The 66661-nt window shown below is 49.7% G+C and overlaps 3 protein-coding genes and 1 pseudogene across 6 annotated transcripts; 2 read left to right on the forward strand and 2 right to left on the reverse strand.

The window, feature by feature from the left end:
• Positions 1 to 27252: 27252 nt before the first annotated feature.
• LOC101705773 (nucleoside diphosphate kinase 5 pseudogene) lies at positions 27253 to 28029 on the reverse strand (annotated as a pseudogene).
• A 134-nt stretch (positions 28030 to 28163) lies between these two features.
• On the forward strand, positions 28164 to 32469 carry LOC101710688 (neutrophil gelatinase-associated lipocalin-like). 2 transcript variants are annotated; one of them, XM_004849263.4, is made up of 8 exons: positions 28164 to 28484; positions 28629 to 28787; positions 29199 to 29335; positions 30729 to 30808; positions 31001 to 31120; positions 31462 to 31563; positions 32149 to 32175; positions 32328 to 32469. In XM_004849263.4, the coding sequence occupies exons 2-7, from the start codon at positions 28650 to 28652 to the stop codon at positions 32166 to 32168; spliced, it is 597 nt and encodes a 198-aa protein (XP_004849320.2). In that variant the 5' UTR covers positions 28164 to 28484; positions 28629 to 28649; the 3' UTR covers positions 32169 to 32175; positions 32328 to 32469. The 2 variants fall into 2 exon arrangements, with proteins under 2 accessions (XP_004849320.2, XP_021117211.2); XM_021261552.2 differs by lacking the exon at positions 28164 to 28484 and having other exon boundaries at positions 28527 to 28787.
• An 8552-nt stretch (positions 32470 to 41021) lies between these two features.
• LOC101711038 (neutrophil gelatinase-associated lipocalin) lies at positions 41022 to 47087 on the reverse strand. Of its 3 annotated transcripts, none has more exons than XM_004849266.4 (8): positions 46676 to 47087; positions 44248 to 44918; positions 43694 to 43830; positions 42602 to 42681; positions 42291 to 42410; positions 41847 to 41948; positions 41337 to 41363; positions 41022 to 41164 (listed from the first exon to the last, which is right to left on the reverse strand). In XM_004849266.4, exons 2-7 carry the CDS (start codon positions 44383 to 44385, stop codon positions 41344 to 41346), a joined length of 597 nt encoding a protein of 198 aa, XP_004849323.2. In that variant the 5' UTR covers positions 44386 to 44918; positions 46676 to 47087; the 3' UTR covers positions 41022 to 41164; positions 41337 to 41343. The 3 variants fall into 3 exon arrangements, with proteins under 3 accessions (XP_004849323.2, XP_004849322.2, XP_087039254.1); XM_004849265.4 differs by having other exon boundaries at positions 41022 to 41212; positions 46676 to 47059; XM_087183128.1 differs by lacking the exon at positions 46676 to 47087 and having other exon boundaries at positions 41333 to 41363; positions 44248 to 44506.
• A 7470-nt stretch (positions 47088 to 54557) lies between these two features.
• Ptges2 (prostaglandin E synthase 2) lies at positions 54558 to 58796 on the forward strand. The gene is made up of 7 exons (XM_004849268.4): positions 54558 to 54853; positions 55976 to 56173; positions 56693 to 56751; positions 56993 to 57142; positions 57241 to 57441; positions 57732 to 57849; positions 58310 to 58796. Exons 1-7 carry the CDS (start codon positions 54596 to 54598, stop codon positions 58436 to 58438), a joined length of 1113 nt encoding a protein of 370 aa, XP_004849325.1. The 5' UTR covers positions 54558 to 54595; the 3' UTR covers positions 58439 to 58796.
• Positions 58797 to 66661: the final 7865 nt, after the last annotated feature.

Here is a 66661-nt window from a genome sequence, read left to right on the forward strand (position 1 = left end):
ATAACCTCACTGATGACATAATCTTCCCTTTCCTTTTTGGTAATGGGCAGCTTGGTAAAGCAGACAGGGAGGTGGGGTGTGTCCAGCCACTACAGAAACCAGACAGGAAACACTCAGCCTTCTGCTCCAGTCACTAGAGAGGTAGCAGTTCCTACTGCGGGATCCGTGAGTTTCGATGGATCCTGTGCCCACATGTTCCCCCTGACATTTTACCCAAGGCCAGCCCAGATGACAATATCAGGCCTAGATTCAAATTTCTCCAGTCTCACTGCCCTTGGCCACCTCGTCTCCATTCTTTGGACCTCGCTGTCCTGTGCCATCTCCCCATCTGCTGGGACTTGCTCATTCCTGATGTGGATGATATCTTTACATTCAGTTGGTCTGACCTAGGCAAGGGGCTCCAACCAGGCCACTAGAGGTCAGTGATGAGGAGCCGCCAGGGCTCAATAGGAGGCCTTTGTGCCCAAGCAGCTCTGAGGCTCAGACCCTTGGGGGAGCCAATCCCCCAGAATTTAAGGAACTCCTAAGTGTTCTGTAGCTGGGCTGGGCTGGGCTGGGCTGGGCTGGGCTTGAGGCACACATGGGTACTGCAGGGGTCCTGGCAGCCAGAGATGCACACACACACACACACACACACACCTGCCCACTCTGATGTTCTTTCTCTCCCACAGAAAAATGCATCAATGACTGAACAGGCAGTGAGTATGGATGGCCAGGGGGCTGATGGGAGGCCAGGGCATGAAGGCCTGGGGGTCTCAGGCCTGGGCTTCTTCCTCTGCTCCCATCCTGAAACCCAGCCACCTTTGTGTGTTGTCCCCTCTCAGGTGCCTCCTGTCTCTCTCCCCCGTGTTTTTCCTCTCACTTCTGTCCAAGGTGTCATGTGGCTGCTCCACTGTCCACAATGCCGGTGTGCCCAGTGTCCTGCCTGGGAAGATAGGCTACCTCTAGGAGTCGTGGTGAGCAAGCCCCATTCTTTTAAATTGTTGTATGGGCATGTAGCACCAGCAAGGCATATTTGGAACATTTAACCTTCAAATTGTCACATCAGAACAGGTATAAAGACACTTTGACTATGGTCCTACTTGGCATCAATTATGGCTACAGATCTAGAGTAGAATATTCTAGAGAAGGAAGGTAAAATATAGTAACTGAATTGTTTCTCAGCCTTTTGGCTAAGATCAAGTGTAATATAGTAATTGAATTTGTTTGTCCGTAACATCCAAGGTCACCCAGGGTTCCTAGATGTCTGCAAATAAGAAAATTGTAGGATGTCCTAAGCTCCTTTAGTCCTCATCAGAGTGGGAGATGAGAGTTTTGACTGGCCTGGCCCCTCTCTGGGAAGGGGGACCATCACTCCTCCAGTGCCATGCTTCAGATATATGGTTGCCTGACACACAAAGCAGGGCCCAAGTAGTGGGTTGCTACAGTCATGTGCCCAGTGTTCAGTCTTCTTGCCTCTAACACAGGAACCTTTTCCTCGATCATCTTTGGGTTTTCCCTTAGGCAACTTGAGTGTTTTTAAAGCATTTCCAATTGTAAGGGCTATAATTTTGGCCCTTCTCATTTCATGCTCATCTTGATTCCAACTGTTGAATACAGAAAAGCTCATGGCCACCAATTGGGTCATAGATGTCTGAGGGCCTATCTGAAGTTTTTGCAATTTTTGCTGACTATCTGGGGTTGACTGACAAATGAAATGATGCCCTATCAGTGCCTGTTCCTCCCTGTGATATGGATCTAGGTTTGTGTATTTATGAAAGGCTTCTACTAAAGGGCTATGGAAGAAAGCTGGATTTCCTTCTTTTCCTTGTATGACCCCTCTCACGTTATCATAATTAACAGATTTCTTAATGTGTCTTTTCATTCCCATAACAAAAGCAGCGATCACATTAGTCCACTGCTAGTATTATAGTCCCATGGTTCTACTGGAGGGACAACAACCTCTCCAGGGTTATTTTCTTCCCTTCTTCTTTTTTTATTCATTAAGTTTGTTGGTACATTTTACCTATACATTATTATCGCATTCATCATTGGGATTTTGTACCTGTACATGATATATTTTGGTTCTTGTTTTTTTCCCATTCCCCTTTCCTCCCTTCCACTCCTCCACCCCTCCCTATTTACAAGAGCTTTGCTTCTGTTTTTTCCTTCTTTTCTCATTTTTTTCTTTCCCTTCTTTCCTTTCCACTACCTCCCTCCCTAGTTCCCCTTCCCCTTTGAGTCCTTTCTTCCTATTTCACAGTATCTATTCTGCATTTTGATCTTCATTTACACTTTGTTTCTCACATCAGAGAAACGATTCAGTATTTACACATGTGTCCTACTTATTTCACTTAAGAGAATGGCCTCAAGATACAGCCATTTAGCTATAAATGTCTGTAGTTTATCATACTTTATGGCTGAGTAGTATTCCATTTTGTAAAAAAAAAAAGTCTTTATCAAGTCACCAGTTGATGTACATTTGAGCTGTTTACAAGCTTTAGTTATTACAAACCGTGCGGCTATTAACATGGGCATGCATATATCTCTGTGGTATGATGCTGTTAATTCTTCTTCCCTTCTTATAATATATTGCTCGTCTGCATACCTCCTAGCCTCTTCTAGAATTGTTTTTCATCTGGAGTACAGCAAGTGGCCAAGATGAATTGGGCATCTCTCCACAATAGGTCAAAAGTGAGGGTCAGGGTTGGAAACACATCTGCAAACCAACTAGGATCTGCTGAGAGTTGGCCTAGCTGTTCTTTGCATTGTCATAGCTGCAGCTGAAAAAGGGAGCTGGACTCGAGTAGTCCCCTGAGTTAGAGGAATAAGAAGCACCATTCTGAGTATATCCTATGGGGGTTAACGCTGTTCCAGGACCATGATGAGGGAGCTGAGGAATACTAAGTTCCTCTAGGGCGCTAGGCTCCAGTGGAGTTTCTGAGTCACTTGAAGAGGGGGGACTTATTCACAGGTCCGAGGATTATAAGACAGCAGTCAAGGAGACCTCCCAGTGTGGCTGCTTTCACCAAATAAGTCAGGGAGACCCATACAATGGGAATTTCAACTGCCATTCTGTACCCATCTCTTGCCATTCCCTAGTTTGCACTAGGACCAAACTGCATTACAATAATAAATAAATTGCCCTTTTCCAGAATGGCAGGGTCAAAACAGTCTCACATTTGAAGTATACAGCCTATTGGTGAGGTCGCTGGCATCTGCGAGGTGTTTCTCAGGATGTTTCCCATGGCATCTTGAAGCCTATAAAGAGAGAAAACCAGAGGTCCTTCAGAGGGCATCCTCTTCAGAATGAGAAGATCTTTGGGTTCACAAGGGATCCCTTGTGATACTCAAGTACTTACTAAGGAGATGTCTCTGCTTAAAGCTCTGGTGGCAGCATGGATGTCTTCCTAGATAAGTAGAGCACTCTGGGGCTCTCTTGGCCTTAGGACCCTCTGTACCACGGCTCACTCACTCTTTGGAGAGTAGGATGGAGCCCCTGGGGCTCTGTTAGCCACTTGAGAAACAGTACACACTTAAAAGATCAGGGTGGAGGACCCCCTGGGGGGAGGGCTCCCTTAGACCATGGTCCCCCGACTCTGTAGAGAAAAAGGTAGAGCCCCCTAGAAACCCAAGAGATCAGGGTAGGGTCTTGCCAGGACTCCCCTGGCTGTCTCAGAAACAGTACCTCTTATACTCATCCCATCAAAACTTTGACACTTTGTCTAAGGCACTAAAGGCTTACCTGAACTTTTGAGGTGCTCTAACCCAACTCTCATATGTTCTGTGAAAGCAAAGGCTTAGCTTTTATCTATAAAAGTGAGAACGCTGAGAGCCCACATGATTTATTAAGTAGTACGATTCGTGTTCATAAGACTACAAAAGTTATCATTAGAATTCTCTTTGCTCATGGAGGCCATACTCTTAAGTGAAATAAATAGGACGCACATGTGCAAATACCAAATAGTTTCTCTGGTGTGAGAAACTGAAAGTGTAAATAAGGATTAAAATGAATAATTGATAATGTGAAATAGGAAGAAAAGGGGCAAAGGGGAGGGGGAAGTGGGAGGGGTAGGGGAAAGGAAAGAAGAGAAAAGAAAAAATATGAGAAAAGGTAAAAATGGAAACAAAGTCTTTGTAAATAGGAAAGGGTGGAGGGGGGGAAGGGAAGGCAGGGGAATGGGGAAAAAATAAGAACCAAGATACATCATGTAAAGGTACAAGATCCCAATGGTGAATGTTACTGTATTGTATACCTAAAATGTACCAATAAACTTAATGGGAAAAAAAAAGAATTCTCTGAGCTTATAAAATACCAACTTTTCCTAGACTGTTACATATACTCATGAACTCCAGTCTGTGATAAGTTGCTTTGCAAGAAATAAACGAATACAGTGGCCAAAGGAATCTGCAGCAACTCGTCAAAATACTGTTAAGATCTTTTGGTTTCTCGAGTAACTCACAAATCACTGAACGTTCAGATGCTGGTTGGCTGGACAACGGCACTTGTCCTCTCCACAGTGATTTATTCTTAGGGAGTGATGTCATTAACTCGAGTTGCTCCACTGAATGGCATACATCCAGAGAACAGCTGATTTGTCATAGAGGCAGGAAGGAGTTTCCACACATAACACTAGTTTGCCCAATTTCTAGTGTCCTTTAGATCTAGGATTTTTATAAAATATTATCTTCCACTACTATTTACAGAACAGTGCAGATGTTACAGACTGTCTGGCAGCCTCCAGCCACTCCTCAGAGATGTCAGTACTACTGTGAGAAGAATGTACTTCTGTCTCTCTTACAAATACAATTCCTGTATACTGAGACCCCAAATATCCAAATGCTTAGACTAATGCACATAGCAATGTCCAAAACAAATTTAAACATGCCTGAAAGAGTGACAGAGTTTTCAAAAACAAATCACAGACTCCCCCACATTGTACCCTACATGTACTTGGTTTTGACTAGAGTAAGATGCTCACTGAAGGATTCACTGTATGCTGTCAGCCACAGCAGGGGTACATCATTACTGGCATGATTACTGACTAAAATGTCCTACTTCTGGGCCACCCCAAACCATAGTGGTCTCCAATCCTACCAAGGGGCACTGGAAAGGGAAAAAAGAAAAAGAAAACATAGGATCCTTTAGCTCAAATTCAGGACAACCTGGATGTCTTTTTATACAATGCACTAAGTAGGACGCACTATTACTACAGTGATACAACCACCAATGTGCTCAAAACAAGCCCATTCAGGAGGAAACTGGATAAATTGCTACAAAGTAATTATCAAACTGTTACTGGGCAGGGTGAACTATTCAAAGTACAATAGCTCCCTCTGCTGTCCAAACGGAAGAAGAGCAGCAAAATCAGGCAGTATACAGTATTTGTTGGGGACTAGGCCACGCAGTTACCAAGAACTAGAAAATATGATTGTTGGGGACTGGGGCTACATGACCCAGGCCCACTGAATCAAGTTTCATACACCTTGCCTCCAGAACAGGGGGCACACTGAAAACTGTGTGTCTCTTGGCTATGAGGCAAGATAGCATCTATTGCCCCTGCAGACAGGCAGGTCTGTGCACGCCCTACCGAGGTCCCGAGTCCCACGGAAGACGCTGAGTCACCCCGCTGCAGACAGGCAGGTCTGCGCACGCCCTACCGAGGTCCAGAGTCGAGCAGAACACGCCGAATCAGCCCACGCCCTGGCAACAATTCACTGGACCCCCACCCCACCCCCCGCTCCTCTGTACAGCCACCTGGTTCCACACCACAAAGACACAGAGGACACCGGACCACCAGACCACAGTACTGAGTCCCGCTGCTCCCGGCCCAGAGGCAGGGGCTTCTGAGCCGCCGTCCCACTGCTCCTGGTCCAGAGGATGGGGCTTCCCGGTCACCATCCCTCCTGCTGCTCCCAGCCCAGAGGAAAGGGCTGTTGGGCCACCTTCTGTCCCACTTCTCCCAGACAAGAGGAAGAGGCTTCCAGGCCATCATCCCTCCCACCACTCCCGGCCCAGAGGTAGGGGCTTCTGAGCCGCCATCCCACTGCTCCTGGACCAGAGGAAGGGGCTTCCCGGCCACCATTCCTCCTGCTGCTCCCAGCCCACAGGAAAGGGCTTCTGGGTCACCATCCCTACTGCTGCTCCTGGCCCTGTCCCAACTCTCCCAGCTCAGAAGAGGTAATCCGTACAGGCGCTAACAGCGCCCCCCCCCCCCAGTCGAAATAAGAAAACACTTTAAAAAGTCTCAAAACCAGACTTCCAGATCACCTACAGCAACCCCAAAGGGAAATGAGATGGAACACTCTGATACTCAACCACCTGGACCCACTGAACTGGCAACAAAAGGGGATCTAGAAAAAATGAAATCAGAAATAATTTCTCAGATAACAGGAGAAATTGGGCCCCTAGTGCAAGACATGATAAATAAATCTAGAAAGGAGCTGAGGAACATGATGGAATCCCAACATAGGAAACAAATGGAATCCATAAAACAGATGCAAATAGATTTCCGGGAGATGAAAAAATCCATTGAAAGTCTACACAGCAGAATGAGCCAATGTGAGGACAGAATTTAAGATACAGAAGATAAGATTGCAATTAGTGACCAGGAAAAAGAAAAATTGCTTCAAAATTATAAGGGAACATGAGAAATCAATCCAGCAGCTGCTAGATGATGCAAAGAAGAATAACATAAGACTGATTGGAGTCAATGAAGAAACAGGAGAGAGTGGAGATGACATTAAAAAATCTCTTCACAGAAATAATGGCAGAAAACTTCCCAAGCAGGGGGAAAGAGCTTGACATACAGATAAGTGAGGCATATAGGACTCCAAATAGCCTTGATCAAAAAAAATCTACACATAGGCATATAATTGTTAAGATTCCAGAAACTTAACAGAAGAACAAAGAGAAGAACAAAGTTCTACAAGCAGTTAGAGAAAAGAAACAAATCACATACAAAGGAAAGCCCATCAGAATCACAGCAGACTTCTCAACACAAACCATCAAGGCAAGAAGAGCTTGGAGTAACATATTCCAAGCCCTAAAAGAAAACAGCCTCCAACCCAGATTGATGTACCCTGCAAAACTATCTTTCAAAATGGATGGAGAAATAAGATACTTTCATGACAAAGAGCACCTTAGGAACTTCATGAATACCAAACCAGCACTCCAAAGAATTTTACACAATATCCTAGGAACAGACATTGAGGATCACAACCCCAGGAAGCAAAGCAGAATGAACCCATCTGGCATGACAAGAAATTAAATGTAAAGGGGGAAAACCCAACAAAAAGAAAAAGTCATGGCAATGACAAGTCAATATGTTTCAGTTATAACCATCAATGTTAATGGTCTCAATTCACCAATCAAAAGAAATGGACTGGCAGAATGGGTCAAGAAGCAAAATCCAACAATATGCTGCATACAAGAAACACACTTAATTCAAAAGGAAACTCATAGACTGAAAGTTAAAGGGTGGAAAACAATACTCTATGCAACAGGAACCAAAAAAAAAGCAGGAGTAGCTATCCTCTTGGCAGATCAAGTAGATTTCAAACCAACACTGATTAAGAGAGACGAAGAAGGACACTACATCCTTGTAAAGGGAAGAATCCAAGAGGAAGAGATGACAATCATAAATATCTATGCACCAAACACTAGTGCACCCAACTATATAAAACAAATGCTAACGGACATGAAAAGTCAGATATGCACTAATACAATTGTAGTGGGGGACCTCAACACCCCACTGTCACAAATAGATAGATCAACTAGACTAAAAATAAGTAATGAAATACTAGAATTCAATCGAACTCTTGAACAAATGAACTTAACAGATGTTTACAGAGTCTTCCACCCCACAAAATCAGAATACACATTCTTCTCAGCTGCACATGGGTCATTCTCCAAAATAGACCACATACTCACACATAGAACATGTTTAAGTAAGTGCAAAGGAATTGAAGTTATCCCCTGTATATTATCAGACCATAGTGCGATGAAATTGGAGATCCATAGCAAAAGAAACTCAAAAAATTTCATAAACACATGGGAACTGAACAACACACTTCTGAATAACCAATGGGTCACAGAGGAAATTAAAGAAGAAATCAGACAGTTCCTTCAATTAAATGACAATGACAATACAACATATCGGAATCTATGGGACACAATGAAAGCAGTCTTATGAGGGAAATTCATAGCAGTGCATACGCATATTAGGAAAACAGAATGAGCCCAATTCAACAACCTGATGCTGAACCTCAAGCTTCTAGAAAAAGAAGAGCAGGACAACTCCAGAGCTCATATAAGGGAGATCAGAGGAGAAATCAATGCAATGGAGACTAAGAGAACGATACAAAAAATCAATGAACCCAAGAGTTGGTTCTTCTAAAGAATCAACAAAATTGACAAATCTTTAGCCAACCTTGTCAGAAAAAGGAAAGAAAAGGCCCAAATCCATGCAATTAGGAATGAAAGGGGTGAAATTACAACAGACCCAGCAGAAATCCAGAGGATCATCAATACCTACTTCCAGAACCTATACGCCAATAAGATGGACAACACAGAAGAAATGGACAGATTCCTAGATACATATGAATTACCAAAGTTGAACTAAGAAGACCTAAAAACAGCCCAAATGCCCATCAACTGGAGATTGGATAAAGAAAATGTGGTTTTTTTATAAAATGGAGTAGTACTCAGCCATAAAAAATGAGAAATTAGAGACATTTATAGCTAAGTGGATGCACATTGAGGCGATACTCTTAAGTGAAATAAATAGGACACACGTGTGTAAATACCAAATAGTTTCTCTGGTGTGAGAAACTGAAAGTGTAAATAAGGACTAAAATGTATAACAGGTAATTTGAAATAGGAAGAAAAGGGGCAAAGGGGAAGGAAGTGGGAGGGCTAGGGGAAAGGATAGAAGGGAATGGGATTAATATGAGAAAATGGAAAAATAGGAACAAAATCTTTGTAAATAGGGAGGGCTGGAGGGGTTGAAGTGAGGGCTGAGCAAAGGTGAAAAACAAGAACCAAGAGAGACTATGTAAAGGTGCAAATTTCCAATGATGAATGTCATTATATTGTATACCTAAAATGTACCAATGATTAGAATGAATAATTGATAATGCAAAATAGGAAGAAAAGGTCCAAAGGGATAGGGGTAGTGGGAGGGGCGGGGGAAAGGAAAGAGGGGAAAGGAAAAATGCTGAGAAATGGAAAAAATGGAAATAAAGTCTTTGTAAATAGGGAAGGGTGGAGGGGGTGAAGGGAGGGCTAGGAATGGGGAAAAAATAAGAACCAAGATGCATTATGTAAAGGTACGATTCCCAATGAGAAATGTAATTGTGTTGTACACCTACAATGTACCAATAAAAGAATTTAACAAAAAAAAGAATTAAAAGAATCATACCACAGCGATATATGGGCACCCATGTTTACAGCTGCACAGTTCATAACAGCAAAAGCTTGGAAACACCCCAAGTGCCCATCAACTGGAAACTGGATAAAGAAAATGTGGTTTTTTTATAAAGTGGAGTACTACTCAGCCATAAAGAATGAGAAACTAGAGACATTTATAGCTAAATGGATGCATAGTGAGGCCATACTGTTAAGTGAAATAAATAGGACACACATGTGTAAATACCAAATGGTTTCTCTAGTGTGAGAAACTGAAAGTGTAAATAAGGATACACACGGATGAAATGGCCTAATAACATATTTTTCAGACTGTGTTTCCATCACGTGTCCTATGACTGTATCGAAATTTAAATTAGGGAGAAGCTTGGCTCATGTGGAGTCTGCTAGCTAACTGGAGTTTTTTTCAGACCACTATTTGTTCAGTGTTGGTTTGGGGGATCTTTTTGAAACAAATCACATCCTCTGGTGTCTTGTTGGAGCTTGAGATGCTTTTTTAAATTATATGGAAAAATGTTTAAGTGCTTTTCAGTTCTGTTTTGGTTGAGTTCTACTGTATTTGAACATTATTGTAGTTTTTTTCCCCCTTGCATTGTTCTTCTTTGAGTGGTTTTAATTTTTTGTATGTGTGTGTGTTTGATCATAAAGTTATTTAATAATAAAAAAAAAAAAAGAACCTATGAGCAGGTGTCAAGGATGATTTTGACTCAGGGAATGAGGAACAACCCCACCTTGTGTCAGCATCTTGTAAACCAAGCATTGCAATCTGCCCAATAAAAACATCCTCAGGCATATACCATTCATTATATGACATTTTGCTGGCAATGGCATTAAAGAAATAGCTACATTATTTATTTGCTACAGTAAAGAGGGACCTTAAGAATTATAGCCTTTCACTGGGGATTTAGCTCAGCGACACAGCATCTGCCTGGCAATCTGGAGGTCCTGAGTTCAATTTCCAGTACAAAAAAAAAAAAAGAATGATGTCCTTTGCATAGTTCCTGACAAAGTACAAACCTCTGGCCCTTATTTCTACTTAGGAACTTTACTTGCAGAATGGGCAGTGAGATCTCAAAAAAATAAAAATAAGACAAGATATTTATCAACATTAAATGATATTCAAAAGTTATTAGGAGACATGAATTGGATTCAGCCTAAGTATTACCACATAGCAATTAAAACATCTTCATAACACTCTACAAGGTTACCCTCAGATCAATTCTCCCAGACAATTAACTCCTGAGGAACAGGAGAAACTACACTTTGTGAAAAAAAAAAATGCTACAAGGCTGACAAGTGTATCAGGTCAATGATCACCAACCTCTCATTTTATGTATATTTTTTCTTTTCTTTTTTTTTTTTTTTTTTGGTACCGGGGATCGAACTTGGGTCCTTGCACTTGCACAGCAGGTGGCAAAACCACTGAAAATCCTCGGCCCTTATAAGGAATGTTCTTTTTTTGTGTGTGTGAACCAGAGATTGAACTCGGGAACATGGGCTTGCAAGGCAGGCAGTGGGACCACTGAGCTAAGTCCCCAGCCCCTGGCAATGATCCTTCTTTGATTATATTGCCTTTGGAATTGTCTCAATATTCAACCTTGATACAGCAAACCACTTATTGCCAAATTGCTTTTGCTGATTTTATAGGACAAATTGATAACCATTTTCCAAATTATTCCATCTTTCAATGTTTTCTCAAACATCCATACATAATTGCTCAGGTTACATGACTAGATCAAATCTATTTTGAAGATAGTTCCTCCAAGGGAAAAGCAGCTATCTGGAGTGAGAACTTTCAACATGTTATCTTGACCGCCAGGCTTTCAGCCCAAAGATCAGAAATAACTGCTATCGTATAGATCATAAAACTGACTAAACCAATCCCAATAAATCTTATCAGTGACTCAACCAATGCGGTGTCTCTTACCCAGTGGCTGGAAAGTACTACTTCAAAAGCCACCCTGGATCTCCTTTACTCAATTTGTTCCTCAGGTTGCAATGAGTGATTCAAAATCACTCTGCTCCCATTTATATTGGATGTATTAGGTCCCAGTCTAATTTACCCAGACCCTTGGCCTATGGTGATCAACAAGTAGATTCCTTGGTGGCTTATGTTGCTCCCTTTGATTTGAGGAGATGATCCCACTCATATCACCAATAGTAAGGCCCTAACAAAACACTTTCAATTGTGTCTTTCACAGGCTAGAAAAATTGTTTTATCTTGTCCCACATGCCAACACAATCCCTCTTCCTGTTCCTGCTGAAGGATGTGACCCCCGAGGTCTCAAACAAAATGACATTTGGCAAATGGATATTACTCACATTCCATCATTTGGGCGCTTACAATATGTCCATGTTTCTATAGCTACTACTCTAATATGATTCACGCCACCTGCCATAGTAGTAAAAAGGTAGGAAACATTCAACATTGTTTGTCTGCCTTCACTGCTATGGGGGTTCCTCACACAATTAAAACTGATAATGGCTCCTCATATGTTAGCAAAGCTTTATCTTCTTTTTTTCAACTTTGGTATATTAAACATATTACAGGCATTCCCTACAATCCTCAAGGCCAAGTAATAGTGGAGCGTGCCTATCTCTCTTTAAAACCACAATTACAAAAATTAAAAGGGGGAGTATAGTTGCTCCCACAGGCTCAGTTAGACCTTGCTACATTTACTTTAAATTTTTTTAATCTAGGGCCGGGGATTTAGCTCAGTGGCACCACGCCTGCCTTGCAATCTGAGTTCGGTCCCTGGTACCAAAAAAAAAATTTTTTTTAATCCAGTTGCAGACAGTAAATGCACCCCATCAAAGCTTCATTGGCAGATGAATGATGCTGCAGATAAATTCAAAGCACAAATTCTATGGAAGGACATTCAAACAAAAAAATGGGAAGGCCCTGCCCAGTTAATAATATAGGGATGAGGGTATGCTTGTGTGTTGACAGATAATGGAACACCATTGTGGGTGCCACCCTGGAATGTGCAACCATGGAGAGAGGACAACCCCAACCCCATGGTGGAACCTGCTGCTGATGAACCCACCAGTGTGAGCATTCTCCCAGATGACTCTGGAGGAGACCACCCTGCCTTTGGGGACCACTAAGATGGCCAAAGCCAGGATATGGGGTCAGATGAAGAAGATGATGCTGGAAGCCAAAAAGCTGGTGACATGTCAAGGCCTCCTGCACACTCCTGAAAACATGTTTGTAGCAATGATAGCTATCATTGCTTGCAGCATATGTATAATCCCAGTGTCTGGAAAGGAATATTGGGCCTATGTACCTAACCCCCCTTTGTTACAACCTCTAACATGGACTGATTTTCTCGAGAGATTTATCATAATCAACTGGATTTGGCACTGGGACCTTATGTGGCTCTTGAATTTATGAACACCAAAGCTACAAGAAATTATACACCACTTTTTCTATATCCACCCTTATACACTGAGCTTAAGTCCTTAAAATCTGATTATTGTCTGCCTGCATATCTGCAGGCTTCGGTGGCTCATCAAGATGGCAAAGTAAAAGTTCTAGTAACGGGATCTATACAAATGAATGGGATTGATACAAATGAACATGCCCCTCCACCTTGGACCTCCTGCAGGGGAAATCAGGGATTAAAAATACGTTTAAATCAATTTGAACTTATAGACTGGGTTCCTCGGGCAAGATTAGAAGGAAGAGATAATACTCGTACAACCGGGCATAAATTAAGCTGGCAATACATGCACAAATAAGCCTTATATTCTAATGATATGGGACAATTGACATGGCATGGTTCTGATTTTAGCCCTCCTCTGCCTCAAGCCATCTTCACTGGCAGACCTGGACCCCTACAGAAAACACTCTGGAAATTAGCTTTTCCTTATTATAATAGCCAACTTTGGAAAGAGCATATGGCTAATTTTAGTAGAAATACTTCCTATGTTCAATTATGGAAAGATAAGGCTACACTTTTCAGCACTTGTACTTACAACTCTCATGTTTTTATATATGGCACCATTGAGTGGAATCATACCATGCTAACATGCACAAAATGTACCTTGAGGTCCAGGGATTTAGCTCAGTGGTTCCGCTGCCTCCCTCACAAGCGCAAGGACCTGAGTTCGACCCCTGGTACCAAAAAAAGAAAAAAAAATGTACCTTAAGTCATTGTTTGTCTACTGGAAACTTAAAAAACAAGACCTTATGAGTCCTGGGATGGGGCTGGGGATTTAGCTCAGTGGTTCTGCGGCTTGCTCCACAAGCACAAGGACCCAAGTTCGATCCCTGGTACCAAAAAACAAAAACAAAAACAGTTGTACAAGCTCATGAGTCCTGGGATGCGTGCCAGGAGTTTGGATGCCTGTAAATCTTATGGAAACCCGGACTGATACTCCTCCACCTATTTACTACAATCATTAATTGACCATCTTATGCACTGAACTAAGAGGATGTTGGGTTTGATAATTGCAGGAATTGTTTATTTAGTACTATTAATTTCCAGTGTTGCTGCATCCTCTGTAGCCTTGCTCGTTCTATACTAACTGCCCATTTCATAGATAATTGGACCAAAAGGGAAGATGAAGTCTGGAATTTGCAATATTCTATTGATGTTAAATTACAGTCTCAAATTAGTGTTCTTGAGACCACTGTCATGTGGATGGGAGATCAAATTGATCAGCTTAATCCATAGAAGTATCTTAAGGCCTATTTTGGATTTTATATTGGTTTAACTGTATTAATATGTTTGTGTCTTACATTTCTGCTTATAGTCTTCCACAAGGGAAGCAAGCCAGACAATACGCAGATGCTCTTCAACCTCAAGTCATGCTAGAATTACAAAAAACCAAAAGAGAAACTGTTGGGGACTAGGTCCATAGTTATCAGGAACTAGAAAGTATAATTGTTGGGGATCAGGGCTACATGACCCAAGATGATGCACTTTGACTCCAGAGCGGGGGTCACATTGCAAACCATGTGTCTCATGGCTGTGAGAGGAAAATCAGTGACCATGGCATTCTTGAGGCAAGATAGCATCTACTGAGGCTCTTGTAAAAGTGCAGTTCTTTCTGTTTAGAAAGAACTAGTCCCTCATTAACTTGGACCCCTGTTGTGAAGTTTAACCTGTTCTTTTCTCATACACTCCCTTTATGAAAATTTAACCTGTTCTCTGTTTTTCAAAATATTTTTCAACCATTATTGTTTCTCTGAATGACACTCAAACCCTCTCCGCCTGCACCTTTCACTTGCTAATAAAAGTGGGTCAGTGGACCTGGGTCATGCAGCCCCAGTTCCCGACAATCATACGTCCTAGTTCCTGGTAACTATGTGGCCTAGTCCCCAACAAGTATTAACCATTATGGGATTTTTAAAATAACAATTTAAAAAATGATCCTTGGCCCGGGGACGTAGCTTAGCAGCACTGCACCTGCCTTGCAAGTGCAAGGTCCTAAGTTCGATCCCTGGTACAAAAACAAATGATCCTTAAATTAATTACTTGGACTGACCCTTAGGCTCCAAGGTAGACAGGACACCAGAAGCTACAGTCCTTACCCACTCCCCTTCACTCTGGGCCCCTGGCCAGGCAGGCGACTCAAGGTTTCATAATGCCTAGAGCTGTGGTACTTGGAATGGTCCAGGCTGGGAAGGGTTTATTAGGCAGAAGTTTTATTATACAATCAAGAACAGGGTGTGGGCTCTTGAGAGAGAGGCACACTGCAGTTTGGAACTGGGAATATTTATGTGTCTTGTTGGTGGAATTCTGTGGAATTTGACAATCTGTAGTGTTTGTCTTGGTTTGGTGGGTGTGGGAGGATCCCCTCCCTCCACAGAAAGACAATGGTCTATTAATACTTTAAAGCATAATTTTTTTGAGTAAGACTATATTAAAATTTATTACACTGGGCCCAGGGATTTAGCTTAGTGGTTCCGGTGCCTGCCTCGAAAGCACAAGGTCCTGAGTTCGATCCTCAGTACCAAAAAAATATATAATACACTGGACAGATGAAAAAATGATCAACATCATTAGCCATAGGGAAATGAAAATGAAAACCACAATAAAATATAATTTCATATCCATTAGGACAGCTATAAGAAAAGAAATGAAAACTAATAAATGTTGGCAAGAACGTGGAAAAATTAGACACCCTCTGTGTTGTTGTTAGGTACATAAAATGGAGCAGCTCCTGTGAAAACAGTATGATAGTTCCACAAAAATCAAGTGTAGAGGGCCGGGAATTAGCTCAGTGGTTCTGCTGCCTGCCTAGCAAGCACAAGGACTCGAGTTTGATCCCCAGTACCAAAAAAAAAAAAAAAAAAAACAAATCAAGTGTAGAATTATCATATGGCCCAGCAAGTGTACTCTTAGAGAAGAGAAAGCAGTGACTCAAACAAATGCTTGTCCACTAATGTTCATAGCATCCAGAAGGTAGAAACAACCTAAATATCCATCAGCAGATGATTGGATAAACACAGTGTGTATTCTGATTTTGTGGGCTGGAACACTCCGTAGACATCTATTAAGTCCGTTTGTTCAAAAGTTTGGTTCAGTTCTAGTATTTCATTGTTGATTTTTTTGTCTGGTTGATCTATTTGTGACAGTGGAATATTGAGGTCACCCATTGTTATTATATTAGTGTTTAGTTGATTTTTCATGTCTGTTAATATTTGTTTTATATAGTTGGGTGCACTGGTATTTGGTGCACATATATTTATGATTGTCATTTCCTCCTCTTGGATTGTTCCCTTTACAAGGATGTAGTGACTTTCTTTGTCTCTCGTAATAGTTTTGTTTTGAAATCCACCTTGTCTGCTAATAGGATAGCCACCCCTGCTTTTTTCTGGATTCCTGTCACTCGGAGTATTGTTTTCCATCTTTGACCCTCAATCTATGAATTTCTTTTTGAATTAAGTGTGTTTCTTGTATATAACATATTGTTGGATCTTGCTTCTTGATCCATTCTGCTAGTCTGTTTCTTTTGATTGGTGAACTGAGATCATTTACAGTGATGGTTATAACTTATATGTCTTTTTTTAATTCTTTTATTGGTACATTTTAGGTATACAATACGTTTACATTTATCATTGGATCCTTGTACCTGTACATGATATATCTTGGTTCTTATTATTTTCCCCCTTTACCTGTGTGCCCTTTAACCCCTCCACCCTTCCCTATTTACAAAGATTTTGTTTCCATTTTTTTTCTTTTCTCATAAATTTTCCTTTCCCTTCTTTCCCTTCCCCTTCCCCTCCCAACACCCCTACACCTTTGGACCTTTTCCTATTTCAAATTATCAATTATTCATTTTAATCATTTTAATCCTTATGTACACTTTCAGTTTCTCACACCAGAGAAACTATTTAGTATTTACGTATGTATGTCCTATTTATTTCACTTAAGAGTATGGCCTCACTATGCATCCATTTAGCTATAAATATCTCTAATTTCTCATTCTTTATGGCTGACTAGTACTCCATTTTATTAAAAAACCACATCTTCTTTATCCAGTTTCCAGTTGATGGGCACTTGGGCTGTTTCCAAGCTTTAGCTATTACAAACTGTGCTGCTATAAACATGGGTGCGCATATATCATTGTGGTATGATTCGTTTAATTCTTTGGGGAAGATACCCAGCAGGCGAATAGCTGGGTCAAATGGGACCTCTAGTCCTAGTTTTTTGAGGTATCTCCATATGGATTTCCACAACAGTTGCACCAGTCTGCACTCCCACCAACAGTGGAGAGGGATTCCTTTTCCCTCACAACGACAGCAGCATTGGTTATTAGTTTATTTCTTGGTAGCAGCCATTGTTTCTGGGGTGAGATGGAATCTCAGTGTTGTTTTCATTTGCATCTCTTGAATGATCAGTGATGTTGAACATTTTTTCATATATTTATTTGCTGTTTTTACTTCTTTGTCTGAGAAATGTCTGTTCATTTCGGATGCCCATTTTTGAATTGGGTCTTTGAATTTGAGAGGTCTGATATTTTTCAGTTCTTTATATATTCTTGATAGTAGATCTTTGTCTGAACTACAGCTGCTAAATATTTCTTCCCACATTGTAGGTTGTCTCTTAGCTCTGTTGGTAGTTTCTCTTGCAGTGCAGAAGCTTTTTAATACGATGAGATCCCAGTTGTTGATTCTTTGTGCTAGCTCCCGTGCTACTGAAGATTTGTTCATAAAGTCTTTTCCTATGCCAATGTCACCAAGAGTTCTACCTAACTTATCTTCCAGCAAGTTTAGTGTTTCTGACTTAATATTTAGATCTTTAATCCACTTTGATCTTAGTTTAGTGTGCGGTGATAGGTATGGGTCTAGTTTTAATTTCTTTTTTTTTGTATTAAATTCTTTTATTGGTACATTGTAGGTATACAACACAATTACATTTCTCATTGGGAATTGTACCTTTACATAATGCATCTTGGTTCTTATTTTTTCCCCATTACCAGCCCTCCCTTCACGCCCTCCACCCTTACCTATTTAGAAAGACTTTATTTCCATTTTTTCCATTTCTCAGCATTTTTTCCTTTCCCTTCTTTCCTTTCCCCTGCCCCTCCCACTACCCCTACCCCTTTGGACCTTTTCTTCCTATTTTACATTATCGATTATTCATTCTAATCATTGATACATTTTAGGTATACAATATAATGACATTCATCATTGGAAATTTGCACCTTTACATAGTCTCTCTTGGTTCTTATTTTTCACCCTTGCCCAGCCCTCCCTTCAACCCCTCCATTCCTCCCTATTTACAAAGATTTTGTTCCTATTTTTCCATTTTCTCATATTAATGCCATTCCCTTCTATCCTTTCCCCTAGCCCTCCCACTTCCTTCCCCTTTGCCCCTTTTCTTCCTATTTCACATGACCTTTTATACTCCAGCAGTTGGTGGAATTCTGTGGAATTTGACAATCTGCAGTGTTTGTCTTGGTTTGGTGGGTGTGGGAGGATCCCCTCCCTCCACAGAAAGGTTTGGTCGTTATGAATTTCTTCAGGTGTTCTTTGTCATGGAAGTATTTTATTTCTCCATCAATTTTGAAAGATAGTTTTCCGGGGTACATCAATCTGGGCTGCAGGTTGTTTACTTATTAGGCTTGAAATACTTCACTCCAAGCTCTCCCTGATTTGCGGGTTTGTGTTGAGAAGTCTGCTGTGATTCTGACGGGCTTTCCTTTGTAGGTGATTTGTTTCTTTTCTCTAACAGCTTTTAATATTCTGTTCTCATGTTGAATATTTGGAATCTTGACTATTATATGCCTTATTGTAGTATTTATCCTGGCTAATTGGAGTTCTATATGCCTCACTTATGTCAAATTCTTTTTCCCTGTTTGGGAAGTTTTTCTGCCCTGCTTCTGTGAACAGGTATTTTTATGTCATTTCCTCTATTTTCTGCTTTTTCATTGACTCTGATCAATCTTATGTTCTTTGCATCATCTTGCACGTGTTATGTTGATTTTTCATAGTCCCTTGCTATTTTTAAGAACTCTTTCTTTTCATGAACACTAACAAAAATCCTGTCTTCCATATCTAATTTCTGTCTTCACATTGGCTCATTCTGCTGTATATACTTTCAATGGAATTTTTAATCTGTTGGATATCTGTTTGAATCTGTTCAGTGGATTCCATTTATTTCCTATGTTGGACATTCATGGTTCACATCATTCTCCTAAGCTCCTCTATTTTTTTATCTGTATCTGCTCTAGAGTCACTAACCGTGTCTTTCATGTGATCATCATCTCTGTAGTTATCTGAGAAATTATTTTGGGATTTGATATTTTTCCTCATTCATCTGCTTTGTTACTTCCAGTGTTACCACTACAGAGAGTCCAGATGGATGGTTTTCAAATTGTTCTACTTCATTGCCCCCTGGGTTTGCCTTTGGCCACCTGGAAGTCTGAGGTTGCACCTTCCTTAAGTGTTGTCTCGTTTTCTTCTTTTTTTTCTTTTTTTTCAGTTTGATTCCTGGATTTATGCTTGTAAATTGCTGTGGGAAGCAGCTTTACTCTAGTATTGAGAACCCTTTGGAAATGACTTCTTCTCAGAGATGTCTCCCATGTGTAGCTGACTTTTGGGTTTTGAGTCTGTTGCAAGATCCTACCTCTTCAATTTATTGGGGATGAGAAGTTGCTGCCTATTTGGCCCAGCCTCTGGTTGTTTGGCACTGGTCTATAGCATTGCTTATGACCTTTAGGCAATCTCAGTCTTGGCACACCAGGAAGAACAACTGATAGAACAATTATGTCACCTTGGCTAAAGTACTACAATCAGCAGTAACAATAGCATCAAATAGCCTGGAAAATGACAAACTGTGGTTAAATATTAATTTGTCACCTTTAACTATATGAACTACATTTGTGGCTATATAACAAAATCTAAAACAAACCAGAAAATTGTATACTGTAAATATCCCCTCAATATGGCAATTTTACCCTCAGGGGAGAGGTTTTAAAATGGATTGGGGGGAAAAAAGAAATATAAGAGGAGTAAGAGATTAGAAGCAAGGATGGAGGACAAAGGAAGGTTACATGCACTTTGGGAAACTAGTGAAGAAGATAGGAGGGAAAGAGAAAAGGAAGAAATAAAAACAAGAACAGAACAGAACAACAACAATAAAAAATTAGAAATAGTGTTCACACTCATATAAAAAAGAATAAACAATCAAGAAAAAAGGGGGAAAACAAAACCAAACAAACATTAAAAAAAAAAACTAGAAGAAAAAGAAGAAATGTCTACTTCAGAGTGTGTCTCTGCTGTCACTGGTAGACAGAGTGGGCAGACAGAGCCCAGATCTGTGTTGATTAATCCCAATAAGCCAGCCATAGTTTTATGGCAGGGTAATGGATAATCCTAGCAAGCCTTCACGTTTAGTTTCACTGAAGATCAGGCTGGTTTTTGTCTGTGAGGCTAGAGCCTGATTTGTTCAGCCTGCAGCACTCTGTGTGCCCCCTGCCAATTCGAACCTGGTTCCACCTTACCCTTACACTGGGAGCCACTAGATGGAGCCAGTCCACATCTGCTCTGAGTTCCAAACTCAGTTGCCCTCTCTCCAAAATGGCTACCAGCCAGTCACCCTCTCCTGGGAACTATCAGACCCCGAATAACTCACCAGTTACTGCAGTCTGCTGTGTCCACTGCTCTGTTCCACTGGTGTGTTTCTCTGTGGAGGCCTCTGGGGTTGCCAGTAGTCACATTCTGCAGGTTTGAGCTGCCCTCCTACCTCGAGCTGGGGCTCAGGAGGAAAGCACTGCTTGCTTTCAATTCTTGCTTCAGATCCTTTCTGGGTCCCAGGGACCCACTTCCCTCCTCATTTTCTTCCTCACGTTGCTATATTACAGCATCTGGACACCAAACCTCAGAGAGGTTGTTTCTCTGCTGTTCACCACTCTGTCATCTTCCCAGATGTCAGGAAACCATAATTTAGAAGTGACAGGGTATTCTATTTGAGACAAGAGTTAGAGAGAAGTTAAGATTCTATTAGACAGTAAGGACAGTGACCCCAAAATGGACTCAGGAATCCCAAAATAAAGTCTACTGAGTCACTATCCTCCAGAGATCTTACAAAAACATCTTCCAGGCATCCTGCAATTGTCTGAGACCTCCCCAGAATAGGATCAGTCAGGATATTGACTCAAAGGAACATGGGGCCTGCGTGGGCACTGTGTGAACACTGCATACAGTAGTTCAGTCCCTTAACAGTATGTAATCTCCCAGAAAGATCATGTCACTTACACAACTGCTCAAGCATCCTTCTAAACTCTTTAAAAATCCCTAGACAAAGAGCCTCCATGGGTATCCTGCTCAGGACCCCCCTCAGTTGTGAAGAATTCTACTTCCTTGCCTTTATATCTTTTAAATAAATTTGCTTATACCTTACCTCCTCTGTGGTTTCACCACAGGACATAACCCTAGAATTCTGATATAATATTTGAGGGCTCTTCTGGGATTCCAAAAAAAAGGTAAATAAAGTCTATGCTTTCCTACACTCTTTTTTTTCTTTTCTTTCCTACACTCTTTACCTTCACTTTATGGCTTTCTGCTCAAAACAGTACCAGGACCACATCGACCATTTAAGAGTGATTAACATAGTTACTCATCTTAAAGACTTAAAGGACAGGTTTCACTGATGTGAGCTGAGTTGATATCCTCTAACAAGAGTGGAGGGAGTGCTGTGCCAGTCTCACCTCAGTTTCCCGTCCAATTTAATCCTTCTGCTGGCAAGGGAGGGATCTCTGCGCATGGTATTCTTGGTTCTCCAAGGCCAGCATCCTTAGTTGTGTTGCTCCTGTAAATCACCACAGGTGTTAGAGGGAATGAGTTGCCTTTCTCTGTCATGATCCCTTTTTTGGCTAGCTGAGCCAGGATGCAAAAAAAAAAAAAAGAGCCCCTTGTCTTACTGTCTCATTTTAACTGTCTGGTTACATTCTTGTGGACATAGGTCAGATGGTTAAAAGCCAGTGGGACATCTGCTGTTTTAAAGACTTCCATGAGCAGATAACTCAACCACAGAACAGAGCATTTTAGGCTCCTCCAGAGCCAAGAAAACTTTGACACATCTTCTAAGCTTATGTTTTATGTTTGTACGACAAAAAGATAAAAATGTCTTGGTCATATAACTTCCTCCTACACCCTAAATCTTTTTTTACATCACTTCTCCAGAAATTCTTCCTTTTCCATTTTTTATTAATTTTATTGGTACAATTTAGATATACACAATAATCACATTCAAGGGAATTTGTACCTGTACATGATATATCTTGATTCCCCTTTTTTCCCATTCCCCTCCCCTCCCTTCAATACCTCTTCCCCTCCTTATTTTTTTTTAAAAAAAGCTTTATTTCCATTTTTTCCTTCTCATTTTTTTCTTTTTCCTCCCTTCCTTTTCCCCTCCCCCTTCTCTAGTTCCCCTTTCCTTTTGAACAATTTCTTCCTATTTTACCTTATCTATAATACATTTTCATCCTTATTTACACTTTCAGTTTCTCACACCAGAGAGACAATGGGATATTTACACGTGTGTCTGATTTATTTCACTTAAGAGTATAGTCTCAAGCTACATTCATTTAACTATAAAAGCCTCAAGTTTATCCTTCTCTATGGCTGAGTAGTACTCCATCGTATTTTTTTTAAAAACACATCTTTTTTAGGGCTGGGGATTTAGCTCACTGGTGCCACCACCTGCCTGACAACCGCAAGGTCCCGGGTTCCATCCCCAATACCAAAAAAAAAAATCCTTTTTATCCATTCATAGGTTGATGGCCATTTGAGTTGTTTCCAAGATTTAGCTATTACAAACTGTGCTGCTATAAACATGGGTGTGCATATATCACTGTGGTGTGATGCTTTTAGTTCTATAGGGAAGATACCCAGAAGGGGGACAGCTGGGTCAAATGGGACCTCAGATGGAGAGCCTCAGACTTAATTCTCCAATTGGAAAAATACTGCCTTAGGACAAAACTATCAGGCTGTGGGACAGGTTACATCTCTACTTCTTAAGCCTTCTTATTGCTTCTCTAACCCTAATGACACAAAATGTGTACTGAGATTACTTAGACTCACCCTCTGTAATGTCTCCTTCCAATATGTATGGGACTATGATCAAAAAAAAACCCTGTGGGAAACCTCACTGTGAGCAGACTGTGGTGGATTAATTAATGATCAACTTGGAATCCCCAACTGAACTGAGCCAGCGTGGTTCTAGGCATGGAAGACTCACCTGAGAATAGTTGTTAATGGCATAAAAGGAGAATTGGAGGGGATATTCTTGGAGAAGCTTGCTGCAGCTGGTTTCCTGTCAGCTGGTTTGTTTTGGGGGTGGGGGGGTGTTCGTTTTTTTTGTACCAGAGACCGAACTCAGGACCTTGGGCTTGCAAGGCAGGTGTGGTGCCACTGAGCTAAATCCCCGGCCCTGAACTCAGCTGTTCTTATCATCAGAGAAGCTCAGGTCCAAGTCATTACCAGGGATGGCTGCTGTTCTCAGGCCCAGCTCTGGTCTTTGCCTTGAGCATCACTTCCTGGCTCCAGTGCAGATCTCTCAGCCTGGTGGCACAAGTCCTTCATCCCACCGGCACAGACTTCTAGCTTCCACCACAGACCTTTGGGCCTTCCCAGTGCATATTCTTGAAAAAGGCTTCCATGAGATTGCCGTGGGCTCTAGGCCTCTAGCTGGACTGTGGAGGGCATTGCCTTGGGCTCTAGGCCTTCAGCTGGACTTGTGTGAGACATTGCTGTGGGATCCAGGCTGGATTCTTCGAGTTTATAGTGGTGGGTAGTCTCTTGCACTCCTCTGCATTTGAATTTTTGGTTGAATATTGTAATATAATCCTATAAGTTATGTGTCCTGTATTAAATCTATTCCCTTGCAAATCTTGACTACAACAGGGACCCAGGAGCACAGGAGTAGGAAGAGAAGATGCAGAAAGGGAAAAGTTTCCATTTTTCCACCAGCATCCCAGCCCCACCCTGCAAACTGGCAATGTTCACCACAAAGCCCCGCAGTACCTCTGCCTGCCAAATTCACTAAGACAATTCCTCATATAAACCCAGGTGCCTCTGTGGGCCTAATGGAGAGCAGGTGGCCATGACAGGGGAACCTGAAATGTGGGAGAAGTCAGGATGGGTCAGGGCAGTTTGTGTAGGGGATCGCTGTGAGATGTGTCAAAGCCTGGGCATCTGAGGGCACCTGAGGACACAATCCCATCATTCCGCATGAGCACACAGTGGGGCTTCACTGTATAATAATGAATCAGCATAGACAACCCCACATGCGCCACATGGCCCGCAAGTTTGCCCAGAATGTTTTGTCTTACTATGTCTCAGTAAGCTGATAAAAAACAAAACAAAACCAAAAAACTACTCTGAACGCTGTGCTGGAAAATAAAGTTGGGTCCTGCTTTTTTGTGATGCCTGCTCCACATGTGTTCTTTTCTTTGAGAATCTTGCCTGACCAGGCCTCCCTTCAGCCCGTCAACCCCAACACTGTGGTAGACTGAAAATGACCTCCCAAAAGATTTCCTGGGACCTGTTTTTTGGTATCTTTAATTGTTTTGGGTTTGGAGAGGTGTTTGTTCATTCGTTTGTTTGTTTGGTTGGTTTTGGTGCTGGGAATGATCCCAGAGCCTAATACACACTCGACAAGTACTTAAGCACTAAGGTGCACTCCCATCTCTGCAACCTGTAAATGTGACCTTATTTCAAAAAAGAGAAAAAAGAAAAATCTTTGAAATTGTGAATAATTTAAGAATCTACTTTATATTTTTATTTTTTGATTCCATAAAGGTTAATAGCTTAATGTCTGATTTGTTATGTTTTGTTTTGTTTTGTGTTTTGAGACAGGGTCTCGCTATGTATTTCAGGCTGAAATATTGAACTCACAGCCTTCCTGCCTCAGCAGAGGATGATTGTTCTTCCAGCCTAAGATCTGGGCCTCCGAGCCCTGTCCACAGAAGCTCACACTTCCCTGCAGAGCCCTGACCCAGCCTCTGGGAATGGAACTCCGGAGGGGCCACAACCAGGCCAAAGCCAAGGCCCCAGTGGTCGTTCTCAGCATTGCTCTTCTCTGCTCCTTGCCCACCTCCCTGTCCCTCACCCCATCCCCACTGGCTCAGGTGGGAGTTAGCCTTGTGTCCCTCATGGTGGGGACAGACACTGCTCACATGCTGTGCTTCTAGGAACCAGATCAAGAGTCAGACTAGCCGAGGATTTAGCTCAGTGACACTGCGCCTGCCTTGCAAGCGCAAGGTCCTGAGTTTGATCCCCGGTCCAAAAAAAAAGTCAGACTGGATTCCTGAGATGTAAGAAATGAATGCCAGGGAGTCTTTCCCTGCCCTCAGGGGTGGATTAGACTAGGCTAGAGAAGTCAGGCCATTTTGGTTTAGTTTCCCTCCAGGGAGCTTCCTGTGGGCTGGGACCAGAGCAGCCAGAGTTCTCCTGGCTTCTGGCTACAGAAAACCCAGGTGTGGACCTGATCCAGCTGTGGCTGCTGTTAAACAGGCCCAGAGTGGGACTCAGGAGGCCCCACTTTGGCTTCTCCCAGCAGGTACTCCACCCCAAAGCTTTTCTGGGGCTTTTGAAGGCTCCCTAGGGGTTCTGCAGTTCCTAGAAGCTGGTGAGGGTGGCCTTGCAGGACCAGCTCAGGGTCATTGTGGAAACCATCAGAGGGGCCAAGGGGAGATAAATGAGTTCCAGGCCTGACAATGTGTGGTGTCACACATCCAGTATGGGCCATTCCAAGTGCCACAGCTCTAGGAAGTGTGGACCCTTGAGTCCTCTCCCTGGCCAGGTGATAAGGGAGTGGGCAGGGACTGAAGTCTCCAATGTCCTGTCTAGCGTGGGTACTGCAAGCCACCCAAGTCTCACCAGTGGTGGGGACGGACGCTGCTCTGTGGTAAGACTCACCCTAATCTGCACCATGGTCATCACCCACCCTCCCTAGTGCTGAGGGTCACAGCTGGTGTGTGAAGTGACCCCCTCTCAGCTCTCCTGGACTCTGAAGGGGCTGCACAGAGCTTTCCCTTTGAACCCAATCAGCAGGAGGCTTCCCAGCCTAAGACAGGACTCTGCCGGCAACCCAGCAGGTCCCCTGCCCCTCCAGCTCAAGTTCCAGTTGGCAGGGATGGGCCGCAGCTTGGCCTGGTCTTTGCCACAGCCATGACCATGACTACCTTGGGACACACACACTCCAAAGCTTGGCTTTAGACTCAACACCCCTGGAGTGCAAATCTCTCACCAGGCCTCATCCTCTTTTCTCAGTCCCCAACCCCAGGGCTGGACCAGGATGAAAGAGGGTAATGAGATGTCACCAGGTATCAGCAAATCAAAGGCCAAGACACAGATGAGGACAGAGAGCTAGAGGAGCTAGCAGGGGGCCTGAGACAGGCCTGCATCAGTGCAGAGAGAATGGGCGCTACCCAGATCTCTGGCCCTCTCTTACCACCTCTGCCCACCTCCCAACCCATCAGTTCCTCCTTTGCAAGAAAAGCTGTTTTGCTGGTCTGGGAAGCCACACACAGATGGCACCCAGGACCTGAGGTGTTCCTGCACAAAGTTTTCTCTGACTTTCTTTCCTGTCATTGTCATTATTGTTCAGTGCCTGGGTTTTAACACAAGGTCATTGCACTGAGCTATATCTTCAGCAGTTTACTTGTTTATTTTGAGACAGGATCTTAATAAACTGTCCAGACTAGACTCACACTATCCTCTTGACATAGTCTCCCAGAGTTCTGGGATTACAGATGTGCACCACCACTCCATGCTCAGGATTCCTTTTAAGGTCATAGATAGTAGTGTAGGTGGAAGTCCTAGAGCTGGGAGAGAAGAGAGTGGGCCTGGGAGGGTGGCCAGGCTCTGGCGGCCACAGCTTTGCTCAGCTTCACTTCCTGCATTTTCATCATCCAGCTCGGGGAGGGGGGCTGCAAATGGAAGGCTGTCTAGTGGGGGCGCTGAGGCTGCACCCTACCCACCAACTCGGGACTCCTCTAAAGCCCTGGGCCTTAAAGCCCGCCACCCCAGAGTCCAGGCTGGGGCCCAAGCAGTAGGTACGTACAGCCAGTGCATGGAACTTTGCAGGCCGCTTTAGTCTGCAAAAACTAAAGGGGCCTGCAAAGCCCCATCCAACCTCAGGTCAGGTTTTTTATTTTTTGTTGTCTGTTGTTTTGTTTTGTTTTGTTTTGTTTTGGTACCAGGGATCGAACTCAGGACCTTGTACTTACGAGGCAGGTGGCAGAACCACCGAGCTAAATCCCCGGCCCTCTCTTTTCCTTTCTTTTCTCCCCGCTCCCCACCTCATTCGTTCTGATGATGGGGACCAAAACCAGGTCATCATGCATTGCAGTAAGATAGTTCATGACCTATTCTTTGGCAGAGGCTACAACTCTTCTGCAATTTGATGATGATCAAGTTTAGGTTTGTTGGGATTGTTTTTCAGCAGCCAATCAGCTAGCTAAATAAAAAGATCTGTTGGTTTTTGCTCACAAAGCTCTGAGTCTTTCAAGCACAGTTGGTGTTACATATAAGCTTAAATAGTCCTTAGCAGCTTGTCCAGTTGGAATGGGCTCAACAATCACTTTAGGAAACATGAAACGAATTTCTCTTTCTGCTCCACCAAAGTCCTTTCTTGCGTGCAGTGCATTCCTTAGATTGTCTGTGCCATAAGTTGCCCTTAGACTGTCCGGGTGTGTCTCTCCTTAGCTACCCATCTATTACTTAGTCCCAGTTCTTTCCAATAAGAGACAGTGTTGTGTGTAGCTAATATCATGGCAACCAGAACTCATGTAAGCTGTTAAATTTGGGGAAAATATTTCCCATACTGTTCCACATAAAAGTGATCGCAGTGCTCGGGGCTGAGATTTAGTTTTCTTCTCTGAACAATGGTGAACTCAGATCTGAGAAAAACATCTTGTATCTCCTCCTCTTTGTTAACAATATCAGTTTGATAGTCACCAGAGTTTTTTCTACATAGATCTGAGGCAGGGGCATTGATACCTCCATTTCGGCCTTTCCAAGTACAATCTAAGTTTCTTGACAAATACCAACTCGGTGCCTGCTTTTCCAGCTCCAACAACAACCTTTCTTGGCCTTTACAAGAAGCAGGAAACAGGACAGGGCTCATGCAAGCAGAGAATGCTTTTCGGTTTTCTTTACTTCTTTCTTTCTTTTTTTTTTTTTTTTTTTTCTTGTTTTTGAGACACTATCTTGCTATGAAGTTCAGGCTGGCCTTGAAGTGACTTGTATTCCAGGCTGGCCTAGTACACGTCAAACTCCTCCTACCTCAGCCTCCTGAGTGCTGGGATTACAGGCATGTGCCACCATGCCCATTACAATTTTTGCTTTCCTGTAGTACAGGGAGGGGTCCTTGACACACATCCCCACTCTAGGTGCACAGGATCAAAGACGGCAGCTTGTCTGGACCTCAGCTGCTGGCCCACTGACAGAGACAATCGGATGAAGGAAAGACAGTGAGCAAAAAGAGGTAGCCCTTGGCCCTGCCAACTGTGGAGCTCTAGGAATGTCCCTCCAGTCTGTGCAGCCTTCTCCTCTGTCTACCTTGCACAATCCTGACCGAGGGAAAAGGGAAAGATATTCTCCTCATGCTTCCAAGTGAGTTGCTGGCAATTGGCTCACTTCCTGTATTTAGACAAGGATGAATCAGCCAACCCTAGGGGGAGGCAGCCAGGTGGACCATAAATAGTTCCTCCAGGTTGGTCTCCTCAGCCCCCTTCTTCCTCCTCTAACACCTGCCAGCCCAGCAGCTGTCCAGAAGCTATGGCCCTGGGTCTGCTGTGTCTGGGCCTCACCCTGCTGGGGATCCTGCAGTCCCAGGCCCAGGACACCACTCCGACCCTGATCCCGAGCCCATCTCTGAGTAAAGTCCCCCTGCAGCCAGACTTCCAGGATGACCAGGTAAGGGCTCTGAGGGGCAGTTGTGGGAAGGGCCCGGGGGAAGAAACAATGGGAACCGAGGAGAGGAGAAGCAAAGGGACTCAGGGGAGTGATGGGTGGGAGGAGCAGGAGTCAGGCAGATCAGGCCTAACACATGCCAGGAAGGGACATCTTCAGCCCCTCTGAACAGACTGGAAACCTGAGGCTCCAGAAGACCAACTGGTCGCTTCTCTTTAGCTATCCCATGCCTGACAAAGCAGGGTGAACTTCTTTCCCAGGGTCCCTCCTGGCGTTGGAGGGACCCCACTTCTGCTAGCCTCTCAGGGCAGCCAGATCCCAAGCACTGCTGCTCAGTGGGTAGCAGCAGGGACAGCATGGAAGGGGTGGCTCTGGGGCCATCCCTGGGCCCTGCCTGTCATCAGCCCCTTTCAGTTCCAGGGGAAGTGGTACATCATAGGCCTGGCAGGGAGCTCATTTCGGAAAGGAAGACAAAGCCAGTATAATATGCACAGAACCATCTACAAGCTGAATGACGACCACAGCTACAACGTCACCTCCACTCTGCTCAGGTGAAGCCACTATGTCCTGGTGTCTGAGAGGCAGACCAATGTCAGCCAAGGGGTAACCAAAGCTGAGGGATTCTGTCAGTCATCTCACTGCTCCGCACAAAAGCAATCTTCCTCTCCCCTGCTCTTCCTTTGTACTTTTTACTCTAGTTCCCTTCTTCCCTTTTTCCCTCTCTCCATTAACATTCATGGGTAGCTCCAGCACAAACACACATAGAAAGCAGGAAAAAGAAAGAGACTAGGGTGTTCCAGAGGGGAAGAGGGACACTGAACCCAGCCTGGGACCCAACCCGAGCCCTCCATCTGGGATGTGTAGGGAAGTGACCTTAAAGGAGCCAACACGTCTGTAATCCTAGCAGGCTCACTTCAGGAGGTGAAGCAGGAGGATCACAAGTCAGCACGGGCAATCTAGAGAGACCCCGTCTCAAAATAAAAAAATGTTAAAAGGGCTGATGAGGTAGATCCATGTGAAAGTCCTGAGTTCAGTCCCTGCTAACACTACCATCACCACCAAAAATAAATATAAAATTAGGAAGTTTGAGGGCCACTGCAGGGTCTGGTAGACTCTGAGTCAGAGCCTCAGCTTAGGAGGCAGCAAAGTACCCAGGCATGGCCACCTGGCCAGGGGCTGATGAGCAGCCAGGAGGGGAGCGCTCCCAGGCCAGTCTCTGGGGCATCTCACCCTGAGCCAGGGCCTGGCTCCTGCAAGGGCCAGCATCTGGGTGCAGCTGCAGCAGGAGAGGTCGGGAGAACCAGGAAGGTAAGGTCTCCAGCCCCGAGTAGGAGATGACACAGGTGGAGCAGATGAGGACTCAGAGTGAGGAACTAGGGCTCATCTACCTGAAGAGGGTGCCAGCTCTGACCACTGGGTGGACTGGAGTTGAAGCTTTTGAAAATCCAGGGTCACAAGGAAGGCAGGTTTCCGGGTTTTTGTTTTAGGGTACAGGAGTGTGACTCCATATTTTAGGGTGGAGTCATGGAAGAAGTTGGATGTGGCCCAAGGGCTAATGCAGTGCTTGGCATGGAGCAGATTGGAAGCTCAGCCAGGAGAGATGGACAAGGGGAACAGCAAGATAAGAAAGAGCAGGGCTCAGTGCCTGGGGTCTGTGTGGGGGACCGGCCGCCCCAGGGAGGCAGCAGAGGGGACAGTGAGTGCTGGAGGGAGGGTTGTCAAGTGGCCCCCACAGCAGAACAGGAAGAGGCTCAGAGGGGAAGGGCCAGGGCCATGGAGCAGGCCGGGTGGGCTGCCTGTCCTAGTAGGGCACAGGCCATCATGGGCTGGGCTGAACTGCGGCCTCAGAATCCAGCCGTAGCCCTGGTCCCACTTTGTCCAGTCAAAGGGGACCAGGGCTATGTCACGTCCCTGGTCAGCTCTGAACATCTCTCTCACCCACAGGGGCCAGAACTGTGATCTCCAGATCCGAATTTTTGTCCCAAGTGTGCAGCCCGGCCAGTTCACCCTGGGCTATCTGCCACGTGAGTCCTGAGTGAGGCGGGCCATGGGGTTTGGGTGCAGAGGCAAAGTCCCCTTGGAAGGGGGTAGGCCTGCCTGCTCTTCCATACAGACGCTGTCCTGTGCGGAGAAGGCCCTGCTGACTATCGGGGGGGATGGGGACAGCACCTTCTCCTCAACCAGGACAAGTGTGACCCTCACCATGCACACTGCAGAGTACCTTCCAGGACAGAGCTACACCGTGAGAGTGGTAGCCACCAACTACAAAGAGTTCGCCATGGTGTTCTTTGAGACGAAGTTCAGAAACAGAGTGAACTTCAGGACCACTCTCTATGGTGGGTCCTCACTCCATCCTGTGGGGTACCTGGCACATGGTGACACTCTGGGGAGGGGTCCCCTACCCCCAAATACCCACTAAGTCTTCTCCAGCTCAAGTCTCCCTCGGGGAGGAGGTCTTTCCATGGGAGAGGGGTCTGAGGCCTCCTTCGACAGTAGTTATGGACCGAACCAGGTGTGGTTGGGCACAGCTACCATCTGAGCACTCAGGAGGCTGAGCCAGATGATTAGGAGTTTAAGGCCAGCCTGAACTAAGTAACAAGACCCTGTCTCAAAAATACTTTAAAAAATAACTACATAGTGTCTTTCTGTTGGCCACACACTGCCATGTTGACCACAGGGAGAACCAAGGAGCTGAGCCCTGAACTGAAGCAGCGCTTTGTCAACTTTGCCAAGTCTCTGGGCCTCACTGATGACAACATCATCTTTCCTGTGCCCACCGGTAACGGCCAGCTGGGGAGGGGGAAGGGGATGTGCGGTTCTCCAGCCTGATGGTTCCCCAGCAGGGAAAGGGGAAAGGGGACAGGAGAGACTCAGTCCCCTGCTCCAGTGGAGGGGTAGGGGCTCCCACCTTGGGGTTTGTGGGCCTCCAGGGAGCCTGGCCCCAAGTGGTCCCCTGGATAGTTTAGCCAAGCCCTGCCCTGAAGACAGCTTGAAGCCCAGGTCCAAGTTTCTTCAATCACACTTCCCTGGGCCACGTCCTCTCCATGCACTGGGACTCAATACCCTGGGCCACTTCTCCATACCTTAGGTCTTGCTGTCCCAGGCCACCGCCTCTCTACCTTGGGTCATGTTGTCCTGGGCCAGCTCCTCTCCCCTGGGCCTGCTGATTCCTAGTATGAGAGATGTCCCTACTTTTATATGGCCTGGCCTCAATTCAGGGAACCCCTACGTCCTCTGCAGCTGGGCGAGGCTGGGTTTGAGGTAGCCAGGGGCAGCACAGAGTTGCTGGCAGCCAGAGATCACACACACACACACACACACACACACGCACAGCTGCCTGCTCTGATGTTCTTTCTCCCCACAGAGAAGTGCATCGATGGCTGAACAGGCTGTGAGTATGGCTGGGCAGGGGTCTGATGGGAGGGCAGGGCAGGGTGGGCTGGGGGTGTCGGGGCTGCCTTTGTTCCTCCCCACACCCCAGCCTGAACCCAGCCATCTTTACTCTGCTGTCCCCACTCAGATGTTTCTTGTCTGCTTCCCAAGGTGTCATCTAGTTCCTCCACCTGCCACAGGGACAGTGAGAGCGCTGGAAGACCCTTCTCATAGAAGAGTGCTGCCCACCCGTCACCCCAAATCCACCCTGCTGATGGAGCCCCTTGTCTGCTCATTAAACACATGCACCCTGTCTCTGAGTCTGTGTTCCTTGTACCCTTACCGTGAAGTAAAGGGCAAAGGGAGGACTCACACCAGCCTCCCAGGGCCTGCTGTCCCCAGAATGCAGCCTGACATTCGGGTGCAGGGAGAAAGCCAAAGCGGAGGTGTCCAGGCTCCCTGCCACCTGTTGCCACTGGCTGTCCTGAGTCTGTCGGGACAAACAGTGTGGCATTCACTCCCACCTTGACTGCACTCCTAGTCCCAGCCCTGGGCCCTCCTTCAGGGCAGTCTTCATATGTCCATTCACAAGGGCTGAGTTATCTACCTTCCAGAATCCCTAGCTGTTGATACTGGCCCCTGGGGCCTTAGTGTCCAATTAATGGGCCTGGGGGGGACACACACATCCAAGCCACGGCAGCTCCATACCTGATGGGGCTCTCTTCCCCTTCACCTGGCCCTAGGGGAGGGAGGCTGTGCCCACTTGTTTGTCCCTTAAAGGACAGCTGGACTAGGATCAGGGCAGTGTCAAGAAGGAGGCTGGGAGGTAGCAGAGAAAAAGGATGGGGTCAGGGCAGGGCTGGTGGAGAGGGTGAGGTTGGAACCATCAGTGACCGGGGCTGAGAGCTGGGCAGGAACAAGAATCTCGCAGCCCAGGCTGAGCCATACTGTGGGCCTCACATTTGCTCAGACTTGGGCCTAGGACTCCAGACACAGCTGGTGCTTGGCTGTCCCCTGCACACCTGGTCATTGAGCAGGACTGCGCCCAGAGCTGGCCACAGCTTGACGGTTCTGCAGGGATCAAGGGCAGTGGGGGAAAATGAGCGCTGGACAGCAAAGCAAGGGGCATCTTGGCCAGGACAAAAGGGGAACTTGGCCAAGTATTTGGGCAGAGGGGCTGGTCATGGGTTTCTTTCCTGGATTTAACACAGGATGAGTCAGGTTAGGATCCAGTAGTTTCGAGGTGAGTAAAAAATGGATCTGCCAGGCGTCAGCCTCACTAATTTCCAACCTCTCTCCATTAATTTTCTCATTTAATTCTAACACGTTTCAATGTTGGGGGCGGCGATCTTTATCACGATATTACAGGTAGAGAACTAAGTTTAAGAGAAAGTAAAAAGAGAGTGTATGGTTGGTGGTTCCCTCCCTCAGTGGTCCTTTGTAAAGGTCCCAGCAACAATACCAGGCGGCCGGGGGCCAGGCCTGACTCAGCAGGGAGGAGGAACCAGGTACCAGGCCAGTCAGTCCCTCCCGCACAGCCACACTGGCCAAGCTCTGCTTGGTCCCTTTCAGGCACCTTCATTTCCTCAGGAGCTGAAGGAAGCAACTGAAACAAATACAAACAGACGTGCATCTCTGAAGCTGCCTCAGTTTCCCCATCTGTAAATCAGGGCAGGTTCCTCACTATTCAACAATGCTATGGTTTCCAGGGACCCATTCGCCGGTGTTCACCCTGAATCACTGAGAGCGCGAGAAATGATCCCACTTGCCCAGACCAAAAGCAAAAGAAAGTAGACTCCAGAGACAGCGAAGCGAGGCTTTTAATCCAAACTCTCGCGAGAGTGCCGCCCGTCCAGAGGCAGGCGCACTCCAGCCGAGAGGCTGTGTGTTTCCATTCCCTCCCCCATCTTCCACGCCTGGGATCCGGGGTTCACAGTCTATCCCGAGCAATCTACCTCATCCCACTCCCAACTGTTGTCCCCTCCCATTTCCCTTCTTATTCCCGCTTCCCTCTGTATCTCTCTCTAGTGATTTTTAGCCTGTTGGCTTCCCAGTATTCGAGAAGACTTATCTCTGGAGTGAGTCTTTGTACAGCCTGCGAGTCCTTGTCTGCTCGTTGACCAAGTTAAGTCTAAGAATAAGGGTTTATTAGGGTGGTTAACGAAATACAGACAATTAAAAATATTTTTACCTCTGATAGAGAGCTCCCAGGAAAAGTCAGGGCATCCCCAGGGCAGGTTCAGGAAAGCTCCAAACCCTGGTCTTCGCCTTCGGTGCCCTCCTCCACCCGCGTCCCCAGGCCCCCGTTGAGCAGGACATTCCAGTCTCTGCACCACAGGGGCAGTGTGAGGATGGAACATGGAGACAAGCATGCTGGAAAGCGGGCCATGAGGACGTGGAAGCAGTGGACAGAACACGGGGCAGGAAGGGTGGACCGGAAAGACGGACTGCAGCCTGGAGGCCAGGGCCCGGACCCAGGATGTGGAGTAGCAATGACCCAGACCCACGGGCGCTGGCCCCACCAACAGGACCAAGGCCCCTCCCCAAACACAGCCCCCGTGACGGGGCCACACCCACCCCAGTGCTGCACCCTGCCCACTGCCCATGTCCACAGCCCTGCCCCTCTCTAGGCCACAGGGAGAGGTCATCCCATGGCTGCTACGTAGAAACACAGATCGTGGAGGCTTGGGCCGGCAGTGAGGGGAAGCAAGCCTCAAAGAGTCCAGAAGAGGTCCGGGGCAGACCGGGACCCCTACTCTGACCTATCCTGTGCTTTCACTGCTTTCCTGAGCAAAGTCAGACATGCTGTTTCCAAGGCCTCCTATGGCTTCCAGAGACTCCCCCAACTGCCCTGGGACTTCCTGTACCTCTTCCAAACCTCATCCACCCCCAGGGGTTGAGCCCCACCTGTCCTACCTTGTCCTCAACCTCCCTCCCAGGGCTTCAGCGCTTCTCTAGGGATCCTCGGTGACTAACTCTGTGCATAGGTGGAAATCAGACCACACTTGAGCCCTAGACAGTGAAGCCTCACAGCGGGGCAGACACAGGAGACGGGGGTGAGACTTCCCCAGTTCTGAATCTTCTCTTATGCCTCCAGGACTGTGTACCGTGGTCTCTATATGGAAGGGACTGGCGGCCCCCTTTAAGGGTGCTACAGAGGATGTGAAGCTCGCCGAGCCAGGCAGCATGCTTCCTATGGCTGCTCATCAGAGAAGCCTTCGGGATAAGGTGGCCCAGCTGCCATCACTCCCCATCCTGTGTACTTACTAGGAAAAGGGAGGGCTGCACAAAGTCACCTCACCAGCAAACTCACTCCTGGATGGCACCCAGAGGTGTGATCCTGGCCAGGAGTCCAGGTGAGAGTCAGGCCCACATCCCAGATGACAGTAGCTCACTTATGGAGACTCTTGTAGCTGTAGTGGCCAGGAGGCCCTATGGCTGCAGCAGTGTCCTGGTCTCCCATTGGATCCACAAGAAGCTAGGCCACCTTCAGCATGGGGGCCAGGTGTCACAGGCCTCCAGGTCTATGTTCCTTGTCCCCAGGGAGGGGTACTAGTGGCTTTTGCTACACAGCCTGGATGCTCTGGCAGATGAGAGGGCCCGGAGTGGCCACAGTGGCCAGGAGACTGAAGGCCACAACTCAGAACAATGTTTACAGTGGGCACCCGTTATCCAGGGATCCATCGGTGGCTCTGGGCTCCTGTGGCACTGGTCAGGAAGCCTCTCCCTGTCATGGCCCTGGCACTAGATAAGACACCTTGTCCTCTCAGCTCTATCACCATCTTGTCTGTGGGCAAAGACCAGAGGAGAACAATTCTGAGAACAGCTGTGGAAACCTTGGGCTTGGCCTGGCAGCGGCCCCTCTGGATCCCCATACTCAGTGGCCAGGTCAGCAGTCTGGACAGAAGTGTGAGCTTCTGGGGGCGGAAACACCATCTGCAGGTACAGTCACCCTTTTTTTCCTGCCCAGGACTCAGAATCACCTCTCACAGGGGGCATGCTCTGTAGTGACATGATGAGCAAGCAGGACAGAAGACACAGGACACAGGACTGGGTACCTCCCGCTGGGCCCAGCGTCCCTCAGGTGGCCACTGGCTCCCCTGAGTCACTGCAGCCCCAAATGTCCCTCTATAGGAGCTCAGCCCTAGTGCGCAGGACTGAGTGGGCCCTGGCTCCCCAGACTCTTCTACCTACATCCCTGGTGCCCCTCCTGCTCTGGCCACCTCTTCCTGACCGTACTGGGTCCCCGCTTTCATGCAACCTCTTCCCATACTGCTGGAGGAGCCACTTCTTCCCCACTGCCTGCAGCCCCCTGTTTTAGGTCACATCCTCCCCACATCCACATCCACAAGTCCCCTGCAGAAAGGCCACAAGGAAATGAGGAAAAGATCCCGTAAGAGTTTAGAAAAAGAGGTTCGGCGTGAGTGTAGCTCAGTGCAGAGCACTTGCCTAATATGTCCAAGGCCTTGGGTTCAACCCAGGACTGAAAAAAAAAAAAAAAAAAAGAAAGCGGGGGAAATAAAATCAAGAGAAGAAAGGGGTCCAGGTGCATAACTGTAATCCCAGCATTCCGAGAGGCTGAGACAAGAGGATTGCAAATTCAAGTTCAAGTCCCTTCTGGGCAATTTAGCAAGGCCCTGTCTCAAAACAAGAAGTGAGTTGGAAGTGGTGGGGCACACATGAAATCCCAGCACTCAGGAGGCTGAGGCAGGAGAAGCAACATGATTTGGAGGTCAACCTGGGCTACAAAGTGAACTCAAGCAATGGTGGAAGCAGCAGATGCAGCTCCAGACCAAAGGATGGAATCCATCCTGGTGGCCCGTGCTCCGCCTCTGGGCTGGAGTACAGAGGCCGAGCTCTGCCCAGCCCTGCCATCCACGAGGACACTGCTGCCACCTAGTTGTCAAACTCCGCCCCCAGGAATGGGCTCCCCTATACCACTGTTGAACTCTGCCCCCTGCTGGCCTTCCCAAGACCCGTCCCTCTCTGAGTGGCTGGGCAGGGCCATCCCTGGGCTGCCACCTAGAAGCGCAGGCAGTGGAAGCTTGGGCCCTTGGCTAGAACTAGCAAATCCCAGAGGGCCCAAAAGAGGGCCAGGGCAGCCTGGGACCCCTACTGTGTCCCATCCTGCCACTTTCCTGACTTCATCTGAGGAAAATCAAACCTGGGGCTTCCAAGGTCTCCTGTGGAAAGTCCTGCCTAGGCCCCATCGCCTACCTCCTCTGTATCTCCCCGGCCCCAGCAGAGATGACCCACACACACCCTTTATCAGTCCTGGGCCTCCCTCCCTGTTCTCCAGCACTTCTCTTAGGGCTCTCAGAGACTACACTGTCCACACACGGAAATCAGCCCAGGCTGGAGCCCTAGACAACGGAAGTGGGGATAGTGCCTGTTAGGCAGAGCCCCATATGTGGGCACCGGCAGGAAAGGGATGTGAGGCTCTCCCAGGTCTGGCTGTTGCCGAGGGCCTCCAGGACTGTGTATCATGGTCTCAATATGGAAAGGACTTGCTGACCCCCTGCTGTGGGCGCTGCAGTGGACAGTGGAGGTCTTGAGCCAGGCAGCATGCTTGTGTGGCTGCCAAGGTCACCCTGATGCTATCATTCCCTGTCTTTCTTACTTTTCTCGTTGCTGGGACAAAATGCCAGACACCCACAAGTTAGGGGAAAGTTTTGGCTCACAGTTTGTAGCGGTTTCAGTCCATAGTCCGCTGGCTCCAAGGCAGGGTGGCATGGCAGAGGGGGGTCACAGAGGAGAAACAGTCCATGGCAGTGCAGGCAAAAGGCAGCAAACATCAAGCTTTCCTTTCCCTTTTATCCCATTCAGGTTTCAAGCCTATTGGATGGTGCCACCCACACCCAGGGTGCGGCTCCCCATTATCCACTCCCAGAACTATGCTAAACCTATCAGTGGACTAATCCAGTTATCATACCCTTAATCCTAGTATCACACACCCATGATCCAGCCACTTCCCAAAAGCCCACCTATGAGCACATGAAGCTTTAGGTAGACATCTAGATGTAAACCATACCACTCTTCTTCCCATTTACTGGAGAGGGAAGGGGGAAAGGCACCATGTCTCCTCACCAGCAAGCTTCACTCCTGGAGGACACCTGGAGGTGTGATCCTGCCCAGGGGACCAGGTGAGAGTCAGGCCCACATCCCAGGGGACAGCAGCTCACTTCCTGGGACTCCTGTAGCTGTAGTGGCCAGGAGGACCCATGGCTGCAGCAGTGGCCTGGTGTCCCACTGGATGCCAAGAGGGTAGGCCATCCTCAGTGGGGGCCCAGGCCCCGGTATATGTTCCAGGTGGTGACAGGAAGGTGGAGGCAAGGTGGAGCTTGCAGCCCATTATAGGGGACACAACAGGCTTGCTTTTGAGAAGCGCCCCCTTCTGCTCCCTGAACCAGGTGGAGTGACAGTAGGGACCACTGAGTTAGTGTCCAAAGAAATTCAGAGAAAGGTCTGTTATGTAGGTCAGTGACAGAGCCAGCCATCACTTGTCAAACAGCACCTGAATGGGGGAGTGAGGATGAAGAAGAAGAAAGATGCAGAGATCGAGTCGGGAGCCTCCCAGAGAGACTGCTGCCACGCTTTTTTTCTTCTCCTCCCCTTTTTATCACAGGTGAGTTGGGTTATTAATCATGACCCTTATCCAAAGACACCTGCTTCCTTGTTCTGTAGTTCTTTGGAAATTCCCCACCCTCATGGGCTTTCTTGTTTCTCGGGTTTACAAAACGTTCGTCATGTTCCAGGACAATTTCTGAAGGTAAACATCTAATTTGGCAAGGACGTGGTTCCTCGTAACATCGTTTCCTTGCTCTATACAATGGAGGGTAAGATTTAACATGGAGCCTCTATGGCTAACACCGCTCTCCACAGGTCAGCTAACCATCACTGCCTGAAAGTGAGGACCCAGGAGGAACAGGGGTTTGTTGATGTTACACTGCATCTTTGAAGGAGAAAGGAGTTTCGAGCCAAGGAATGCAAAGAAGGCAGCTCCAGAAGCTGAAAAAGCCTGGGAAGGGGATTCTTACCTAGCGATTCACAGGTAGCACAGCCCTGGGAACAGTGGTCTAAGCCCAGTGAATCTGATTTAAACTTTGGCCCCCAGAACCAGAAGGAAATACATGCATGGTATGCTACATGTATGCAATTTTCTGCTGACGGTTAGGGTTAGGAATAGGGTTAGGGTTAGAGTTAGGATTAGCTCCCTAGCCTTGTTGGGACTGCTGTCTGGGAACCCCTGCCAATTGCCAAGTGCAGGCATGAGATACCTCCTGGTAAGTGCTTCTGTTGTTCAGGTTACTCCTCTTAGGAAACTCTGGACCTATCCTGGGTTTTTTAATAGGAGTACCCAGTCAAAGCGGAAGTAAGTATACATCATTCCTCCCAGGAGGGATCCAAGGCAGCCATGGGGATGATGGTGGCGGAAGATCCTAGAGTCTTCTTTGCCCTGTGCCTTCTCTCTGCACAGTGATATCAGCTGGCTTCTGGGGACAGCGTAACCGGTGAACAGTGTTGGTGTGAAGCCCCTCTTTGCCTTTCCCTCCCTCGTGGCCCCATAGACAAGAAGCGTAGATTCAGACACCTGGCCGCATGTATTTATTTAGCAGGCAAAGGGGGCTCCAGAATCAGGGTGGCTTTTGTCAAGATGGGAGCACAGCACTGTGCTGAAAGAAGAGTTCTCTTGCTCTTTTACCAATATTGTGCCCATGGGGCAGCCAGATGGCAATTGGGCAGAAGAGAAAGGAAGAACAGGGGTTAGGGTTAGTTCGGCCTCCTGGTAGGGACTCACATGGGACACTACAGTGAGCTGCAGGCCTTCAGCCTTTTACTGGCTCCTTCAGATCTCCAGTCTGCAAATGACGCCTCTGCATTCTTCCACACCTGACTCTGTGGGCAGCCACTGTAAGTCTGTCTTGTAAACCCATATATATTTATATGTCTTACATTAAGTCTGTTTGTCTAGTGAGCACTGACTCGTACACTCAGCAACTACTGGATTCTAGCATAAGATGACCCATCCTTCCTTAAATCTAGGGGGAAATCCATGACCAGCCCCTCTGCCCAAGTACTTGGCAAGTTCCCCTTTTGTCCTGGCCAAGATGCCCCTTGCCTTGCTGTCCAGTGCTCATTCGGCCTCACTGCCCTGGATCCCTGCAGAGACCTTCAAGCTGTGGCCAGCACTGGGCTCAATCCTGCTTGATGACCAGGAGTGCAGGAGATGACAGGCCCAAGGCACCAGCTGTGTCTGGAGTCCTAGGCGCAATTCTGAGCCAATCTGAGACCCCCATTCCTGCCCGTCTCTCGGCCCCAGTCTCTGATGGTATCAGCCCACCCTCTCCACCAGCCCTGTTCCAACCGCATCCTTTGTCTTTGCTGCTTCCCTGACTCCTCCCTGATCCTAGTCCAGCTCTCATTTAAGAGCCAAGCAAGTGGGCACAGCTTCCTTCCTGCAGGGCCAGGTGAGGGGGCAGAAAGCTCCATCAGGGGTGGTGCTGCTGTGGTTTGGATGTGTGTCCCCTCCAGACCTATAAGTTGGAACCTATGACCCCTGGAGATGGTATCTAGAGGTGGGGCTTTCAGGAGGAAGTTAAATCAGCCCTTGTGAATGGCAAGAAGGCCCGAGGCTGAGACTAGGAACCCAGTCAAGGCAGGAGTATGACATCATTCAACCCAGGACCAACTCGGGACAACCGATGGTGACAAGGATGGCAGGGGAGCCTGGAGTCCTCTTCTCTCTGCACCCTAACATCAGGCTGGCCTCTGGGGACAGCAGAATCTATGCTGGTGCTGGTGTGAGTGACCCTTTGCCCTTCTCCCTTACCATGGCCCAGGGGACAAAGAGTACAAACTCAGAGATGGGGGCATCTGTTTATTTAGCAGACAAGGAGGGCTCCATCAGGGGGGTGGCTTTTGGGGTGATGGATGGGCAGCACTGTGCTGTTGGGAAAGTCTTCCAGCTCTGTCATGGCATCGTGGCTGGTGGAGCAGCCAGCTGGCACCTTGGGCAAAGTGACAGGAAGAACAGGGCGTGGAGAGACAGGAAGCAGCTGAGGGGACAGCAGAGGAAAGATGGGGTTTGCAGCCAAGGAAGGGGAGGAATAAAGGCAGCCCTGAGACCCCCAGCCCACCCTGCCCTGGCCTCCCATCAGCCCCCTGCCCAGCCATACTCACTGCCCGCTCAGCCATCGATGCACTTCTCTGTGGGGAGAAAGAGCATGAGAGCAGGCAAGAGTGGGTGTGGGGTCAGAATATCTGGCTGCCAAGACCCCTGAACTGCCCACGGCTGCCTCAGGCCCAGCCTGGCCCAGCTTCAGACAATCTAGGGTTCCCTTAAATCAGGCCAGGCCCCTTGAAAGTAAGGACATCTCCCAGGTCTGGAATGAGCCACCACCAGGGAAAGGGGAGGTGGCCAGGTACAGCAAGGCCCATGGTATGGAGATGAGGTGGCTCAGGGCACTGAGACTGGGAAACTTGGGCCTGAAACTGCCATCTGAGGAGGGCTTGGCTAAACTATCAGGGGGATCTTTTGGGGCAGGGTCCCTGGGGACCCTCAGACTCCAAAGTGGGAGCCACTACCTCTCCAGTGACTGGAGCTGGGGACTGAGTCTCTCCTGTCCCCTTTCCCTGGTGGGCAGCATCAGGACTAGGCAGACCCCACATCCCCTTCCCACTGCTCATTACCAATGGGCTCAAAGAAGACGATGTTGTCATCAGTGAGGCTCAGAGACTTGGCAAAGTCGACGAAGCGCTGCCTCACTTCAGGGCTCAGCTCCTTGGTTCTCCCTGGGGCCAACATGACAGTGAGTGAGCAACAGAAAGACACTCTAATTTTTTTTTTTTAATTTTTGAGACAAGGTCTTGTTGTGTAGTTCAGGCTGGCCTTAAACTCCCAATCCCCCACCACCACCCACAGTGCTAGGATTACAGTTGTGGCCAACCATGCCTGGTTGATGGTTCACTCCATAAATGCTGTCAATGAGTGAAGGAGCCCTCAGACCCCTCTCCCATGGAGGATCTGTGGGGGACTCAAACTGGAAAAGACTTAGGGATCTTTGGAGATATGGATCCCCTTCCTCACGTGTGACCAAGAGCCCGGTTCCTGGAGGGGGTAGAGTGAGGACCCACCATAGAGGACAGTCTTGAAGTACACTGTGTTTCTGGACATCTTCTGAAAAAACACTATAGCAAACTGATTGTAGTTGGTGGCTGTCACTCTCACAAAGTAGCTCTGGATGGCATGATAGCCTGCAATGTGAAAGACAAGGGTCGTCCCTTCCCTGGCCAGGAAGAGGGACTGTCCTTTCCCTCCATGACAAATCAGCAGGGTCTTCTCCCCACAGGGCAACATCTCTTCGAAGGGCAGGAAGGCCTGTCTTCTTTCTGAGGACTCAGCACCCTCAGTGCCAACCCCATGGCTTCCCTCACTCAGGACTCACGTGGCACATTGCCCAGGGTGAAGTGGCCGGGCTGGTCACTTGGGACAAATGTCCTGATCCAGTGGTCACAGACCTGGCCCCTGTGGGAGGGAGAGGTGTTGGGAGGTGAGCGTGGAGAGGACACAGACTAGGTGCCCGGGGCTGGATGAATCGGGGTCAGGCCCGTGCAGGCTTGTGAGGCCCTGTCCAGAAGGCCCGTGACGGCCTGCCCCACCCTCTCCAAGGCCCTGGGCCTTCTCCTCTGAGCCTCGGCCTGGGCTTCTGCAGGGTCACTGCACCCTCCCTCCAGTACCCACTGGCTCCTCTGCAGCCTCCCGGGGCCGCCTGCCCTCCACACAGACCCCAGGCACCGAGCCCCGCTCTTATCCTGCTGCTCCCCCCGCCCTTCTCTCCTGTCAGTTTCCTCTGAGCTTCCAGTCTGCTCCATGCCAAGCTCCACCCTAGCCCCTGGGCTACACCTGACTTCTCCCAAGAACCCACCCCACCCTTGTACCCAGACCCAAGTCTCCAAACTTCCCTCCCTAGCCCCCTCGATTCTCAGATCCTCCAACTCCAGTCCATCCAGCGACCAGAGCCAGAACTCACTGCAGGCAGGAGAGCCCGGGCTCTACCCTCCGAGGCCTCATCTGCCTCACCTGTGTCATCTCCCACCTGGACTGCCCAGCCTCACCTTCAGGGTCCTCCCACCTCTCCTACCCCAGGATCTCCCTAAGTTTCCCCGCTGGCTTCCAGTTTGCCATCCTCCTGCCTCAGCCCCTGAGCTGGTGCATGATGACAGCCATGCACCCGCATACTTGAGACGCTGGCTCCTTTAAGGTCCCTGCCCTTCAAGCTGAGATGGGGGCCTTGGTGGGGTCCCAGTCTGGGTCCAGTGTCCCTGTTTGTCTTCTGTCCTGTTCCCACTGCCTGTGTGTTTATGCTGGAGCCACTCTTGAATATTGATGTAAGTGAGGGAGGAAGAGAGAAAGGAAGGAACAGAGGAGAGAGGAAGAGAAGGATGGAAGAGAGGGAGGACAGCATCCCTCAGCCTTGGTCACCCCTTGGCTGTGATACCATTTTGCCTCTGAGATCCCCAGGAGGTAGTGGCTTCACCTGAGCAGGGTGGCGGTGACATTGTAGCTGTGGTCGTCTTTCAGCTCGTAGGTATCGCTGTACATGTTTGACTGCCTTTCTTTTTCTTTCTGAAATCCATTCCCCGCCACACCTATGGCGTACCACTTCCCCTGGAACTGTAAGAGGCCATGACAGGCAGAGCCCAGGGACGGCCCCAGAGCCACCCCTCCCTCGCTGTCCCTGCTGGGACTTCTGAGTGCCAGAGCCCAGGAATGGAACTGCCCTGAGAAGCTGGTAGGAGATGAGTCCTCCGGGGCCAGGAGGGACCCTGGGTGAGGAGTTAGCCCTGAATTGTCGGGGATAGGATGGCCCTGGACAAGTGGCTGGTGGCCCTCCTAAGCCTGTTTTCTCTTCTGTTCAGAGGGACTGAAGGTGTCCCCACATGGCATGCGCTGGGCCGGGACTCCCTGGGTCCTGCTCCTACCAGCACCATGGCTGAATATTCCTTTCCCTCTCCTCCCGTCTGCTCTGCTCTGTTTTCGTTGTCCCTGTCCCCTGGGCCCTACCTGCAGCTGCCCTTTTAAAACCCTTACTTGCTCATCCTTGAAGTCTGGCTGCAGGGGGACCTTGCTCAGAGGTGGGCTCTGGATCAGGGGTGGAGAGGAGTCCTGTGCTTGCGTCTGCAGGGCGCCCAGCAGGGTGAGGCCCAAACACAGCAGACCCAGGGTCATGGCTTCAGGACAGCTGCTGGGCTGGCAGGTGTTGGAGGAGGAAGAGGAGTGCTGAGGAGCCCAACCTGGGGGAACTATTTATGGGCCGCCGGGCTGCTGCCTCCCCTCTAGCATGGGCTGGCCCATCCTTTGCTAAATCCAGGAAGCGTGAGGCAATTGCCAGCAACTCCTTCAGAAGCAATTGGCAATATTTCAACCCCTCCCTCCACCAGGTCAGGATTGTGCAAGGTAGAGCGAGGTGAAGGTGCTGGGGACAGGAGGGGCATTCCCAGAGCTCCACAGTTGGCAGGGACAAGCCTTCCTCTAAGGGCTCACTGCTCCTCTTCCCTTCTTCTCCTTGGCCCTTTCTGTGTCAGCAGCTCAGGTGTGGGAAAGCTGGCATCTCTCATGCTGAGTCCAGAGTGGGGGTAGTACAGTGAGGTCACTTCCCTGTACTTGCAGAAAGCAAAGAAGCTTCCATCCCTGTAGGTTGTGTGCTGCTTCCTGGTTCTGGGAAAGGTCAGGAAAGGGCAGAGCGGCTGACAGTGGACATCCTGGAAAGGGAGGGACAAGGTGTCTGCTCTGAGCCTGCTGAGCCCAGATCCTGGCCCTCACAGGAGACCCAAGCCAGGCCTTGGAGCAGGGCGAGATCCCCGAAGCCCTTCTCCTCCTTCACACCTAACTCCATCTGCAGAAGTAGGCAGCCCTCCAAGGGACTCTCGGGACTGTGGCCTCTCCTGTGAGCCCAGCGCGCAGAAGCCTGGAGCCAGGTACTTGGCCATAGATGCGGCTGTGTGGCAAAGGCAAGTGCTCAGGCTGCAGACCCAGCTCACTGCACAGCCCTGGGAGGGGGCCTCAGGAGCAGGCAAGGTGGGCTGCACTCTGCTGTGTACACCAGTTGGCTTGGTCACAGGGTGCCAAGATTTGCCTTCTCCTTCAGAGGTCATTCAGACCCACCTTCTGTCTTGCCACATTCTTGGGCTCTGGAGCCCAGTTCCTCAAGCCTGGGGTCTCAGGACTGTCCCTGACTTGTTCTGAGGGAGGCTGCTTCCTCACTGAGGGCTGGGCCAGCATCCTGGGGAGGCAACAATGGATCCAGGGTCTTCTGCAGTGTCCCCCTGAGATGGCTCACGCATGAGGGCGGCAAGCATCCCAGACACCTGACCTAAGATTGGACTGAGGATCATTGGCTTTATATGGGTCTGATTGGCTCTACCAATGGTCCTGGCTTTACCTACCAGCTGCTCAGGCCCCAGGCTGGGCTCTGGGGTGCTGGACCTGAGGGAAGCGACATTAGAGGAGGTCCTGAGCTGGTGCAGCTCACCTCCCCCACACACACAGACACCCCTCTGTGAGACCAAAGCGACTCCATTTTGCTAAAATCCACCACTCCCCTAGCCTCTCAAATTAATGGTTAAAATGTGTTTGCTTTGGGACACTAGATAAAAATCTGTAACAGACCTAAAGTCCCCAAGTAAACTACTCAACTCCTTGTTTGCCCGGAACTGATGTTCCGGGCACCACAATTTTTAGAACAAGCTGCAGATGTCTGGTGACCATCAATACGTGACAGTCGACCACTAACCTTTGTCCCTCTTTTCCCCCGTAAAACCTACGTGTAGCCGCCCCTCAACCCCGATGAGCCTAGCCAATCAGAAATGTACACTTCATGCTGCTAAATGCCAACCAATCATGTAACTGCTAAACGGAAAATCTCCAAACCTTGCTGTAACCACAATAAAAACCCCAGCTAATTTGAAATTCGGGGCTCTCAATTCTGATCCACTGCGTCGGTGACCGTTGGGAGCCCCTGCTCGAGCTTAAATAAATGACCCTCGTGTGCTTGCATCGGAAACGGCTTCCTGGTGGTGTTTGAGACTTCACAATCTGGACACAACACCTCCATGCACCCCACTACCTGGACTGGATGATGAAAAGGCAGGAAGTGAAAGTGAGCCAAGCTGTGGCTACCAGAGCCTACCACCTTCCTAGCCCCATTACTAGCCTGTCCCAGCCATAGGGGGCTCCACCTCCACTATTCTCCAAGACCTTAAAAGGTATCCTTATCCACACGGGGCATCTCAAGTCTAATCTCAGAACTCTGGGAGCCTCAGGCAGGAGGACTGCAAGTTTGAGCTTACCCTGTACAATTTAGTGAGACCCTGTCTTAAATCAAAAATTTTAAAAAGGGCTGAGAATGCAGCTCAGTGCAAAAGGCCTAGGTTAAATCTGGGTGGAAGGAGGAGAGGAGAGGATAGGAGAGCAGAGAGGGAGGGAAAGGAAGGCAAAGGAAAGAGAAGGAAACTCATACCTCTTATGCGGAGTCACCTCTGGTTCACGGCCTCCCAGCCCAGCACAGCAGCTCTCTTCTCAGAGGAGGAACCCGAAGGGTTGGCAGGTGGCCAGAGGCAGTAAGGGGCAGAGATCTGTGCAGGGCCCGTTCCCTCTGCATTGACCCAGGCCTGTCTCAGACCCACTGGCCTTGAGAAAGGCAAGAAGTGTCCAACTCTCCCCCCAACCCCAGCAGGCTGGAGGCTGGGGTGAACCTTGGCTGGGGACTGTCACACCCCTCTGCCTGCCTTTTTGAAGCAGGGGAAGAGACACCCTGATCCCTGGTTTGGTAAAATCAGGGAGGGAGGGATCTGGAGAGATCCCCAAGCCCCATACCTAGCCTTCCAGAAGATTCCCTGGTTTCAGCCCCCTCCTTGGATCATGTCCATGACAGACAGCTGAGGCTCTCCTGTCCAATTATGGGCTTCTATTTGAACCAATCGCAGGCCTGCAGCTGCCATATAAGCACCACGCCCCTGCCACTTCTCCACTCACTCTAGAAGCGCTCCCTCCAGCATACTGAGTCCCCCTGAGCTGCAACACAGGTGCTGTCCAAATAAAGACTGGCTCTAGTGGTCCTGTAAGCCTGATCATCATTTATTTCTTGGGTAGTGTGTGCCCCAGATGTTTTGTAAATCTGCTCAGGATGCTTACCCTCAGTAGTGTGCACAATGTTTGGTTCAAAAGAAAGTTAGTACTGAGGATCTTAAGAGACCAGCAGTCAAAGAAGATCAGAGGGCTGGGGATTTAGCTCCTCAGTGCCATGTCTGCCTTGCAAGCACAAGATCCTGAGTTCGATCCCTGGTACCACAAAAAAAAAAAAAAAAAAAAGAACTCAGCAGCATTCACCATTCTCATGTGAATCCAGCAAAAGAAACTTAGGCTGACTGGGTGAGGCCCACAGTGTAGACATCCTGGTGAGACATGGGCCAACTCACAGATTCCAAGGTAGACAGGACACTGGAGACCCCAGTTCCTGCCCACCCTCTTCCCAATGGGCCCCTGCCCAGGAGGGAACTCATGGTCCATACTGCTCAGACCTCCGCACTTGGATTGGTCTATACTGCATATATGGCACCATGTGTTGCCATACCAGCCATTTGCTGCCCCCAGGTTTCCATGGTGACCCTGACCTGGTGCTACAAGGCCACCCCCTGCAGCTCCCAAGCTGTCTCCCTAGGAACTGCAGACCCAGTGAGCCCTCAGCAAGTCACTCAGCAGCTCTGGGGCTGAACCTCTCCTGGCAGAGCCAGGGCTGGACACAACCCCCCTCCCAGTCCTGCTCTGGACCTGCTTAACAGCCGCCACAGCTGGGTCAGGTCCACACCGGGGTTTCCTGTGGCCAGAAGCCAGGAGAACTCTGGCTGCTCTGGTCCCAGCCCACAGGAGGTTTCCAGGAGGGAGACCAAGATGCCCTGACTTCCCAGGGACAGGCCTGGCCCCAGCCCAGTCTAACACTAAGGGCAGGGAGAGGCTCCCTGGCGTTCAGTTCTTGCACCTCACCAATTCAGTCTGACCCCTGGTCTGGCTTTCAGAAGCCCAGCATGGGAGCAGTGTCTGGCCCCACCAAGGATGACTGCTGAAGCGGCCCTTCTCCCCTGTGTAGAGGGCAGGACTGTACCGACCAAGCTTCCCAGAGCCAGCACCATGCCTGTCTCTTGGGCACCGATGGGACCTTCTTGGTTATAGTGGATCCCCAGGCTCCCTGCAGCAGGAAGTACATTAGTGTGTGGTGCTTGTCTGCAGGGGCCCTGGCTTGAGTCCCCTGTTCCCAGCTCTCATGCCAGGGCTTACAGGGAGCCTCACATGTCTTGTGCCCTGTCCACTTGGTGGGACCCTGCCTGAGGGGAAACTGACAGGCAGCCCCTCTCAACCCCCAACACTCCCCCTGGATACCTGCTCTGGGGAGGCCCTGGGATCCACCGAGAGGGGCAGCCGGCCCTGCTGCTTGAGGACTGGGCCCAGGGCCACTCCCAGTTCTAGCCTTAGGCATCTGGCCCAGGCTGCCTCTTGGAGCTGCTCCTGTCTTTGCCCACAGCCTGGATGCCCATGCAGGTGAGAAGGCCCTTGGTGACCACAGGGCCCAGGAGAATGGAAGACACAGCACAGAGCAGGGTCTACAGCAGGCACCAGGCATCCAGTGGGCAGTAGGTAGCGCCAGGGCACAGGCAGGGGGTTTTCTGCCTGTCATGGCCCTGACACTGGACGTCTTTTCCTCCCAGCTCGGCCTCCTTCATTCCTATAGCCCCTGGCATCCCAAGTTGTCCAAGAATGGGACTTGTCCTTTACAGCCACTCTGCTTACCCCCAGCTCCCTGCTCCCCAGGCCTTGGCTGGGTCTCTGTGGGACACCATCTAAGCTGGCTTTGGGAGAGGACAGGCCTGGCTCTGTAGAGCGGCTGCTTCTCCTTTCTACCCGGGAGCCCAGCCAGGCCAGGAGAGTGCCCAGCCCAGGCACCAGAAGAAATGACACCAGAGCCATAGCACTCAGGATCCTGCCTGGGGTCTCCTTGTGTGTTCTGAAGGGACGGGGGCTTTCTGCCCCTCCTCATTCATGCCAGAGGAGGAGGGAGGTCAGGGTCAAGGACAGTCAGTATTGACTTGTTTGCTACGATGCTCTCTCACAGTAGTCTGTTCTTGTCCGGCAGCATGTGCTTCTTTTCTTACCTTTACTTGGCCCAAACTCACTCTGCAGAGCCTGTTTCTTTCCCTATCTTCAATAAATGTGAAATCTTATTACCATGTGCACGTCTTGACCAATTCTTTGCTCAGCACAGAAAGAACCTAGAAACCACCTTTAGAAGGAGAGTCCAGCACCCCAAAACCCAGACCAAGGTCTGGAGGGACAATCACCCCTGCTCCCTCCCTGTGACTCTGAGAATCACCTATCATGGGTGGCACACTATGCACCAGGCAGCAATCACAGGGCACAGGACTTGGTGCCTCTTCCTGGCCCAGAGTCCTTCAGGTGAGCACTGTCCTTCCTAGGGTCACTGCAGCCCCAAGTGTCCCTGCCTAGAAGCTCAGCCTGGCTCTGCCAGGACTGGCGTGGCTCATGGTCCCTGGTCTCTACCTGTATCCCTGGGTGCCCCTCCTGTCTGGGCCACCTCCTCCTGACAGTCCTGGGTCCCCCTGATCCATGCTACCTCCTCCCATACTGCTGGGGTCCCTTAATTCAGGCCACTTCCTCCCCACTCGCTGCAGCCCCATCTTGGGCCACTTCCTCCCCACATCCACAGATGCCCTACCAGCCACAGCCTTGTTCTCTCAAGGGCAGATTTCCTCACAGTGCATTTCCCCCTGTCGACATCCCCTGAAATCTGGATGGCCTGAGAATGTCCCAAAGTCATCAAATTACTACAAGCAATTACTACATACCGGTTGGTCTAAAACCACACCTTCCTAAGGTCAGGAGCCCCGAATCTGAAATACAGTGTGTACAGGTCCTTGCTCCCTCCAGCTCCCAAGCTTGGGGCCCCATCACTCCTGTCTCTGCTCCCTCTTCACAGGACTGTCTCTTCTATTCTTACTCTCCCTCCCCTGACTCACAGAACGACACTTCCAATGACATTTAGGTCCCAGCTAGATAATCCAAGATAATCGCATCTCAAATTCTTCATTTACTTAGAAGGTAGAATGGGAAGAGGGAAACAAGTAAGGAAAGATACAGAGGAGACAGAAAAAAAGGGAAAGGCCAGTGACTGGATTAGCATATCTGTCTTCTAAACAGTATAGATGATGAGTGCTATCTCAGCACTGGGGAAACTGAGGCAGGAACCCTGTGAGTCTGAGGCTAGCCTGCACTGTACAGTGAGATCTTATCTCAAGGAAAACAAAATAACTGCTTTTCCTGTTTTCTAATTTTTTATTTTAATTAGTACATTTGTAGTACATGATTACATTCATCATCGGGGGCCAGGGATTTAGCTCAGTGGTTTCGCCACCTGCTGGGCAAGCCCCGGCACCAAAAAAACAAAACAAAACAAAACATTCATCATGGGGAGGTGGTACATGTACATAAAACATTTTAATTCTTTTTACATTCCTTTCCCCTCCCTTACATCCATCTTCTCTACTATTAAAATACAGTCCTTTGTCTGTTCCAGGATCGCATCCAGGATACCACATTCCATTTAATCACTGTATTGGCCTGGTTTTTGTTGTTTGTTTGTTTCAGCATTATCAATTTGGCCTGGTTTTCACTACAGTAACACAATACCCAAGACAGGGTACTTAATGAGGAGAAGAGGTTTATTTCAGCTCATGGTTCTGGAGGTGGAAGGCTGAGAGGCTCCCCCAGTGGTGGTCTTCTTGCTGGTAGAATCCCAAGGGGATGTAACCATCCATGGCAAGAAAAAGAAGAGCTTATCTAACCCTAAATCACCTCTCTAGCCCCACCTCTAAACTGCAGGGTCACGTTGTTCCATCCTCTTATTAGCTCACACTGGGAACTCAATTTTCACACATGGACCCTTGGGGGACACTCAAATCACGCCCAAACCATAGCTCCTTCAGCTATGAGTTTCTCAGGCTTCTTATGGTTTTGATGACCTTGACAGTGTAGCATTTGTCTTGGCAGCCTAGTGTTTTTTGTGATTAGTTGTGGGTTTTAAGGAGGAAGTTCAGAGAAATGCCATTTTTGCACGACCGTGTATCAGGGGCACACAGCGATACCCTGACTCATCACTGTGGGTTTGACCTGGCCGTGTGCCGAAAGTAAAGGTGTGGTTGTCAGGCTTCTCTAAAGTCACTTTTCCCCCTTTCTTCTTTGGAAGGAAGGGCAGCACCTACCTAAGGGATGTGGGCAGAGTATCTGCATGAATTATGTGGAATTCCTCTGCATAAGCGATCTGCTTCTCCTCCTCCATCTATTTAAACTTTGGCTTATAATCCAATATCAATTTATTTTCTAACTCTTTTTTTGCTCAAAGTTTTCCAACTTTGGCCACCGGGAACTCTGGAGTTCTTTCACACACCCTTTCATTGTGGTTTGGAAGCAATTTAGTAAGCTTCTCTGTCTTTTGTTTTTGGAGACAGGGTCTCACTATGGAGTTCAGACTGGCCTTGAACTGTATAGCTTAGGCTGGTCTCGAACTCACAGCAATCCTCCTGCCTCAGCCCCCCAAGTGCTGGGCTTATAGGAGTGTGCCACCACCCCCGACTAGTAAATTTTGACCTAGGTTTAAAAAAAAGAAAAAAAAACGCCGAAGATCAAAACAGTGAATGTATTCATCATCCCCTAAAGATTCCTCAGGACCCTTTGCAGTGCTTCGCTCCAGCTCTTCCGTCTCTCCCACCCTCGGGCAAACACGGACCTGCTCTCCAATCACCATAGAACTAGTCCAAATGCTCTACATGAATGAAAATGTGAAGCAAATACCTTTTTGTTGTTGTTGTTGTTGTTAGCAAGGGCCTTTGCACTAAACTATATCCTCAGTCTTTTTTTTTTTTTAACTATGAAAAACTCAGAGTTAGCCAGGCAGGGCTCAAATTTGCAATCTTCCTCCACCCGCCTCCCAACATTCTGTGATTATAGGCATGCACCATCATGCACCATCAAGCCTGGCACTAAGGAACCTATTTTTTTTTTTTTTTTTTTTTTTGGTACCTGGGATCGAACTCAGGACCTCATGCTTTCGAGGCAGGTGCAGTTAGGAACCTATTCTTGTTTTTTTTTTTTGTTTTTTTTTTTGGTGCGGGGTATTAAACTCGGGTCTTTGCGCTTGCGCAGCAGGCGGCGGAACCACTGAGCTAAATCCCCGGCCCAGGAGCCTATTCTTAAATGACAGTTGCAGAGGAAAGGGCAAAGGAGACAGGGGGCCTATCCAGAGAGACGGAAGGAAAACCCAGAGCGGTGGTCACAGAGCCATGGACAGGCATGTGTCCACGACACTGACCACTGGCTCAGACGCCACGGGAGGTAGGTACAGACGTTCAGCCCAGACTGGGGTTCATGGGCTGGCAGGATCTGAGCTTTTCTTTCCTGTGAGAATGTGGGGTCCTGGCTCCCTGTCCCCCGTGGTCCCCAGAGCAACAGAGCGGTAAACAGCTGTCTCTGTTTCTGCTGCTCTAACAAAGACCCCACAGACTGCTCCATTCATGAGTGATGGAGATTTATTTCTCACTGGTCTGGAGGCTGGGACGTCCACAAGGCACATGCATGTTCGGTGTCTGGCCTGTTCTAGATCAAGTAGTTGCCAGATGAATAAAAAACAGGATCCAGGGCCGGGGATTTAGCTCAGTGGTTTCGCCCCTGCTGCGCAACCGCAAACACCCGAGTTCGATCCCGGGTACCAAAAAAAAAAAAAAAAAAAAACAGGATCCCAGGCATCAGCCTCACTGGCTTCCCAGCTCCTCCCCGTCATTTTCTCATTTCTAACCTGTGTCCATGCAGGAGAAACCAATCGTTATTCCTACATCAAGATAGGAAAACTGAGGTTGGACAAAGTGACAAAAGACCAAAGGGTGCATGGTTCTCCACCTCTCAGTAGTGCTGCCCAGCAACAGGCTGCTTTGTACACAGGTCACAGCAGCAAAGCCAGATGGCTGGGGATGAGGGACAAGGTACCGGGCAGTCCTCCTGCTTAGCCAAGGTACCCTCCAGTCCTCTGCTTGGTCTCTTTCAGGCACCTTCATCTCCTTAGGGACTGAAGAAAGCGGCCAGAGAAAGTCTCACCCTCACCGTGTCCCTCACTCTGCCTCAGTTCCCCATCTGTAATCCGGCCTGGCTGCCCACTGTTCTCCAGTGCTGCGACTTCCAGGGACCTGTTTCTCGGGTGCTCGCCCTGCACCTCCGAGCTACAGAAAAACTTAGGGCCCCCAGCAGCGAGTTGAGGGTGTCACTTCGGTCCCTTCCAAGCCCCCATACTCGCCCTGACTTCCCTCCCCTGGAGGGCATTCCTAGAAAAACAAAGATCGTCGTAGCAGCCCACTCGGGTCACGTGCTTCCTCCAAGCCATCGTCCACGCCTTCAGCGCCCGCCTCCACCCGCGTGCCCTGGTCCCAGTAGGGACCCAACATAGCGCGACAGCAGGATGCAACGCGGAAGAAACAGAGTGTTGCCCCCACAAGAGTTTGCAAAGTGTCCGCCCAACAGGGCGGGGCGAGGTGTCCCCGCCCATGACCACGCCCCGCAGCCCTCCTGGTCTCCGCCCATTCCGTTAGTTCCGCCCCTTCCGGCCCCGGGCGGGACCCTGTCTGAGCTTCCCGCAGAGTCGCCTGGGGCGGTGGAGGCTCCGGCACTCAGCTAGGGTAAGCGAGCGGGCAGAAGGATGGGGCGCCCTGGGACGCCCATTCTGCCCCATTCTGCCCGTGGGGGCCTCCAGGTCCGCAAGCCGGCCATCCCGCCTGGGCTACATCTGAGACACCTAGTTTTCAAGGCCCCCGTTGGCTTTGGGAAACTTTATGGTTCAGGTTTCAGGAGTCGCACAGCGGCTCGGGATGGCAGAAAGGCCGAGTCTGCCACTCTCTCTGGGGAGTGGGCCGGGGCCCCTTCTTTGACCTTACACCAGGGCTCTTTTCCTGACATTCCGCAGTCTTCCATTTCTTTCGAATAGATGCATGATGTAGAAACGGCTGAGCACCTATCACAGAGGCCCACCCTCCTCAGAGGGTGAGGACCTACTAGCACGTAGTCTAGACACGTAGTAGGTCCCTCACTCCCGCGGTCACCGCTGAGACCCTCTGCAGACACCCTCAGAAGCCGAGGGCATTGAGCCTCCTCCAGATGACCCCGACTGTATTTCTGCGGCTCTGACAGGCGCGCACTGGACTGCTGTCACCTCTGGGCGTCGCCGTCGCCCCTGGCAACGCACCGGAAGTCGGGGGCTGGTCCTTTAAGCGGAGCCGCTGCGCCTGCGTCTTGGTTCGGCGCGCCCGCCCACGGCGCCGACGAAGAGAACATGGCACAGGCGGCCCGGCTGGCACGGACCCTGTGGCCCGGCAGGTGTGCGCTCGCCGACACGCTGGGTGGCCGCCCCTGGCCACCGCTGCTCACGCAGAGCCGGGCTGGCTTCTCTCGGGCAGCGGGTGGCCGCCGGGGGCGCCCGCAGCTGCTGGGGGCGGCGGCGCTGGCCGTGGGGGGCGCCTTGGGACTGTACCACACCGTGCGGTGGCACCTGCGCGCCCAGGACCTCCGCGCCGAGCGCCCAGCTGCGCAGGTAAGGCCGGGCTGGGCCGGGCCGAGAAGGCGACCGGGGATTCACGCCGAACCCGGAACTCCTGGGCCCTCGCGGGTCAGGAGTCGCCCTCTCCGCCCGCTGATGACCTTGGGCGAGTGACTTAGCCATAGATAGGTGTCCGAGCCCGCAGCGTCGTCACCTGTTAAATGGGGCTAGGACTGTATTGTGTGTTTCTCATGCTGGTAGTTTTCCTAACGTGTTCTAAGGTTGAGCGTTGCAGCGGTGGCCGTGGTTTTATTGCTGTTTCGGGGTTTTTTATCTTTGTTTGCTTTTTGAAACAGGGTCTCGCTATGTAGTTCAGGCTGGGCTCGAACTCACTGTGTAACCCAGGCTGGCCTCGAATTTGCAGTGATCCTCCTGCCTCAGCCTCCCCATTGCTGGGATTGCAGGCGTGCACCACCATGCCTAGCTGATTGTAGCATTTTTGTAGGACTGATGACCCTCAGATGGGGAGGTGTGACGTAGGGAGATGTGGTCTCCAGCCTGATGGTGGCCCAGCTGCCTTTGAGACCTTTTATAGGGTGTACCATCAAGCCCTTTTTTGCTCCCCTAGTCCCCAGTACTCCTTTCCTGGACCCCGGAGAGCCCAGTGGCTCCCTGCCCACGTCCATGGCCGGCCTCAGTTTCCCATATGAATAATGAGAGAGGTGGTGGACTAAAACTAGGGCCTCAACACCAGTGTGCACCAAGCTCACCTGAGGACCCAGCTCATGGCGGTACAGCTGCCTCTTGGAGAGTTGAGGCCCACCCTTCTCTGGCCAGAGCTGGCCTGAGTGGTAGCTCAGTACTGCCTGTCACCCGGAGGTCCCTGGGGTTGGGGGGATGGAGCCGGCTGGGGGCCTGGGTGCTGCAGGTTGAGGAAAACACACCCTGGGACTGTCTGGTGTCCCTGCCCTGGGGTGCACCAGCCGGGGCTTGCACCGGGGCTGTCCACTAAAATGGGAGGGGAGGGGAGGGGAGGGGAGGGGAGGGGAGGGGAGGGGAGGGGAGGCCCCGCCCCCCCTATTATTCCTATGTTTACAGAAGGCCCCCCAGAGAAACAAATGGGGCCTGGACCTGGGGCTTGCAGGTTTCAGGAGCCCCCTCCCTCTGCTTCCCCAGCTCTCCCTGTCCAGCCACCTGCAGCTGACCCTGTACCAGTACAAGACATGTCCCTTCTGCAGCAAGGTGCGTGCCTTCCTGGACTTCCACGCCCTGCCCTACCAGGTGGTGGAGGTGAACCCCGTGCGCAGGGCCGAGATCAAGTTCTCCTCCTACAGGAAGGTGCCCATCCTGGTGGCCCAGGAAGGAGACAGCTCGGTGAGTCTTGGGGACCCCCACCCCTTCCTGTCCTGTACTCTCAGATCTGGGCTGTAGGCACAGCAGATGTGAAATGCCTGGCATGGGGCTTGGCCCCTCATGTGCAGCTTCTGGAGCACTCAGAGCTGGGGCGGGGGCATCGCAGAGGCTGTGCCTCCATTAGTCACACTTGGTCTCCCTAATCAGGATGAGACAGATGGAAACAGGTGGGCTCAGTAGGCATTGGTTTGGGGGCAAGCCCTCAGGATGGGTGCGCAGTGCCTGGGCTCCATGCAACCAGGTAACCTGAGTGCCCATGCATTGGTGTAGTTTAGGAGCCCATTCCAGTCCTGCCAGCCACAGCTAGAACTTTGCATCCAGAGCCGGGCATGGTGGTGCATGCCTGTAATCCCAGCACTTGGGAGGCTGGGGCAGGAGGATCTTCATGAGTTGGAGGCCAACCTGAGCTACATAGTGAGTTCAAGGCCATTTTGAACTACATAGCAAGACCCTGGCTCAGAAACCAAACTTCTCTTCCAGCAACAACTGAACGACTCCTCTGTCATCATCAGTGCCCTGAAGACCCACCTGGTATCCGGGTAAGGACCTTGGGGCCTTGTCCTTCTCTCCAGGGAGGGTGTGCGGGGGGGGGGGGGCATGCTGGCCCAAGCCCTCCCTTTTTCTGCTCCCACATCTCTTCCCCCTGTGGGGAAAGTGCTCCCTCCCGGTGTCTAACCCAGGTCCTCTTGCTGCAAGAGGGCAGAGTCTTTGGGGTGTGGTCAGGTGGCCCTGGGGACAGGAGGAGGACAGCTGCAATGAGATTCTGGCTCCCTCCCAAAGGCAGCCCCTGGACGAGGTCATCACCTACTACCCGCCCATGAAGGCCCTGAATGACCAGGGCAAGGAGGTGACCGAGTTCTGTAACAAGTACTGGCTCATGCTGGACGAGCAGGAGGCCCAGCACATGTATGGCGGCAAGGAGGCCAGGACGTGAGTTGGGCCAGGCGGCAGTGCAGGGGCCCCGGGGCTGGAGCCAAGTTCTGCTCCTGGCAGCCCAGGGCCCACCGCGCCACCTCCCAAACCCACAGGGAGGAGATGAGGTGGCGTCAGTGGGCAGACGACTGGCTGGTGCACCTCGTCTCGCCCAACGTGTACCGCACACCGGCTGAGGCCCTGGCCTCCTTCGACTACATCGTCCGCGAGGGCAAGTTCGGGGCCCTGGAGGGTGCCATGGCTAAGTACGTGGGCGCGGTGGCCATGTACCTCATCAGCAAGCGCCTCAAGAGCAGGTGATGCACATGTGCGTGGGTCTGGCCTGCCGGGCCCTGAACCCAACGCCACAGCTGTGTGGTGGGCCCTCAAGCCCAAGGGGGGCAGGAGGGCAGCCAGGGCTCCCATTCACCTCCCCGGCACCAGGCCTGGGCATCAGAAGCTGGCCCTGCTGCACCTCCCTCTGCTTCTGTCTCCACGCGGGGCGCTGCCCTCCTGAGCCACACTGTCCCCTGTCCGGCAGGTGCTCTCTGGGGTCTCCCGGGGGCCACCCTGCCCACCAGCCTGATGGGCTCCCCTCCCCGCCCAGGCATCACCTCCGGGATGATGTGCGTGAGGACCTCTACGAGGCCGCCAACAAGTGGGTGGCAGCCGTGGGCAAAGACCGGCCCTTCATGGGAGGCCAGAAGCCGAACCTCGCTGACCTGGTGGGTGAAGTGGTGGCTCGGGCGCCCAGGCGGAGAGGCCTGCCCTGGGGGAGGGTGCACCCAGGTATCACTGCCCTTTCCCCTCCCGTCCTCCCGTCCTGCCACCCATACCCCCATCCAGCATCAGGTAGACTCAGGCCGGAGCAGCTTAAGGAGGAAACCAGCCGCTAGGAACTGGCCTGGTTCCCATACCTGACAAGTTCAGGGAAGGGGCTGGTTTCAGGCCTGGTTGGATCCAGAGGCCCGAGTGGCAGCACCAGGGCAGTGTGCCCAGCCCCGGGACCATCCTGTAGCCGAGGGTCCTGGTTTGGAGCAGGATGCCAGGTTCTGTTCCCCGGCACTTGGGGGGATTGATGCCCGGAGTGGGATGTGGAACCTGCAGCCACCCACACGCTCTGTGCCAGCCCCGGGCGCTGAAGCAGCTGAGCTGGAGGCCGACAGCCCTTGGCTCCCTCTGCAGGCGGTGTACGGCGTGCTGCGCGTCATGGAGGGTCTGGAGGCCTTCAATGACATGATGCAACACACGCACATCGGGCCCTGGTACCTGCGGGTGGAGAAGGCCATCGCTGAGGCCCCTGCAGCACACTGAACACCCCCACCTGGTGGGGATCAGGCAGCGGAAGACTGCTGGGGACCTGGGCCCCGGGGCCAGTCCCTGGCGACACCGTGTATCGGGGCGTGGGGTACGGGGTCATTCTACTTCCTGTCCCCCCCCCCCAGCTCCGCAGCTTCTGACACTGAAGCTGCCAGGGCCCTGGATGCTGGGGACCAGGCCCGGGCTCTGTTTCCTCTCAGAACCACTAGGAGGGTCACGGGTCACCACAAGGACTGCCTCCTGTCCCGCCCCGGTGCTGTCCCAGGCTGGGCCTCCCAGTTCTGCAGGCCCTCTTCCCAGCCACCCCGGAACCTGGGATGCTGTCGTGCTGCAATAAAGAGGTTTCCTGCTCCCCTGTGTGGCCGAGGACGGTGTGTGACTGTGGCCCAAGAGGGCAGTGGGACCTGAGGACATCGCAGTCCGGGCCCTGGGGCCAGGTCTGGCTCTGCCCTGTGCTGACAGAGGGCAGCAGTGCCAGACTCTGGGCCGCAGTTTCCTCCTCTGTCCATCAGGCATTGTGATGGGCCCAGCTCGTGGGGAATTGTGGGCTTTGTTGATGACACGAGAAGGGTCTCTCTCCACACCTCCGCTCTACAGATGGGCCGCCCTGGGGGTCAGCCCCAGACTGGGACAGGTCTGTATCGAGAAGTTGGCTCCGTCCCCAGTGAGAAGAACAGCAAGGGTTTCTGTTCCCCGAGCCCCACAGAAGGCCAGGTGGGGGTCACTGAGCACGGTCCCACTGCACCCTGCTGGTGAAGGTCGCTGAATGACCTCCTCGACCATCGGGAAGGTTTCCACATTTTACTTTGTTTTAAAAACAAGCCAGGAAGGGGTGAAGGGACAGGAAATGGGAAAAAAATAAGAACCAAGAAATATCATGTACAGGTACAAGCACCCAATGAGAAATGTAAATATATACCTAAAATGTACCAATAAAAGAATTTAAGAAAAAAAGCCAGTGGGTCACGGATTTAGCTCAGTGGCACTGCACCTGCCTCGAAAGCACAAGGTCCTGAGTTCGAGCCCCAGTACCAAAAAAACAAAAACAAGGCAGGTATGACACTGCACACCTTTAATCCTGGCAATCTGTGAGGCTGAGACAGGAGGATCCCAAGTGAGAGCCCAAGCTGAAAGACACAGCGAGGCACTGTCTCAGAAATGAGAAGGGGTGAGGGTGTAGCTCAGGGGTAGAGCACCCCAGCTGTGATCCCCATACTCAGAGAAGTAACTCATTCCTCAGTGTAAACTCAGTTCCAGTAAACTCAGTGTGTGTCAGGCCTGCAGTGTCCTCGCAGAGGGATGCTCCTCGCTGGGCTCCAGAGACCAGCGTGACCCTCGAAGGGCAGGAATGAGGCCAGTGGTGATGGGGAGACAAGGGAGGAGCTTCCTGGTGTCCCCCATCCCCCTATCCCTGCACCTCTCGTCCCAGCACCCTTCCCTGGACAGCACCCCCGGTCGCTGCGCCCAGCCCGCTGCCCCTCTTCGCGCACAGGCTTCTCCCCCGGCCCTTAGGCGCTGTCTGTGTCCCCGAAAGCAGCCCCTGAGGTGCCCGCGTGTGACACGGGTCATCAGCTGTTGGACCGGGGACGGGGCCACAGCCCATGCGGCTTGCTCTGCTCCTGACCTCGGCTCCCCCGAGCCCCGCGCACGCAGGGGGGACGCCACCACGTACGTCCCCTCTCCTGCTGGTCGCGGAGGCGGAGATCATATTTTCTCTGTCTCCTCACTTCACAGAGGCCCGTAGGGTTGATGTTGGAGCCGTGCTAGGGACAAGGACTGGACTTCTCAGGGGTCCATCCCTGGGGCTCCTGCGGGTAGGGAGGAGCCTGCACGGACTCAGTGCTCACCTGGATGAAAAGTCAGGGACCTGATCCCTGGGAGTGGGGCGGCATGAAGGTGCCAAGTACCTGGCCCAGCTTCTTCCTCAATACCTCCCACCCCAGCCCAGAGTCCACCACCTTTCCAAAACGCAGAGTCCATTTTCTCTGCGTGTTTCCGTACAACCCCCAGAGGGCGCAAGAGGTCGGTGAAGCCTTAAAGGAGCTGGAAACAGACCTAATGCTGCCCCTGGTGGCCAGTTCCAGAATCGACTCGTCCCAGGACTCCATCTGTAAAGTGGTTTTAGTATGTCGCGGTCTGAAAACAAGCGAGTGGGGAAAACCACAACTCTCAAGGAAAAGGCCCCAGCCGGGCGTGGTGGCGCACCCCTGTGACCCCAGCATTCGGGCAGAAGCAGGAGGGTCGCCGCGAGTTCGAGGCCAGCCTGGGCTACATAGTGAGTACGGGGCCACCCCGAACTACAAAGTGAGACCCTGTCTCAAAAAAAAGAGCCCAAAATCAAGGAAAAGGTCCCAAAGCAGGGACCCTTGTCCCAATTTGTCATGCTCTAGTTGCGATGCATCCCCTGAGGTCTTGATGGCAGCAGGGTCCGGAGTTTGGTACCTGTCTACTGGGGCTGTGACCTTGGGCGGCCCCTTCCTCCTGTAACAGGACCAGCAAACCCCCTGGGACGTTGGATTGCAGCTGAGAGGGGCTGCTGTGACTTGGCGGCTTCCAGAGATCAGGCTCAAGAGGAAACAGAAAGAGCCCTGAGAACAGCATGGTCTCTCCTGAGAGCCAGGGATTCCTGGGAGGGCAGTCTGTGGGGAGGATTCTGGCTCGTTTGTTTTTGTCAAATTTTGAAAGTGTCAGCCGCACATGGAGACACACACCTTAATCCCAGCATTCAGGAGGCTGAACCCGGAGGTTGGGTTCAAGGTTGAACCCAAGGTTGGGGCAAGCAGGGTACTTGGTGAGTTCGTGGCTGGCTTGGAATACACAGCAAGACACTGCCTTAAAAATAATAAGAACTGGTTCTGGTGGTGCCTGACTGTAATCCCAACACTCAGGAGGCTGAGGCAGAAAGATCACCTGAGTCCGAGGCCAGCCTGAACCACCTAGCAAGGCCCTGCTTCAATAATATAATAGAGGAGTGGGAATCGTATTTGCTTCTCATTTCACACAAGGCCATAGGGGTGGTATTGGGCCAGTGCTGGGAACAGGGGCCTGACTCCTCAGGGCTCTTTCCCTGGGGCTGCTGCAGGCAGGGAGGATCCTGCAGCCTCCCGCACTCTGTGGCCACCTAGATGAAAAGTCAGGGACCTGATCCCTGTGACTGGGCCTGGAGAATGGCAGGGCAGCCTGAGGGTGCCGAGGGGCAAGCCCAGGCCCGGCTTCCTCCCCCAGTACCTCCCACGCCAGCCTCAAAGGTGCTGAGTCCGTTTGTTTCCTCACCACCACCAGGGGGCGCAAGAGTCTGAGAAACCCAACAGAGATGAAAATAGGCCTGGTGCTGCCCCTTGTGGCCACTTCCAGAACGACTCACAGCAAGAGGGGTTGGGGGGCAGCCTGTGGGGAGGGTCCTGGCTCCCCGGCGTTTGCTGTAATCTAACCCGGTGTGTTAGTGAATACACACCTGTGGTTCAAGCCCCAAGGCGGCTGAGACAAGAGAATCCCAATATCAAGGCCAGGCTGGGCTATATAGTGACTTCAAGGCCGACCTGAATTACATAGTAAGACCCTGTCTCAAAAATATACAAATAAAAAGCATTTGACAAAATCCAGCACCCATTCATGATAAAAACCCTACAGAAAATTGGAATAGAAGGTCTTTATCTCAACCTGATTAAGGCTATCTATGAAAAACCAACAGCCAACATCATACTAAATGGTCAAAAAACTGAAAACTTTCACACTAAAATCAGGAACAAGACAAGGATGCCCACTATCACCACTCCTATTCAATATAGTTCTGGAAACATTAGCCACAGCAATTAGAAAAGAGAAAGAAATAAAAGGAATAAAGATAGGAAAGGAAGAAGTGAAACTGTCATTATTTGCTGATGATATGATACTTTACATAGAAGACCCAAAAAACTCCGCCAAAAAACTTCTAGACTTAATTGACAGATTCAGTAGAGTAGCTGGATACAAGGTCAACACTCAAAAAACAATAGCCTTCTTGTACACAAATAACAGACTCACTGAGAGAGAAATTAGGGAAACAATGCCTTTTACAATAGCATCCAAAAAAATGAAATGTCTAGGAATCAATCGAACAAAAGAAGCAAAAGACCTCTACACTGAAAACTACAGCACTCTGAAAAAAGAGATCGAAGAGGATACAAGAAAATGGAAAGACATCCCTTGCTCCTGGGTAGGAAGAACCAATATAGTAAAAATGGCCATACTTCCAAAACTACTATATAGATTCAATGCAATGCCAATTGAAATTCCAACAATGTACTTCACAGAACTAGAGAAAACAATCCAAAAATTCATTTGGAACCATAAGAGGCCTAGAATAGCTAAAGTAATTCTAAGCAACAGAGACATGGCTGAGGGCATCACAATCTCCAACTTGAAACTATACTACAAAGCTACTGTGGTAAAAACAGCATGGTACTGACAAAGAAACAGACCTGAGGATCAGTGGAATAGATTAGAAGACGCAGAAACAACTCCAGACATGCTCAGCCACCTCATCTTTGACAAAGGAGCCAACCACCATCATTGGAGGAAAGATAGCCTATTTAATAAATGGTGTTGGAAAAACTGGATTTCAACCTTCCAAAGATTGAAACTAGACCCATACCTATCACCATGCACTAAACTAAGATCAAAGTGGATTAAAGATATAAATGTTAAGACAGAAACACTAAACTTGCTGGAAGATAAGTTAGGTAGAACTCTTGAAGACATTGGCATAGGAAAAGACTTCATGAACAAAACCTCAGCAGCACGGGAACTAGCAGAAAGAATCAACAATTGGGATATCATCTTATTAAAAAGCTTCCGCACTGCAAAAGAAACCACCAACAGAGCTAACAGACAACCTACAATATGGGAAAAAAATTTTAGCAGCTGTACCTCAGACAAAGGACTACTATCTAGAATATATAAAGAATTGAAAAAAATCAGACCCCCCAAATTCAAAGACCCAATTCAAAAATGGGCATCTGAAATGAACAGACATTTCTCAGACAAGGAAGTAAAAGCAGCAAACAAATATATGAAAAAATGTTCAACATCACTCATCATTCGAGAGATGCAGATGAAAACAATACTGAGATTCCACCTCGTCCCAGAAAGAATGGCTGCTATCAAGAAATCAACAAATAACAAATGCTGGCAGGGTTGTGGGGAGAAAGGAATCCTTCTCCATTGCTGGCAGGAGTGCAGACTGGTGCAACCACTGTGGAAGTCAATATGGAGATACCTCAAAAAACTAGGACTAGAGGTCCCATTGGACCCAGCTATTCCCGGGCTGGATATCTTCCCAAAAGAATTAAAAGAATCATACCACAGTGATATATGTGCACCCATGTTCATAGCGGCAGTTTGTAATAGCGAAAGCTTGGAAGCACCCCAAGTGCCCATCAACTGGAAACTGGATAAAGAAAATGTGATTTTTTTATAAAATGGAGTACTACTCAGCCATAAAGAATGAAAAACTAGAGTCATTTATAGCTAAATGGATGCATATCGAGGCCATACTCTTAAGTGAAATAAATAGGACACATGTGTAAATACCGAATAGTTTCACTAGTGTGAGAAACTGGTAGTGTAAACAAGGTTTAAAATGATTATAATGAATAATTGATAATTTGAAATAGGAAAAAAGGTCCAAAGACGAAGGAGTGAAGGGAGGGGAAGAGGAAAGGAAAAGAGGGAAAGGAAAACTATGAGAAAAGAAAAAAAAAAAGGAAATGAAATCTATGTAAGTAGGGAAGGGCGGAGGGTGTGAAGGGCGCACAGGTAATGGGGGAAAAAAATAAGAACCAAGATACATCATGTACAGGTACAAACACCCAATGATAAATGTAAATGAATTGTATACCTAAAGTGTACCAATAAAAGAACTAAATATATATATATATACAAATAATAAAATGAAAGTTCCAGTTTGATAATGCAAGTAATGGACATTTATTGTACTTAGAAACTGTAGATAAGAAATAAGATAATACAAATATTTCTTGGTGCCACTGTTAACATTTTGGACATACAGCCTTCTAGGTTGTGTTTTACGTGGCCTACATAAGAGGGCACACAGACACGGTAACACATTGACTGTATGATAAGTGTACATACAGGGCCCATTTTGTGGCAGTAGCTGTTCAGGACACTTCACAGATATGACCTCATTCGTCCCAACAACATTCCTATAAGGTTGGCACCCACTTTCCCATTTAGAAAACAGGCATCAGAAAGGTTAGTAACTCACCTGGTGAGGCAGAGTTTGTAAGTGCTGGGGGCAGGATTTGAATCCAGATCTCCTGGCTTCAGTTTATGGTCTTTTCTCCTGTTCTGGGGACCAAACCAGGGCCTTGTGCAAGCCCCACTGTGGAGCTGCCCCAGCCCTAGAGTGTGGAGTCAGGGGTAACGCTTCCTCGTCAGTGCTAATGATGCTAATGACGCAGTGCTAGTGAGGAGCACACTCCACACTCCGAAATGTGACTGTCGCCTACCTTACCCAGCGCGATGGGCCGAGCATGCGCACACGTCTGTAAGTCCAGCATTCGGGAGGCTGAGGCAGGATCACCGCAATGGAGGCCAGACTGGGCTACACTGTGAGTTCAAGGCCAGTCTGAACTACGTAGTGAGACCCTGTCTCAAAAAACCAAAACAAAGACAGGCAGAGTTTTGATGGGTGGGAGGCTTTGACGGGAACAGTGCCAGTGGTGGGCCACGGCAGGCTAAATAGTGGCCCCCATCCAGGTCTTGATCCCTGTCACCTTTGAATGCTACCGCTTCCGCGGTGGAGGGAAAGTCAGGTGTGAGATGGGAGATCCCCAGGAGTGGTCCAGCGTCCTTAGGGAGGCCGAGGCAGCTCGGCTCCGGAGCGGGCAGGTGGCACTGCGCATGCGCAACAGCTGGATGGGCAGGAAGCAGTCACAGCCGCGAAGCCTCGCGATGTGGCTGAAGAGGTGGACCGGATTCTCCCAGGGGCTCCGAAGGGTTCGCTCGCTCTGGCACCCTGCTGCCTGCTGGGGAACTGGTTTTAGCCTCCTGACTCCCAGCACCGGAGGAGACAGGGTCAGCGTGGCCCTGAGTCGCTGAGTCTATGGCCGCGGAGCGGTGGACATGAACCCCGGGGCCGTCGGCACACGTGGTCGGGGGCTTGGTGACCCTGGGACCGGAGACCTGGGGCACGCCCGGGCCTCTCCAGCCTGAGTTTACCCCCGTGGGCCTCCCACCCTGCCCTGGGCGCCCTCTGCAGCCACCTGCAACTGCCACACCAGGCTGTGCAGCCTTTGGGAGCAGGGGAAAGGTCCACGGCGTGGCCAGGCCCTGCTCAGGTCGCCTCTTCCTCACCTTTCCCCTACTTCCATCAGCCCGGCCTGGTGAGATCCGGATGGCAGCCGCGGCCACGCAAGGACAGGGCGGGGCACTGCACTGCCCTGGTTACCTTTGTCCACTCCCAACATGGCCCTCTGCCCTCAGGGCGGTACGTGAGGTCCCGTGTCCCACACGCATTGTTGTCCTAAGATAAGGTCTCTAAGTACCCCAGGCCTCAAACTCACAGTGATCCTCCTGCCTTAGCCTCCCTGGTACTGAGACCACAGGCATGTGCCACCAAGCCTGCTGCCGGTGCTCAGTCTCTTGGGGGAGGAAATGGAGATGCAGCAATGCAGAAAGCTGGCCCAGGCCAGGCCAAGTTGGAGGTGAAACCCCGGCAGCCTCAGAGAAACACTGGGGTGGTAACAATTTGCTAGGTGCTGTTCCAGGCTCCAGGCCCCGGGAACAACAGAGAGCAAGAGAGCCCTGTCCTCAGCCGGGAGGGAGCAGAGGAGGAACTGCGGAGTGACAGTGAACAGTCCCGTGGATGGGGACAAACGGGAAGAGGTGGCACAGGTGGAGACGGGGCTGAATTCCAAGGGAAAGCCTCCCAGGGGTGACTCACAATAACAATGCACAGAGGGGGCTGGGCGGGATGACGCCCTACAGCAAGCCCAGCACTCTAAGAGGCTGAAGCAGGAGGGTCGTAAGTTTGACCAAAGCCTGGGCAATTTAGCAAGACTGTTTCAAAATCAAAAATGAAAAGGGGCTGGGGATGTGGCTCAGTGGGAAGAGTCTGGGCTCAATCCTAGTACTAGAAAGAAAAAGAAAGGGGGAAGGAAGAAAGAGGACAGGGCTGGAGGAGCTGGGGTTCACAGGAGGCGGCCTGGTGAGGGT

The sequence above is a fragment of the Heterocephalus glaber genome, unplaced genomic scaffold, assembly GCF_053883595.1.
Source record: "Heterocephalus glaber isolate CG9 unplaced genomic scaffold, H.glaber_assembly_v1.0 deba00001479, whole genome shotgun sequence".
Classification (NCBI taxonomy): domain Eukaryota; kingdom Metazoa; phylum Chordata; class Mammalia; order Rodentia; family Bathyergidae; genus Heterocephalus; species Heterocephalus glaber.

What these genes read in the sequence shown, in the direction of transcription:
- LOC101711038 (XM_004849266.4), bottom strand. Translation starts at nt 44,385, where the DNA reads ATGACCCTGGGTCTGCTGTGTTTGGGCCTCACCCTGCTGGGCGCCCTG. An exon ending in GTCACCGCCACCCTGCTCAG is followed by an intron (nt 42,682 to 43,693) that starts GTGAAGCCACTA and finishes TCCCTCCCACAG; the next exon opens with GGGCCAGGTCTGTGACCACT. An exon ending in CGTCTTCTTTGAGCCCATTG is followed by an intron (nt 41,364 to 41,846) that starts GTAATGAGCAGT and finishes TTCTCCCCACAG; the next exon opens with AGAAGTGCATCGATGGCTGA.
- LOC101710688 (XM_004849263.4), top strand. Translation starts at nt 28,650, where the DNA reads ATGGCCCTGGGTCTGCTGTGTCTGGGCCTCACCCTGCTGGGGATCCTG. An exon ending in CAGACTTCCAGGATGACCAG is followed by an intron (nt 28,788 to 29,198) that starts GTAAGGGCTCTG and finishes AGCCCCTTTCAG; the next exon opens with TTCCAGGGGAAGTGGTACAT. An exon ending in CACCCTGGGCTATCTGCCAC is followed by an intron (nt 30,809 to 31,000) that starts GTGAGTCCTGAG and finishes TGCACACTGCAG; the next exon opens with AGTACCTTCCAGGACAGAGC.
- Ptges2 (XM_004849268.4), top strand. Translation starts at nt 54,596, where the DNA reads ATGGCACAGGCGGCCCGGCTGGCACGGACCCTGTGGCCCGGCAGGTGT. An exon ending in GGCGGCAAGGAGGCCAGGAC is followed by an intron (nt 57,143 to 57,240) that starts GTGAGTTGGGCC and finishes CCAAACCCACAG; the next exon opens with GGAGGAGATGAGGTGGCGTC. An exon ending in AGCAAGCGCCTCAAGAGCAG is followed by an intron (nt 57,442 to 57,731) that starts GTGATGCACATG and finishes CTCCCCGCCCAG; the next exon opens with GCATCACCTCCGGGATGATG.